Source organism: Gobius niger (genome assembly GCF_951799975.1).
Source record: "Gobius niger genome assembly, chromosome: 11".
NCBI classification, from domain to species: Eukaryota; Metazoa; Chordata; class Actinopteri; order Gobiiformes; family Gobiidae; genus Gobius; species Gobius niger.
The window spans coordinates 28,281,206-28,338,762 of NC_136862.1; the positions used below are offsets into that span (position 1 = coordinate 28,281,206).

Consider the following 57,557-nt stretch of genomic DNA (forward strand, 5'->3'; position numbering starts at 1 on the left):
AAGTTTTTAGAGTTTATCATTGATGTAAGTTACGTGTTGTTATGTTTCATGTTGCCCGATTGAACCACTAAAAAATCCTAGTTGTGAACCAGTTCATGACAATGGCAATAAAACAATCCTGATTCTGAATTGGAAAAAAAAAAGAAAAAAATTGGTTTGATCCGAGAGCAGCGTTGACTTCCACCGGAGACGCCACAGAGCAAAAAGTTGTTGTTTTTTATTACTTCAGTGTTTTGTTAATTTGTAGAAGATGCAAAGTTTTAAAAGCAGGATAACCAGATAAAACTGCTGTAGGAAAGTTTTTGCTCCTGCCATATATGTTTCAAAAGTTGGCACATGCTCAGTGCGTCAGCAATGATGAAAAACACGGATACTGTGTTTACATGGTACAATATCCAGGAAACTGTGGGAATATCCCAGTGAGAATATTCTGGTTTCTATTAACCGACATTGGCTCATCCAGGAAACTGAAACCAGGATACTATGTTTACATGAACCAGACAAAACCAGGAAACTTCAAATCCTGGATACTCCGGTGCATGTAAACACACTCACTTTATTGTGGCTTCTTGGGCTATTGATATATTTTCATTTCATTTATATGTTTATTTGATCGGAGGGTCCAATCAGGAGGGGAGGGGTTCAGGAGCTGCAATAATAACATGAAAAGAGTTCAAAATGTAATAAACCCAAGCATGAATATTAAACAAATATGTATTAATTATCTCATTTTGCAATAGCTTATTACATAATGTGACATTTGTGGTGACACTGTCAAGATCCATTTACCATTTTGAAAAGAACCATCCATGTTTTTGGCACGACTGTTACTTGAGAAGTTGTTTGGATGTGCACTTTCTGCTGGAGCAATATTGTTTTAGAGCAACATCACTCGCTCTTGACTCTTGAGTACATATTCAGGCCACACTCCGCCTGTCCTTCCTCCTGTCGCCCCCCGCTCAGAGGAAGTCCCTGGCTGGGGATTGTGTATCTCTTGTTGTGGTGAGTCTGTGGCTACGGCAGCAGACGGATTTTCCGCTGCGCTGCACGGCTTCTATGGCGCAGAGTGTGGACCGGATCAGGACTGGACTTCCTGCTTACCACAGCGCTAAAACCCAGACCCTTCCACTTCCACTCAGACTCACGGGCTGCTGCTGCGAGACCATGAGAGCAGACACCGTGACAGTCCCATCAGGAAGTACACAGTGCCCTCTAATAACAAATAGGCCTGGTGCCACCCTTGGTCAATGCGCTCAAAGGTGGCGGCTCATCGGTCTTACACAGTCGCTTTACGTTGAGCTGGATGAGAAGGTCGGGAAATATTGATGCTTTGATACCGGAGCCAGTATCAAAAGTATTGATCCCACACTTATATATTATAGACATTTACTTTATTAACCCTTTTCACTCGGTTTGAGAAAGTGAGTGTCATGGAAGTTGAGTGTTATTTGCATTGATAATGTATCGGTAATGGAAATCGTAGCCATGGAATTACTTGGTATTGGATCAAAACTCAAATTACTGGTTTTGCCCATCTCTATCCGAAACACCCAATTCATGCATAGGTGAGGTGAGGATGGAAGGAAGGAAACATGGACGAGCACTTCTTGTTTTTGCAGTACTTCAAATTCAGGAGTCAAAACTGCGTGTCAAAATTTGCAAAAACTACATTTCAAGCCCTTAAAATTCAAGACTTTTTTCAAGCGCCGTGTCTCGCCCCGGGACACAACGAGTTTCAGCGACCATGTTAGTGCTTCAACAAGAACTTGGACTACCGGTTTCATAAACTAGGCAATAAATCATGTTCTTTCTCTAATGATATGACACTAAATGACACCGAGACACAGAGAGACTCTCAAAAACACGACTCTTTTGTCAAAACCTTGGACACAATTCTCAAAACCCAAAGCACTGGGTGTATTTTCAGTCCTGACGAAGACCTGTGCGGTCGAAACGCGTAGGCTGGTCCATACTCAATCAAGGACTTTTATTTTTGCTACATGACTCGAGTGCCTTGGACTTTATTTTGCTTTTTTTGACTGCGTTCGCTACTTAGCACAAGCTACTCTACAAGCCAGTCTCAGCAAATTTATTCTTATAAAGCTCAGCCCAGTCTTCGAAGAGCACCGGTCTACCTTCTCACTCTTTCCCAGACCATTGATGCACTCGCCTTCTTCTATTTTCATGTATTTTCAGTCTTTTGATCACATTTGCCTTTCACAGAGCGCAAAAAAAAGCTGACAAGTCTTCGTTTGCCACGGCAGTTTCAGATGAAAACCAGGATGAGCTGTAGCACCGGAGCAGAGTTCAGTCAGATAGTGAGGTTTTGACCCGGCCCTGTTACTGTCCCGTTTGTGGCAGTTAGCCCGGTTAGCCTAATTAGCCGCATTAGCCCGGTTAGCCGAGAGCCAGCCTGTCTGCCTCCCTCGGCCTGTGTATCGAGGGGGTGACGGTGATGAAGTGTGGATCGCTAATTCCCTCTGACGCTTCAAAACATTTCGCCGAACAAAGCCGTACACAGAGTCCCCGAAAGACTGCGGTTCATCTGGTCGATACCTATTGTTTTGCGGAGCTTTTGTAGTGTCCGTCCTTTCAGAGCAGCTTCCCCAGTGTCTTCCTACATTTCGTTGTAAAGTTACTGCGAGTTTTCGGATTTGGACCGGCCAAATCAAATTGATATAATCGCGCCACAGGCTAGAGAATGACCGATACTGCTTTGTCTTGAGCCAACGTGAGAATATTTGAGTTCTCGCCAACACAAGGCTTTTCCTAAAACATGCAGTGCTTTATTGATATAACTGGAGTTTGGAGCCGATTGCGCACCATTGAGTAAAAACCAACTCGTCATGGCTTCGCAACAGCCCCGTGAGGCCGCCGGTCTTTGTTTTTCTTCTTTCTTTCTCTTTAGGATGGGGGTGGGGCTGGGAGGGGCCTACAGTGAGCTCGCTTAGGCAATCAGGAAGTGAAACTGGAGATTTTGTTTCCGCTGTTTTAGATCAATGTGGCATTTTCTAACCAACAAAGTGTAAGATAAAGTGATAAAGACATGCTTGATATTATCACCAAATACCTGCAAAAAGTATATTAACCCCTCTTTTAATGTAATGTGTTTTTTTGTTTTTGTTTGTTCTCATATTATTTTTGTAGCAACCATTTAAGAGGTTATTTATTATTTATTTGTTTATGTAACTATTTTAACTGATTTGGGCTGATAAGGAGAGTTTTGTGCTCTCTTTGAGCTGTGTGTAAATTGTATTTGTTGGTTCTTGTAGAAATTATGATGGAAACTACAGTATATGAAATTATTCTGTTCACACTGTGCCTTTAAAGGAATAGGCCACCGTTTTTACATACTGAGATATGTTCTTACCTGAGCTTTGACGAGTTCTTTAGGACCTGTCTGATCTTCACCCGTGCCTTCAGTCACATAAACACAGCGCAGACGGCGTTAGCATTTAGCCTCTCCCTCTCTCCTCTATAGCTCCAAAACAGGTCAAGATAGAAGCTACCAAGCTCTTCCACGTTTTCCCTATTTAAATATGGTTACGTGAAGTGTTCCACTACAAAGTATAATACACAAAATTAAACAATGTGGATTTTCTAAGCGGATAAAAGGACTATATTGTAAGGCGTAATAATACCAGGAGTAATTTGGCATCCACACAGTAAAGTGAAGATTACTGCGCAGATTTCGAACTACTCCTGGTATTATTACACCTTACAATATAGTTCCCCCTTTTATCCGCTTAGAAAATCCACATTGTTTAATTTTGTGTAATTATACTTTGTAGTGGAACACTTCACGTAACCATATTTAAAAAGGGAAAACGTGGAAGAGCTTGGTAGCTTCTATCTTGACCAGTTTTGGAGCTATAGAGGAGAGAGGGAGAGGCTAAATGCTAACGCCGTCTGTGCTGTGTTTACGTGACTGAAGGCACGGGTGAAGATCAGACAGGTCCTAAAGAACTCGTCAAAGCTAAGGTAAGAACATATCTCAGTATGTAAAAACGGTGGCCTATTCCTTTAACAGCCAATGTTCAAAAATGATTCAGTGCCTGCGTTGTACTCATAGAAGTTGTACTGTTATGTGTCACAGCGACGTGTAAACAAGCAGCACCTTGCCTCTCTCTTTGTACAGCGGTGTCCTTTTTTGCCTTTTTCTGCAAACTACATTTTTCTACATATTTCTTTTCAGTGTGTAGTTTGTGCTCCACATTGTTTCACTGGATGCTTTTGTATGTCTTTGCTGTGTTTTTGTGAGGTTCAGTGCATTTTTGCGAGTGTGAAGTGAAGGACCCAGCTTTTTAAATGTAAACAAACAGTTAGCTTTCTTCTTCTGAAACACTGAAGAGCTCCCACACCTGCAGCACAGTGGAGGCGTCACAAGGGGAGCTACAGGAAACGAAAAGGGCCAAACGAGGAGAAGATGGTGAAAGACTGTTGTGGAGCGGAGGGAGCTGCGCAGGAGGAAGAGGAGCTGACCAGTGCAGGACACCACGCTCTGAAATAGGGACAAACCCAGGAGGCGCTGCACTGTTTCAGAGGAGCACAGAAGGCAGTACTCCGGTTTCCCCAACCTCCAGAAACATGCTGGTCAGGCTGGCCCACAATGACAGCGCGCTCAGTCGCAGCGGCTCAGGACTAACACCGGATCACAACTTTCGTTGTACAATTGTACACTGATAAACAGAGCTCCCAGGATCATAAATAATACATTTCCATGTGGATTTTTTTTTTGGTGTGTGTTTATCTTTTAATCCTCTCAATAAATAAAGCAGCAGCTAAATGTTGCTTCATGTTTAAATAAAATGTCAAATGCAGCGGAGTTCTGAAGTACAGATTATTAAAAACTCGACTGAAATACACTTCTTGAGTAAATGTACATTACTGACCACCTCTGGTAAAGGTAGTAGTAGCAGCAGTAGCAGCAGGTAGTAGTACTCTTACTGAACCCCATGTTGACATATGGGATTTGAACTTGCTGGATGTTCTCAGACTGCGGCGCTGACCGGGGCATTGGACATGTGTGGAGCCCAGCTGGGTCTGGAAGAGGTCCCAGGGGTCCAGGGTTCATGTCCGGGGGGTATGTAGCATGTGTGTGTGTATGGGAGGGGGGGTCTTGTGGGAAAGGCCGTGAGGTTAGACTATCACGACAACGTGCTTCACCTGTTTCAGAGCCTGTTCCCACAAACCCACCCCCAGAAACACAAACAAGAGGCAAACTTGGTGGACAGTGTCTCTCCATTTTTGTACTTTACCGTTACCTGGTACTTTTACGCCGACACTAGGGGGTGCTGTAACTTAGTATTGTTATGGCACATCAAGTTCGACATCCTAATTCTCTTTAAAAACATTTGAATGAGGAGATGATTGGTATTGTGCGGTGTCTGATGCAGCCCAAACATTTTTGTCAGTTGGGTCAGGGGTTGGTTGTCACATGGGGGATTAATGGTGAGAATGTGTTGTTGGGTCTCTATGTGTTTATGATCATATTCTTCAGTCATTAGTTACATTACATTACATTAGTTACATTACATTACATTAGTTACATTACATTACATTAGTTACATTACATTACATTTTTCATATCTTGCAACAACAAAAAAAGAGAAATAATTCAAATGAGTGGGAGAAAAACATCAGGCTTATGTTGTCTTTTTTTTCATCTCAAGAAACATTAATAGGGACAACCAACCCCACACACTGTGACAACCTGCCCTGCATATGTCTGTTTTGGACAGTTAATAACTATTTACTGCTTTAAGATATATATATATAAAAGGAAGAGATGCCATACTTTGTGTCAAGGGATTAAGCTTCATGTAATGTTTGTGTGGCTCTTGTGGGACGTATGAGCAGTGCCTCTCCGCTACCACCAAGGCTAACCCAGAACTGGATGTGCCTCCCTCTCCAGTGATTTCTGGGGGCAGGAGTGACGGCTGCGGCCGGACACATGTGGAACAGACAGGAACTTCCACAGCTGCTCGGGTCTGGGATCAAGTGTCACGTCCCAGAACAGGTGGCCCATAGGAAGTGTGTGTGAAATACCACGCGAAGGAGGCAGTGCTGCAATCACAGGGGGGAGGAGGGTTTGTTTATGGACTCTAAAAATGCAGAGGACATTTTCAAAATATCTCTATTACCCGACATAATCCAGGAAGGACGGACAGGAGCGCTTCAGCAGTAGAAGAAGTTTGTTTGTATATTTATTTCAGTAAAAAATAAAAAGAATCCAATTTTTTTATTCGCATTTTAAAACATATATTTAAACGCCAACCAGTGTTAATTTTGACAACATATTTTAATTTAGTTTTAGTCTTAGTCTTTTGCCGAAAATGTAATTCGATTTTAGTCTAGTTTTAGTCTAGTTTTAGTCGACTAAATTTAAGACGAATTTAGTGGACTTTGCATTGATAATATTGATTATAATCATATTTTAAGTTGTTCCTCTGCTTCATGGAGCTGCTCCACATGAACAAAGCTCAGAGCTGATCCTTTGGCAGAGAATTTACATGATCTGAAGCTCTTTCAGACGCTCAATAGAAGTTTGGATGATTTTAGTCTCTCCCTTTCATTTTTATTTAGTGTTATTTTAGTCGACTAAAATATCTGGACATTTTAGTCATAGTTTTAGTCTCATGAAAAACTTTTAATTTGGTTTTAGTCCAATTTTAGTCGTCAAAAATATCACTTTGACTAAAATTAAGACTAAATATTTTAGTCGACGAAATTAACACTGACGCCAACTATTATTTTTCAAAAAAATTTCAACAATATATAATCACAATTGAGCTGGGTATTAGTTACTTTAATTACTTTCAATTACTTTAATATATCAATGGGTGCCTTGGGTGGGTGCATTAGCTTTCCTATGTGTATGTTTGGAGTTTTGTTGTATGGTAGAATTAATCTGTAAGTGTACCCCACATTTTTAAACCCCACAAACCATCACGCGACCCGTTCTGAGCTTATCTCGGCACCAGTGATTTGTTAACATGCCGTCTGTAAAAAACAAAAAACAAAAATGGAGGCTTGTATATTGTTTTTAAAAAGTTGAATTCCCCCTGAGCGTGCTCCTATCAAACTTTGAGACTCAGCCCAACCCTGTCCTGGTGAAAATGACTCGACTCAAGCTATAAGAAAATAAAAACACCGGTCCGTTCCAGCTGGTCTGGGCTTCCACATGTGGGGTGCCGGTGGAACAGGACTCTCAGAGGAACAGATGGACTCAGCGCTGAAACGTGACACCATAACACCTGCACCATTCAGCACTGAAGGGGTCTACGGGGACTAAACCAGGAGCAAAGTATAGGACACAGACCGGGGTTGGTGTGGATCATGGCGGCGGGACTACGTGGAAATGGGAGCAAACCAGCCCAGGTTTTTGTCGTCACAAAGCCGTCATTGATCCCGCCTGGGGCCGAGAGGGGCTGGTGACGGACAGGAAGAAGATAAGGCTGAACTAAGTGAGCGTGTCCAACGACTTTCCCTGCTGTCCACACCTCCACAAACACACGCAGCATTGTCTCCCGACTCACCCCCACACAGCGCCAAAAACGGACGCTAAACGGGCACAGATTTGAGGTCCGGACAGGAAGACGCACCCCCAACACGCCATTCATCTTTGTACGACGCAGGTCTGGAGGAGTAGCCGTCTTCTCCCAACTTTGATTCGTCTACAGCTCTTCTCAGTCCGAGTGTTGTTTTATAGAAGAAACCAGGACTTAACCTAGACTTAGACTTAAACGAGACGCTCTACCACTCCAGCTGCATGAGTACCCTCCATATGTAGCGTCTTTTGACAAAAATTTACTTTAGTTTTGGTCAAGTTTCAGTCAAACAATTCTAAGTTTTATTCTAGTTTTAGTGGACGGAAATGTTACGAAACTTAAGACTGGCTAGTTAGGTTTCTTTAAACTCATTGGAAGTTTTGATGGTTTTAGTCATGGGTTTCATCATCATTAACTAGTTTGACTTAAAGGGGGGGTTTTATGCAAAATCGACTTTTTCAAGCTTTATATCATATTAGTCTGTCATTCCCTCATTAAAAACATGCCTGAAGTGTTGCCTTGGCACATTCACGTATTTTTGAGTAATCTGTAAAAACTCTGATGGCGGCCATTTTAGGGACAGGTTTGCCTGAGTCCTCCTTGGAACGCCCCCACCTCCTGGAGACGCCTCCGAGCTTTCGTCACCAGCCGAGTAACCAACCACTGCTCCTCAGCAGAACCCCCTCCCCACTGATGCCACAGACAGCGTGTGGAGGGGGCGTGTCGGAAAGGCTCAGAGGTTCTTAAAGAGACAGAGGCCTATTTCAAGACATTCACTACAGCCATTTTGAGAGAGCAATTTTATACAAGGCAGTTATTCTAATTTACTGCATTTACAGACCAACAGAAGGTTTGGTCATCATTGTTGTGTGATATAGACTGGTGCCATGTGATTGAAAAAAGCATAATACCCCCTCTTTAACTTTGACAAAATGAACACAGATCACAATTGTCCAGAGCAGGACCATCGAACTTCTGGTTACGGGAGTGTGGACAGAAGCATTCCCTTGAACAAAGCGACCAAATGCAGCAGTAGTATCTGCGGTCGTGGCTGTCCTTATTCCCCGACAGTCGGATTTGTTTAAGATGTAAAACCTGCCGAGACATTTGTGATTCAAAGTGACGGAGGTGGACTGGATTTGCATCGAGGGCTAAAGCCCCGAAGGCATCAACTTGTAGACGTAAAAAGTTTACTTGTTCCCATTATCTCCCACTCCCTGACAGGGGATACTTAACCTGTTACCTGCCATCTTAGGGTTAGGGTTAGCAATTATGCATAGGACTTGAGACCTTACAGCTTATGTGCCAGTGAGATACCTCATTTGAAAGCCAAGACCTTCTAGTTTCCAAAACTATGTGTAAGATCTGTGTGAGTGAAACACAACCGTTCATAACCCTAATCCCTGGCCCGAACCCGAACAGGTTAAAGCCACAATGCGGAACTGTTGAGCCTGTTGCGAGGTCTGAGGAGAGGTGATCCGCTCAAAGTAAAGAAGCATGTTGTTCAAACCAGTAAAAACACCATTTCAAATACAATCAGTTCTAAATATCTCTCCCATAGAGATATCAAGGCGAAACAGTTAGCAAGCCAACTAATCCAGGAAACGTTTCAGCGTTCAACAGCCATCAAATCAACAATCAAACGAACATCCCAAATTCTGAGCGATCCTGATGAGGGCTGAGGACTATTAAGAAATATGTATATACTGTATACTTTAACTCCGGGCACTTCCCTACCACTAAAAACATGTATAATAGGCCATGATGAATGAGAGAGTGCAGGTGTGGGACGACGGATGTCCCACACCCATGGCTACAATCCGGCGTGGCGTGTTTTCATGCATGAGTCCCATGTATGTTCATTAACATGCACTGTCCCGACCAAATAGACAAATGTGAAATTGTTGCCCCTGCCTCTTGGCATGAGTTTTATCCTGGTTAAATAAAGGTTAGACCAAGAAATCTAAATATAAAGATTACATTTTCTATAAGACTATTAATTTTAAATGTGTGTCATTTATTTGAGGCAAAACAACCAAGTAGCTTTCTTTCATGCTGTCCCTGGACCTGCAGCATCAAAACTGGGATCTAAAGATTTGATACTTGTCTTTTTGTCGATACTAGTAGTATCTTTATCCATACATACATACATTTTCATCCACTTGTCCGTTCCCGGGTCATGTGGGCAGCTGTTGGAGTTGCCCAAATCACATTGCACCAGCCCCTTATGGTTCCTCCTGCAGGTGGTGGGTCCACAGAAGGACGGCCTCTCAATCCAAACCGGGCCTGTTGGTCTCTCATAAGGGGCTTCTGAACCGCTCTTTGTCTGACCCGTCACCTAGGACCTGTTTGCCCTGGGAGACCCTATCAGGGGCACGAAAACCCCGACAACAGAGCTCCCAGGATCATTCGGGTGGTGGCAGGGTTTTTCCATACAATAATATCGTATTGGTATTGTTTAATCCTGATGTTATCAGCTGTTGCCACATTCATGTGAGGTCAGAGCCTTGATAGAGAGAGAGTCATATTCAGTTAAGTTTCTGCTTTTTTGTGGTGATACATATCCCATAAGCTGAAGAGGAGGAGCTCCCTCTGCTGGTGCCCTGGAGGGAATAAATCTTTACTTAAGTCCTGGTTTAGTCCTGGTATATATACTCCTCACAGATGACATCACGGTAACAGAGGATGCCCAGAGTCCCAGCAGGACCTGGTCTCGTCCAAACGGTCCGGTCTTTTGTCCGAACTCTTGCCTCGGGCTCCGGCAGCGAGGAGAGATCAGAGGTCACAGAGCTGAAAGAGACACTGAAGAAAGAACTCGCCACCAAACATCTGCCGCTTAGACTGAACCAGGACCATTTCTGTGAATAAGCTGGAGGAGTCTGCCCAATCACTATTCATTTACAGCCTGTATTACTACGTGATCATTTGTTAGACCGTGATTACTCTTATTCACTGGGGAAGTTTTACATCAGAAATGGCACTGGCTGGTTGTAAATAGTGTGTAATCTATATTATACACTATCTATTTATATATCTGTTTGTGTATATTATATTGTTGTCGTCTTGTATGAGGACGACGTACTGGAAGCAGCTCATGGCCAACGCGTTTACACAGAGTGAATGTATTTGAATTCATAAATCTCTAAAATTCCCTTACAGCCCAATGGATATGGGGCTGTAATGTTACTTTTGTTTTGTTTTCTAGAGGGACTGAACATTGAAACCTTTTAGAGATTTTTACCACATTACAATGTTGTCCTTAGGCCCATCACAAGAGCAAATTTGGAAGTTCAATATATGGAGGCAGAAAAATATCGCGATACACGATATGACTGACTCTAAAGATACGCGATACTTTCAACTCTAAACTATGAAAAGGACAAAAAAAGTGGGTTTTAAAAGAACAGAATCACATCCTAAATACCACATCAACAGCAATAAACATGAAATATAACCCAATTTGCAAGAAAAACGCGAAATTGTTTATCTGTTATTCATTGAATGAGTCGGTATAGTAATTATCTTGACCGCCCTAGTTTTTCTCTCATCAAAAACAGAGTTGGAGCTGTGTCTCGACCCACTTGCGCACCTTTGAGTAATCTTTGAGAAATCTTTTTCCCAGTGGCAAGTCATCCTTTCATCGAGCAAAAACACTCGTCACTGCTTCACTTGCTGCCGCACACGCCGCACTGACATTTCCCTCCTAGTTTTCGCTTTATTGAAACGGCTCCGCAGCGAAGGGAATCAGGAGGGAGGGGTGGGAGGGGCAAATGGGGAGTTCATGTGAATATCAGGAAGTGAAACTACTAGATGTTTTTGCTTCTGTCGTTTCAGATGGATGTTGCATTCTCTAACCAACAAAGTGTGTAACGAAAGTGATACCAAACGGCTGCAAAAAGCACAATACTCACTCTTTGAATTGTGGTCTAACATTCCTGTTCATAAGCAGGTTTCACAACTTTTCAAGGTCGCCGTCACGGTAACGCCAACAAAAACTAGCTCACAATTGATTTTAAAGGGATATTTCAGGATTTTTGACATAGGGCTTCATTTCCTAGTTATCCAGAGTGTTGCTGATTTCTGGGGATATTTTTTTTTTGTAATTCATGCAGTTCTTATATTTGAAGAGTTTCGTGGTGCTAGGCTAGTGCAAGGCTAGTGCATTTCTATGGTATCAGCTAGCCTGCATTAACAGTCTGACCCGCTCCACAGAGCACCGGAGGCAAATCCCTTATAACACCAGACTAACCATATAAATGTGTCGATAGAGTAATTTTTGGAATATAACTGACCTGCATCACATGAATGATCGCATTTTGAGGGACTATTTTCTAGCAGATCACTCCGCCGCTGCGTAGCTTATACAAACACGAAGCTGATGCTGCTCAAATATAAGTTATTTTAAATGTAAAATGGTTAAAATGTTTCTATCGACAGACATTTATATGGTTAGTCTGGCGTTGTAAGTGATTTGCCTCAGGTGCTCTGTGGAGCGGGTCACACTGTTTTTAATGCAGGCTAGCTGATACCATAGAAATGCACTAGCCTAGCACCACGAAACTCTTCAAACATAAGAACCGCATGAATTACAAAAAAAATATCTCCAGAAATCAGCAACGCTCTGGATAAGTAGGCCCTATGAGGCCCTATGTCAAAAAGCCTGAAATATCCTTTTAATGCTGTATAATTACATGCACAGTGTTATTTTTCCACAAACCACTGCACAAAACAGATTCCATTTCACTACTGGAAGATAAAATCGGGCGCAGGTCCTTTAATTTCAACGATTCAATTGGATTCCAACGACATTGAGCCGCTCTGAGGGGGGCACAGTGAGAACATGGAGACCTCTGCTCCTCTGCGCCTCCGCTGGGACGTCTCATTAGACACACCCCTCTCCACCTCCGGACCCCCAAACCTCACCCCTTCTTCCCTCACAATCCCATCTCTCGCTTTCCTTTCTCCAAAACACAAGTGCTCTCTTCTCACTTCCTCTTCCTCCATTGTCCGCTCCACAAAAAGGGGGGAAAAAAAAGAAAAACCTCTTTGGGGTTTGATTTGACAGTTTAATAGCCTCCTCGGACATTTCTTTTTCCCGCCTCGGGCACAAAGCGCGCCTCTGCTGCCGGTTCAAAGACACCTTGTGTGTGTGTGTTTTTTTTTTTGAGGGATTATTGTGGATTATGTAAATGAGCCGGACTAATGAGTGTATACGGACATTTTACAACGCGTAGCTGTTCTTAGAATCTATCAATCTTATTTTTATATAATATCGGTAATCATTTAGAAATCCAGTCAGATGTCCATTCTTAGTGTTGGTATTTTAGAATGAAAAACTCAAAGCTCACACACAGGTTTCATGTTTCTATGTTACAAGAGCTACTAACTTTAGCGGAATCCGGATACATAATTGAACATGACGTCAAGGCTGTGTTTTATCGCCTATTCCCTTTTCCGTGTACACAAACATCATCTTGTGCAACACCAAGGGAATGAACACATTTTTTTGCCACATTTTTGTCTCATTTTGTCACGTTTCAGTTGCTTTTTTGTGGCATTTCTGTCAGGTTTAGTCAAGCGTTTTGGCAATATTTAGTTTTGGGTGTGTGTGTGCGTTCTTGTACTAACGACATTGTGAGGACCAGTGTGAGTCCTCACTTATTTGAAGGACTGTTTGACGGTCAAGATGTGGTTTTAGGGTTAGGGTTAGAATTGGTTTAAGATTAGGGTTAGGATTAAGGTTAGGGTCTATGAGTGTCCTCACTAAGATAGAAGTACAAGCGTGTGTGTACGTGTGTGTGTGTGATCAATCCACAGAAATGTGACCGAAACATGTAAACTCCAGTCCAGACGCTTTTGGATTTGGGTCAAGCTGAACTGGATAAAATACGCTCGGTCAAGGCGGGAGGTAAGAGGTTGATGTGAACAAAGACTTTTTAACAGTTCGAATCCGTTCTCACGTTCAACATCACATCTTGGTACAACTTTCTTGCAGCTAAAGACAAAACAAAACTCTCCCGGATCGTAAAACAGGCTCAACATACAGACCCCTCTTTCTGACCGGTACCGTGTCCAGCAAAGCCACCCTGATGCCACTACGGGCCCCTGCTGAATGTACTTGTACTGCAGGTTTATCTTTTTCATTTCTCCCTGTCTCATTTGTGCTTGTAATTGTACATGGAACACATGGATAAACCTGTAGCGTTATGCAGAGTCTTACTTCTGTTCAGCGTGTGCGAGTTTTTGCAACAAAGTTCACATTTTTACACAATGCGAGTGCCTTATAAATCGGGACAAAAGAAACAAATACCGTTCGGCTTTAACATAATGTGGGAAACAGTTCACGTTCATCCTTTGACGGGAGTAAATGATAGAAATGGATGATAGAAAGTGTCGGTTCTAAAGTTAGATGAAGCCATGCATGACCCTTAGCATGTCCAAAAGAGTACGTCATCCGATACCATGTCAACAATCCAATCCAAGGAAGAGCTAAAAAAAAAAAAAGCCATGACAAAAAGACAGATGATTACATACAAGGGGGAGCAGAGGTATTCATCATTCATCCTGGCCTATTGTGCATGTTTTTGTTGTAGGGGAAACCGGAGTACCCAGAAGAAACCTACGCAGGCACGGGGAGAACATGCAAACTCCACACAGAAAAGCCCCGTCCAGGCGGGAATCAAACCCGGGACCTTCTAGCTGTGAAGCACGAGCGCTAACCGCTAACTGTCTAAACTAAAAAGAAGAAATAATGGGGGGGGGGGGGGGGGGGATAAACAATTTAATAAGACCAAAATAAGATTTAGGATTCTTCAAAGAGTTTACAGAAATGGTTTATAGTGGAGGCAATTTGAGAGCTGAAAGATCAGAACGAAGCTTGTGAAACTGACTGAACAGGGGGAGGGATGTAAATGAACTGTAGGGATATCAAATTGAAACTTCTCCTGTAGACTGCTGTAAATGTAAATCTATTGTACATTGTCATTCATTCATTTTGGAATCTGGGCCCAAGTTCATACTGAACTTTTGTGAGCATTTGTCGCCCTCATGTGGGTAAATCTGTCCGTGCAGCATGAAAATGGTTCCAGCGGAGTAGTTTAGTAGTAGGTTTAGTTTGGGAACACCTTAGAAGAGGATTTAAAAATGCATTCAACTGTAGTACAATTTAAAATAATGTACAGAAAGCAAATACTGGAAAAGTAAGCAAAACTCTTGTAAATTAATCATCTGTTCCTGAACTATGAATTGTCTTGTGTTATTTTTGATCCAATAATGAGAAGTATGTTATGAATCTGGATTTATTATGTGATGTCCAGAATGTGCACCTTCAACCTTATGCAAGTGCAACACAAAAATGTTATGAACTAATTACTCTACTGTTTGGGGTTTTCTAAGAGCTTGTTGATTTAATTCGCTACTAAGGCAATTCCTCAGACTGGAATTGCCGCATAGATCTCATGGTTAAAGCCTGAATATACATTAAAAATCAGTGGTCATACCGCCTCTGCGATGCCCAATCCCGTCAGACCTTGGAAGCTAAGCAGGGAAGGGCCTGGTCGGTACTTGGATGGGAGACCGTTTGGGAACACCAGGAAGCGAATGTAGTGTGAGTGAGTGATTGGTGGTGGTCGGACGGGCCGATGGCGCAGACTGGTGGCCTCGCTTCCGTCAGTCTACCCCAGGGCAGCTGTGGCTACAATAGTAGCTTACCACCACAGAGTATGGAGTGAATGAATAGTGCAATGTAAAGCGTCTTTGAGTGTCCAGAAAAGCGCTATATAAAACCGATGCATTATTATTATTATTATTATTATTATTAAAAATGATTGTGCCGTGAGCAGTAGTTTAAGTTGTGTAAGTCTGAAAGGAGGGGTAGTTCCTACTCCTTTTGAGCAGCACTAATACCTCTTATGTTGTGAAAAATTCTGTATGTTGTGTGTATACTATACCTGTATGCATCTGTTGCTCAAATAAACTAAACTAAACTAAACTAAACTAAACTAAACTAAACTAAACTAAACTAAACTAAACTAAACTAAACTAGTAGAGACATTATTTGTCTAATCATCTAATCCTCATATACCAGAGTCCACAAATTAGCTAATTTTGAGTCAAGTCGGAATCAAAAGCCAGGTCTAAACAACCCTAAGATGCTTGGCACATTTCTCTGCTCAGAACTACAAGTGTTCTTATTTGTTCAGCCTGCAAATAATTTACTTGCCTTTACAGTCCTTTTTTTTTTTTTTTTACTCTGAAGTTAAACAGACCCATCACAACATTTGGATTGAGCCTCATTGAACATTACCACTAAAATGGTTAATAAGATGCAATAAGAGTTTTAGGCTTGAATGAGTTTAACCGCTACGTGTTGAGATTGTTGTAGTACCAGTATTGCAGTACTGTGGCATGTAAACTGGGGATCTAAAGGGTTGTAGTTTTCCAAAGTTAATCAGTGTAGTGAGAGTCAGTGTCATTTGGGCACAGACCTTAGTCCCAGATCCACACTCATTATGCCAATTGAAAATGTGCCACCTGAATGCCCCATGTGACCTGCTGTAACGTGCTGTGCCGCCCTCTAGTGGAGATGCCACAGCTGTACAGGTAGGCTTCAGGGAGTTTTAATGTGAGTTATAAGGAAGAGCCATTATCTAATTATGATTTTTCTGACAAGTACAACAGTCACGATAAGATGTTTTAGAATGAGGAACATTAACAGAAGATTGGGATTGGGAAGATTTAAAATAAAAACTATTCACATGTTGCTTTTATGACCTAATGAGGTTAGAATACAATCAGGCATACTGTAATGTGAATGGGGAGGGGGATTTTCAAAGTGGAAAACAGGGGAACAAAAGGTTATTAACAAAACAGAGGGTTGTTTCTTTACAGAGAGATATGTGTTGCAGCACAACAACCTGATTTAAAGTGAATCCACTTAAATATCGATCACAGAAGAGAACAGGGCCTATATAATCCTGGCTGTGTCTGACCAGGGTTAGAACAGGGCTGTGACCGATGCTAGAGAAGTGGGTCCAGCGGTTAGCACTCGTACTTCACAGCAAGAAGGTCCCAGGTTTGATTCCTGTGTGGAGTTTTCACGTTCTCCCCGTGTAGGTTTCCTCCAGATGCTCTGGTTTCCACTACCACTAAAAACATGTACATTAGGCAAATCCTCCAGCCAGGTGTTTCTGACCATTGGCCTGGCTCCACATCTGGAGATGGGTCCCCGGGCACTGGCCCCAGGTTACCCCAGCGGTATTGAAGGATGGGTCAAATGCAGAGAATAAACTTCCGTACAGGGATTAATAGTATATATATATACCCGACCTTAACTTAACCTTAAAGATGAGCTTTTGAAAATGGAAAAGACAGTCCACGTCTGTATCCCCCCGGTGAATATTCACTGCATAATACAGTATTATATTCTAAAGGATCTGTGCCTGAGGCAGTCTGTACAGACAGCACTGTTTGTACTGTTTCTCTGAACCAAATCAACATTTCTAAACTGGGTTTAATCTTCTTAATTCTTAGTCCTGCTCTTAGAGACTGAAACTCTCGCTGGTTTAGCACAGTCTGCTCACACAGTTCACCAAAGAAAAGACTAACATTAGATTATGTTTGACAGTAAATTCAAAGGGTTACTGTGACGTTCTGTAATGTTGCACAGATGTACTAATGTAATGTTACAGTAACTGTTACTCCAACCTTTTTTACCCTGTGACTTCAGAGTTACTTTTACATAACAAAGATGTTAGAGAGAAACTCACGACTTATGTGGAGTTCCACTGCAGCCAAAACTAAATTTAAACACTATTTAAGAAAATGACTTGAGTTTCTTGGTTATAGTCCATTCATCCATCCATCCATTTTCTGGCTGCAGTCTCAGCAGAGATGCCCAAACTTCCTGGTCCACACAGACCTCCTCCAGCTGTTCTGGGGGGACCCCGAGGCCACACCAGGCCAGCTCGGAGACATAGTCCCACCACCGTGTCCTGGGCCTTCCACGAGGCCTTGCCCCACTAGGACATGCCTGGAGCACCTCCCGCAAGAGGCGACCTTGCCACCTCAGCTGGCTCCTTTTGACGTGAAGGAGCAGCGACTCTACTCCGAGCTCCTCTCGGGTAACTAACCTCCTGACCCGATCTCGAAGGGTGCGCCCAGCCACCCTGAGAAGGAAACTCATTTCAGCCGCTTGTATTCACGATCTTGTCCTTTCGGTTATAACTATTGGATAATAACCAAAACATTTGGAGAGTTGGTTCAAAATATTCAGAACAAAAAGAATATGCATCTAAAATGGGATTTCTCTACTTGGACAGCATCACATAGTACAAAGAGAAACATCAGGTTTACTCTGAAACAAACTGCAAATGCACATGAAGGTTTCACAACATTTGAGACAAGAAAATGTCATAAATTAGCAGAAGCATCAACACTTGGGAATATTTACTGTAATAAAGGAATGTACTTTTGAAAGTATTGGCCAAAGTGTGTTGACATGTGTGACCAGGTCTCGAGCCATTGACCAAACACTGTGAGAGTGAATTAAAACATGTGCAGGTTTGAGAACTGATTCTGAGAAAGGGCCTGAACTGATGAAAATAGTTTCATTGTGTCGAATGTTTGGAGTCGAAATGTAAAAGTGAGCCAGGTTGAGACCGTTTCAACCCATCACAGCGTAGTGTGATTCAAATCTAAAATGACAAGTGAAACATATATTGCCTGAAATGTATTGCCATAAAATTGATACAAATTTATCATTTGATCCACGCTGTTTTCCCCACAAACGTTTGAGTTTACAATAAACAAAAGGAATTTCACTCCATTTCAAGAAGTAAAATCAGGTACAGCTCCTTTAAGGTACTCAAGTATAAAGTCTTGATAGTTACATTTACTCAAGTAGGCATATACATTAGAATATTCTTGAAGTGACATTACTTCTTGGAGTAGTTTAATCACTGTACTTTTTACTTTTAGTTGAGTAATAGTTTATTTAGGTAACAGTGCTTTTACTTGAGTAAAACTGTTAGTTACTCTTTCCACTGAGTAAAATAGCTTATTTTCATATGAGAATGAACCTAAGAAATATGTGATTTCATCACTCGAATAAATATTTACGTTTATTTATGTTTTGGCTCCTCAGTCTGCACCGTCTCTGCCTAAACAACACTGTAGGCCTATGTTTCACTATTAAAAAAAAAAAAAAAAGTGCAAGTGCTCGGCAGGGGGCGCTCCGGGGCGCGTAATGCGGCTGTAGGCCTTATGCACAGCCCAGTCTGCTCTGTCTGATTCGGCTCGTGTTTCCTTTTTCAGCGCATTTCCCTTTCAAGTGTTTCCCAAAGTCTCCCAACTCAACATCAACCTTTAAATCTACGCTCCAGACGAGAGCACCAGGTCCTGCTGGTCTCGCGTTCTGCACGAGCAGTCCTGGCTGCGCTGCCACTGACTCCCAACAGCGGTGACCTCATCGAGTCTCAGCCGCTCTGCTCCTCTCTCCCCGTATGGAACAATCATCTTTATTCCCCCACCATGACAAAGCCAAAAGTTGTGCCTGTGTAGTGGCTCTATCTGTCTAAAGCCGAAATCAACCACGTTAATCGCCCCAAAGTGCCAGAATTCTGCGCCGTGTCTGAACGTGTGAGGCTTTTCCCTGTCATAAAGCCAGCTCCTAATGCGTATCCCGCTCCTCTGTGCGTCCTCGCCATAGGCTCGCCACAAACAGTCGAGAGAAAGTGCAGTCTCGGTTAAAGTCATATGAAAACACGAGTAGCCGCCTTGGCAACGACGCAGAGAGAGGAGAAAGGCAGCCCTATGAGACACACGGTCAGGACGTGCTTTCTCTGAGACGTGCTCAGTAAAAGGAGTCTTCGTGTCTTTAGTGCATAATAAACCACTGAATTGCCAATTTTACCCTTTGTGTGATTGCACACAGACTGAACTCTAATAGAATGCAGTTATATGGGCGCTGTGGTTGGTTGCAAATACGAGGCGCTCGATCAGAGGCGAGCAAAGTTTGCAATGCGAGCCTTCATTAACGCTCAGTGGCCTATTTTTTCTGCTGGCAACGGGACTCCATTTTGAAGGGGCGCAGGGCGGCCACCAGCCGCTGCTCTGACACGAGACAAATCCGTAAAATGAGACTCAGGTGAAACCATTTTCTGTCCGAGAGTCGGAACTGTGGCCTACGCTGCTGTCACGCTGTAATTACGCGCAGGAGCACGCGCCCCGTGAGTTTTCTTGTTTTCTACACTGACAGTTGAGTTTGAAGTGTTTTATTTCAGTGATTGTTGATGAGGATCGTGCAGGTAGGCCTACTGTGTGTGGCTGTCCAAAGTCCGGTTCCAGGGCCAAGTGGGACCAGATGATTGGGAAATGGTCACCACACAAAGTTGTTAATAAACAATTTGGTGCATTGTCATGCAATGTTGCTAAATTGTTATTCCGCATGGCACTATTTAGCAGAGATGCAGTTAGTTATACACCTTTTATTCTCTCTCTCTCTAAAATGGATTATTTGAGACTTGACTTGTGTTGAGGCAGTAATCTCAGATGTGGACATCCACACAGGCATGTCCACAAGGGGCGCTACAGCACATGATGGAAATACAGAGATCCATCTGTGAGGCTACATGTGGTTGACCCATCTTTGTTTTTTTCACAGAGATCCAAGAGCTCCCAAATGCCCGGGTTGCTCTGTTTCGTGACCACCAGGGTGCCGCCATTGCCCTCTATTGCTGTAATACTTCCATCTAGCGGCGGAAAAACAAGCTAGTTTTCCAGTAGAAAGCATTGCACTTTAGACACGTTTTAAACAACTGTAAAGCCTGGTGCCTAATTTTTTAAAGCTTTCAACAGTTACATAGGCTATGCCTCCTGTAATAACACTGGGTGAGATACAATTAAAGGGACCAGGCAGGTTTTCGTAAGGTACATTTTATAAATCTCGTATATTAATGAGGGCCTGACTGTGCGTGACAGGCCGTTAGCATCAGAGCTAATGGCGCGGCTACGACCAAAGTACGCACCCCGCGAGGGCCGAGTCTCCAGTGAAGATCCCGCCCTTATGCCCTTATAAGGAACATGCTCGGAGCTGGGTAGGAGGAGTCTGTAAATCCGCCATGGATTCCCTTAACGTAAACGGGAAGGAGTGTCTATGCTCCTAATGCAGTTTGGGATACACACTTTGGGAAGTAGAACCATCTTCAAACTAACTCTGTAGCATCTAGAGTAGTGGTTCTTAAAGCAGTACTAAGTAACTCATGCCCCCTAGAGGCCATAGGCGCCACTGCAGGTGTTGTAGCATGGGATATTGTACTCCCAATTACACAATGGAGATATTTTTTCAGTCAAACTTGGCTGTAAATACTGTTTAAGTGGCGCTAGCCCGAAGTTAGCTTTGCCCATTAGCCTGTTAGCTTCTTTTACGTGATTCCATTAGAGTGTAGTGGTGACTCCAACCCGGTGCAGGCAAAGTTGCAATTGTGATTATCTGGCCAGTGACACCATAGGGAGATGAAAGACCCCCCAATCATCCCATTGACACTTGCATTACCCCCTGAGGGATTTCAAAAAGGTTTTTATTAAGGTAAACAAGTAACTCGCCAGATTATATCCTAGGCATATTTGCTATGTACATGGAAATTGTGCAGAGTAGGGAAAAACAGAAATTCTTATATTCTCTATCAAAGCTGAGTGACATTGTGATGTTGCTAAATGACAGTAAGTGCATGTTACAGTCAGCAAATGAATGCCCACGCACAGCAATATTGCCACATGATTGGTCTAAACTCCAGTGGATTTGAGGCAAACAAATCAGTTTGAGCCTGTGCTTCATAGGGCAGGGCAATGTGGCCTAAAATCTATAGGACGATACAAAATGACATATCACAATAACAATATATTTGACTATATAATTGACAATGGACAAATGACTTAAAAATCCCAGCCTTCCGCCAATTAGGGAAGATTAATTGAGTGATATGTGTATATTATTTTATTTTTTTACGGCATACTAATGTTCCTGTGTTCTACAGCCAGTGTTTATGCTGCTCTGATGGAGCGAAGTGTAACATAAATTATATTGTTTCCACAACGATAAAAAAACAAAACAAAAAACGATTATATCGCAATAACGATATGTGATACGATATGGCCCACTTCTAGTGCTTAATTTGTCAATCAGTAATTGTACTGTGGTAACGCTTTAGCCACTTTTCCACTGGCAGACACTACACAGCCCAGTGCCTGGTCAACCAGGTTGGGCGAGCTTTTGGCTCTATTCCACGTAGCGCGACTCAACCGCGCATGCTACGATCTACGTGCACGTATAGACTCTACCCCACAGACCTTTCTGTTTCCACTGCACACATACACGCATTTGTTGTGGGAGGCGCCTCCACAGAGGAGCACACTGTATAGATCGTCATTAAAAGTTTTGTAAGCCGCGATGAGAACAAATGTGGACAAATGCTGCCTTCTGGTGGGGGTTATTAAATCATTAAGAGGAGCCAAGCTGTATTAAGATAGAAAAGAAACCGCTAAATACAACTATGAAGGTAAGCTACATGCAAATGTCATGCTAACACTAGCTAAAGTTGCATTAACAGCAGCTAAATGCTAATATTGGCAAAATCCCCTTTTAGAACAGTGGTATGATGTTGTGAAATATTAAAACCAACCCGCATCCTCAAAGTGCTTTTGATGCTGGAATTACAACACCTGACACAGGAACGGGACTGTAGATTGATAGTGCCATCCAGTGGGTGGAGGCAAAATTACTATTGTATTTGTTTCCGTTTGTGATTTTAATATACAAAAAGCTGGGAAAGTTCTTAAGCTGCAAGGAGTAGTTTTGGCCAGCAATAGGCCTAATGGAAAACTCCTGTATGACTGAGAGCACAAACACATTCTTCAGAAGCGTTTGACACTCATCCAACCATGGCTGCTATGTTAACAGCCTATTGTTTTCTTGCGCACCGTCAGACAATGGCCTTAAGTCGACAGGGGGCGCTGTCCTTGGGGGGCGTATCGCGACTGCAGGCCTCGTCTGTCTGTGACTGCGTCTTGTCTGACTGCGGATACTTCTCTGGTAAATGCAACCAAGCCTCAAACTGCGCTCCCTGTGATATGACCTCACTCTGTGCAGCTCCTGAAATCATGAACAGAGCAAAGCGTGCGCTGCCCGAGCCGCTGTTAACGACACAGACACAGACTCACTCCAGAACCGTCTCCGCGCGGATCTCTCGTTTATAATGTTGCTTTACTGCGCACAGCCCAACCCGCTGTCTGTCTGTCTGTCTGTCTGTCTGTCTGTCTGTCTGTCTGTCTGTCTGTCTGTCTGTCGGTCTGTCGGTCTGTCTGTCTGTCTGTCTGTCTGTCGGTCTGTCGGTCTGCCGGTCTGTCTGTCGTGTAGATTCAGTTTGCCCTGTGTCAAACCGTGGGTTAGTGCGTAATATTCTCGTATTATCCAGGTCCCTGTTTCCCAACTGACACTCGCGCGCCTTCTCTGTCTGTCACTTTGATCGTAAAAGCGGAGATAACGTGTTTCCAGACCTGGTTTATGATAAAAGACACGCATTTCTGTGCCACAGACAACCGAGTGAATAACACAGGCAGAGAGAGGAGACGAGGTGTGTGCATGTTGTGCTTAGACGCGCACAGAGCAGAGAGGAAGCCGCCTCTGACTGTCGAGGCTCGAACATGAGAAAGATTCTTAAAACGCTGGTCTTGTCATGAAAACGTTCACAGTCTAACAAAGCAGTCCAGATTTAGACCTAAGCCCAGCACCATGACGCCTGGCGTTTCCACCGGGGTAAAGAAACTTTGTAAATACGTTTTAACACTTTGTGGCCTGTTTTTTTTTTTTTTCTCATGGCTGGAGGACTCCATTTTGAAAGGATGGGTGGGCAGCCACCAGCGGCTGTGACACTATTAAAAAAAACGAAGGCTTTTTTTCCCCCTTTTCCTTTTTTTTCTTGCCCACTTGCCCCGAGATCGTTTCCAAAAAACGTCCGTGGAGGCGACAGCTGTGTGGCTAAACTGTAACGTGTCGCTGGTCTTGGGGTGAACACTTGTAATTACGCACGTAGCCTGTATGATGGGCCTGTTGTACTGACAGCAAGATTGGGCTTGGTTCAGTTTGAAGTTGATCGTTGGAGAGCTTTGGTGCAAATGGGATCCCTGGCCCCCGACTAGTAGACCGCGCTGGGGAGGGAGCAGTGGAGTGACGCACCGCAATACCCCATTGCACAGAGTGACTTTAGACACAGGGCACTGGACGTGGATGAGGAAAGAGATGTTTGAGGGGTTGCCTTTGGTGCTAAAGTGAGTGTGAGGCCGTAGAGAAAGGCTCTGGACTCGGGTTTAGCGCATGTCGAGGTTCAGGAGAGGGAGGGCACACGGCGGCAAAGCGCGGGGGGGCGGGGGAGCTTCACCGGATCCAGGCCTAGCAGTAGCACCGACTGGACTGTCTCCATCCGCTTTCACAAAACTGGATTTAGACCCAGTCCGAGGCCGAAATGAAGGCGTCCGGGCTCGTGTTAGCGCTGGCCCACATCGGAATGGTAAGCTCCTCGCTCCGGATCCCGTGTCATGTGGCGTTTTGGTGCGTGACAATGCCGTTGTTTTGGTGCATGGCTTCGCGTCGTTTACAGTCAGGGGGAATACCCGCCTGCACGGTCTGCTGTCAGTCACCCTGTGCCCTCAACCTGGCCGTGTTTTGTGTCGTTGGTGATAATGCATGCCCCTATGAAGCCACACATGTAGGAGCTCTGACACGTGCACGCGCGGGAGCGCACGCACGCGCTGGTCCATTTTTCACACCGGCTCATCGCCTTGACCCTCAGTAAATAGCTTTGTAGTGAAAATGTCTCTGACAGAGAATCTAAGCGCTCTCGTCGTTGACCTCATGATGCTTCTTTATCTGAGCGCGAGAGGCGCCTTCACAACGTCCATCGTCCAAAACAATACACAGTTAGCCTGATGCTTTAGCCAACACCAGGCTGGAGGATGTGGGAAGGCTGTTTACGCTCTCAATACCAGCTCAACGTGATTGTGGCTAATTGTAGTTCATAACTTTGAAGTTCGGAACAGCGGTGGGACTTAAAAGCTTTTCCATTATTGGTTTAACTTGCAACAACAGAGCTACAATGTTGTTGCCCATTGGTGGATTTAAATGAGGGCTGTAACCAGGTAAACCTGATGCACAGCGTTTGGATTGGGACATAAGGTGTATAGGCTACATGTGTGTAGGCTATAAGCGTGTAATGGATGGGCTGTTACAAAGTTATTATTTTTAAAGGGACTAGCGAATTTAGCAAATAAGTAAAAAGTGTGTGACTGGCCACACATGGTCACATTTATATAGCACTTTTTAACATACATTAGGCACTCAAAGTGCTTTACATTAAGGAACCACTCACCCATCCACACAGTGTAGGTGCACACACCGACAGGCGCGCACCACCAGATTCGAACTGCTGACCCTCGGGTCACCAGACAGCGCCCCTGTCGCCCCAGTATGTGAACCCCACTGACATGAGGAGAATGTGCAAACTCCCCATAGAATGACCCACCTGGTCCGGTTATCAAACACAGCACCTTATTGCTGTCTAGCAATAGAGTTGCTGTATTACCGGATTATACCACAAGTGCCACATGTCGAAGGGGACCACCCTGCATCATCATTAAAGAACTAGCAAACATGTCACAAACAAACATAGATCTTTCACAAACGTATAAACATTCTTCTGCTTTCAAACATTATTGTTGACCACATGCATCACCACAAGTTGCACTTTTAGGATACAATATGGCAGCAAACACCCACAATGTAATCTGTGTTTACCTTTCCTGCCCGATATGACATAACTTAGAACTAACTGTTGTTATTGACTTAAGGCAGTGCTAGAGCTACACCACTCAAACAGAACAGAACCGAACCACTCCTTGAACCACTAGGCCACTCCTGGCGAATCCAACACTAAAGCTTCAGAATAATTGAGACAACAAAAACTGAGGGTGCAATGCACTATTTTGCATGGCTGTAGAGCCATGCCACTGTTAATATAAGCCCTGACAGCTGGAAATCACCAAAAAGTTGATTACTATTTGGAGCAACATGGAAGGCGTCAGACACTGACACAACATGTTTTCATTGCTAGTTGTACACTTTATGATAATGCATACAGAGTAAAATCCTGGAACAACTAGAATTAGTTGCATAGGACATTGTAATGTAGTTGTTTCACGTTTAAGTTATCACTCTGTTTTGTGCTGAATATTGTCCTTCTGGTTGCAGTTATCCCTGATGCTCTATTTGATAGCTGAACAATTAATGTCCTTTCTAAGGGAATTTGACATTTGCTAACATTACTAACCAGATCCAATAGTGGTAGTGTTACCAGTATGGGGAAAATAGCTTGATCCTGAAAAATACAGTTTTTGCTCAAAGAAGTAGTATATTATGGAATGCATGAACAGCATTATAATTCTGATAATGATTAATACATCATAGTTCTGAAAAAGTGTCGTTCAGATTCCGGAATCGTACAGTACCATTTAAAATGATAATCTGGAAGTCTAAATGTATTATAGATTTTACAAAATGTGCTAAATCGACCACCTGGTCTTGCATTTTGATGTAAAAATATATTATTTTTTGTAAAGTCTCTCCTTCCCGGATCCCGGCACCTAATCAGAGTCTAGTATCCTCCCACGTTCACCAATGAGACGAGCTTCTCCTGTAAACCAGCCTGTCTGGTCCAATCAGGAGGGAGGGGGAGGAGCTCGATCCTTTACTTTTGAAAATTCTGTTCCTGCTCTCCTCAACTAACAAGGGCTTTCTGGCTAAAGAGAGGAGGAATTTGATGATTTGCTTTAAAATTTCACTCTTTCTCTCCTCACTTTGCAAACTTGCAGACTATCACTTTAAGTAGTCAGACCATTTTAACTTTTTTCTCTTGGAGTTTGACATTTGTTTATATTAGTACTAATGATGGATACTGTTGTATAATTTTGATGTGTTTCTGTCCAGGATGAATGGACACCAGAATGAGCGGGTGGTTTCCTCGCCCCCGCCGTGACCCGTCCGACATGTCTGCCACTTCCTCTCTCAAACGCGCACCCGTGTTTGGCTTCTCTCAGAGGGACCGGTCGCCTTCCCCCACCCCAGACACCTCCACCTACAGCCCTCTGCGGAGACTGCAGCATCTAACCAGCGGGGTCAGCCAACCCGAGCTGGTCCTGCCTCCCCCAGAGCTGGACCAGGACTGGGAGTGGCCCAGGAGAAAAGAAACTAAAGCTGCCAGGAAATCGAAATGGGTAGATTGTAATTACAAGGAACCTGATGCTTCCGATAGTTCTTCTTCGGGACGTAAACAAACTGAGATGCCTATTGGGAGCAATGAAAATGAAAGTACTGTCTCGGATAAAAACACTTGCTTTTCGGGTCCTCCTAGCCCCGCCTTTTCCCTGGACAGCAATAGCCCTTTTGATAACGGTCTCCTCCAGTTCGAGTCTTCGTTATTTGACGATGAAGACGAGGACAGTGGCGATAAACTGCCAAACAGTGGGAAAGACTCAGCAGAAAAGACGGAAAGTTTGGCGCCTTCCCCTGATATGAATGCGGCCTGCAGTATGTCGGGGGGACGCAGGGCGGAGCGGGCTAAGGTGGTGACACGTTCACAGTCCTCGGGTCAGCGACGGAGATACTGGGACGGCTCAGACGACGAGTGGGAGAGCGACACGGAGCTGTTCCTGTTCGCTGACAGCCCCCTCCGGAACGCACTGGTGAGTTTCAGGTTTAACGGTCTCACAATGTGCCTTCGGCCCCTATGTCTAAGCTTTCAAAAGGCCGAGACATTAGGGCTGCACAAGCTAATACAGTAATCCCAAGCATTTCAGAATGAGGTTGTCCCGTTAAACAAAGCCAATGGGCTCATGGCTAATGCCAGAGATGTTTTGAAGTAAGGGCAAAATCAGCTCTGACTATGGATTTAATCAGATTGTTCGTATGAATACATTTACTGCAAAATCCAAATCCCTAGTATCCTTTCTATGTCTCCTCCATTACTTTGGATTGTTACAAAATATATAATAATGTTTATTCAAAGTAAATTTATTTCACTTGGTGAATTGGTGCATTTTGTTGATGTTTCTTGTCACCATCAGAGCACTCAGAATGGATCATTGGCCCCTGTGAAATATTTCGAAGGAGAAGTAGTTTGGGCAAAGCTGAGTAGACGCCCCTGGTGGCCATGTGAGGTCACTGCAGATCCCATCCAAGGATGTTACCACAAGGAGAAAGGTGGGTGTGCTACAACAACTGATCCTGCATCTGGCAAACGGGTTAGCCGAGAGCTTTGTTCCAATTGACAGTAAATTACCAAAAACACATCGACAATAGGTGAGTTTTGTGATTCAAAACTGCTCAAATATAAATGCAGAACCGCTAATAACACTGCAAGAACAACATATCTGCCCTTTGCTGCCCCTGCTGATTGACTCACTCCGCTTCCTGTTTGCGTGCGTATGTTCCGCTCTGGAAATGTAGTTGATGCCGACTCTGACAAGACTCGCTGGTACAGTGGTGAGTCTGAATTATTCCAGTCAACAGAGACTCGGCCTGTCCTTAAAGGAAGGCTCAGAGACTGGGCCTGTCCTTAAAGCAGTACTAAGTAACGTGTTTACCTTAATAAATCCTCTCCGTAGTCCCTGTGGGGGTAATACAAGTGTTTATGGGATGATTGGAGGGTCTTTCATCTCCCCCTGGTGTCTCTGGACAGAAAACCATGTTTGCAACTTGACTGCCAGCGGTGCGGAGCCACCAATACACACTAATGGAATCACGAAGAAGAAGCTAACATGCTAACGGGCAAAGCTAACTGTGGGCTAATGTCACTTTAAACAGTATTTACAGCCAAGTTTGAGTGAAAAAAATATTTCCATTGTATAATTGGATGCACAGTAACCCTCTCTCCCTTTGTGTTTCCTGTCAGGGTAGTATTTACTCTCGAAGACAATTAATAAGTTAAAAAACTGTAACTTGCTACTACACCTGTAGTTGCGCTTATGGCCTCTAGGGGCAAGAGTTACTTAGTACTGCTTTAAAGGGAGGCACAGAGGCTGGGCCTGTCCTTAAAGGGAGGCACAGTTATACAATTATAGATTTATTAAATAATATAGAGATAATTCAAGTCACTTGGATAAAATTAAAAACTAATATCACACTATAGTTTGACAAGTAATTTAGTGATTAATATGATAAACTACAATTATTTAATGGCTGAAATATAATGCATTCAGTCGCAATTAAAATTTGGTAAATTTGCGATTAATTAGTAAAAACAATGTATTCAGAACCTGGCTCTAATGTTTTTGTGACACACGTCATTATAATGTGCGTCTTGAGACTGAGATATTGTTACATCCCGGGTTAAACTCTCCTGTCCCAATAAACACGGCATCATTTTATCTTTGTTGCAGAGCCCAGTGACCGTCCCTGCCGCCTGTACTACGTTCGTACCTTTGGAGAGAACACTGAAGAGTCGTGGCTCGAAGATAAATTCATCCACATTTTCCACGGAGGATTTCAGTTTGATCAGCTACACCGGCCGCACCGCAAAGGGAAGCACAAAGACAAGAAGAAGAACACTGTAAGGAGCCTTTATTGAAACTATTTAGACGGTGTTATCTTTCTTGTTATAAGTAATATACAAACTGCATACAAGGTCTAAGCACTATTATTAACAGTGATTAGGGCAAGACATTACAACAATGTACATTTTATTGGGTTGGTATTTCATTCACCATTTCATTGTTCATCCATTTGCTGCTTCTTTCCCTCTATTTTTTTTTTTTGGTACTTCTAAATAACTTCATAAAGGTCATACATTTTGGTACTATCGCCATATCCTGATTTTTGTTTTGTTTTAATGTAGTTCTATGTTTAAACACAGACACGTTTGCAATCTCACTCTTGCTTTTGATCATGTCATGCCTGAGTAAGTGACAGGTTCTTTTTAACTTTTGTGAACATGTGATGTTTAACAAGCAAAACAAACAACACTTAAACTTAAACAAAACCATTGTCCATTTCAGATTGCAAAGCGTTTCCTGGACTCGTGGTCTTCCAGTGTTGTTGAGGCTGAGGCTCTCCTGGAGCAGAGATCCAACATGGCGTCCTCCTTCCTTTCTTCCATCGAAGACTGCACTCCCAACAGCTCTCAGCCCATAGAGCTCCAGCCACTCCACCCCTCTTCGGACCTTTCTCCGACACACGCACCACAACTGACCAACGGACCTGCGACATTTCTGATCGCATCTTCTCCCTCAAACACAACAAGCACTTTAACAAAGACTTCTGCAAAGAAAAAGTCAAAAAGCAAATCAAAGACAAATTCTACCCCTAACTCCTTGGAACATGACAGTGGTGAATGTCCATATTGTGATCTAGACTCTGTCCCTAAAATCCTTTGCCCGAAAGCGCTCGAGCGTCAGTCGAAATCAAAGGTTTCTTTTTCCGTAGACGCTCAAATGTCCTCACACGTCCAAGAAGAGACAAAGCAACAACCAGAGGTCCAAACAGGGCTTTGGTTCCGCAAATCCAGTAAAGATCGCAGACCAAAAACTTTACCAGATCGAACACTTTTCAGTAAAGTTACAAAAAAGAAGAACTCTTTTCTGGTCTCCAAAAAGATAGTCAAAGATACCCCTTTTTCCTCAAATTTGTCTTTTAGTTTGGGCAAACAGTCAGAAAGAGAAGATAGAGAGAAAAATAGACCAAAAGAAAATGAAATTGTTGAACCACCGGTGCAGCTTAAAAGCAACTTAGAAGAGCCAGTCATTGCAAAGAGCAGCTTAGAAGAGCAACATGAAATCAATGATACAGACAAATTCTCAAGCTTTGCTAAAAAGGGCAAGCCTTTCACTGAAAATAGGTTCCCAAAAATTACAAACGAAACAAAACCGGAGGAAAAAGTGACTTGCCTAGCTACAGTAGAAGTGGAGCCTAAAGAGGACATTAAATCTAAATCCAGTCATGACAATGACATAATTCTGAGTGCTAAAAAGGAATTAGGATCTTGCTCAAAGACTAGCATTGTCAATAAATCAAAGAGCAAAAACAGGAAGTCCAAACAGTCCAGGAAAAGGTGTGTGATTTCTGAGCAAAACAAAAATACCACAAATCCCAAAAATTCCATAAATCCCGAAGAGAGTCTAATACCTGGAATAATTTTAGATGATTCACATCCAATGATAAAACTCATGAAAGAAGCAGCTTTACTGTCAAACAACAAGATTCCGTTAGTTAAGTTAATACGAAGGAAGATTCCAGTTGAAACGGTGCTAAATTCTGAGATAACTGTTAGCATAAACAATCAATCAACACTGACAAAAGAGGTGAATGAGACTGTAACTAACAAAGAAACAAAATGGATCAGAGACAAGAAGGGAAAATTTGCAAAGAAAAAAGTTGAGCCTCCAGCAAAGAAAGATTTGGATGATTTACAAAAGAGTAGTGAGAAGAATCCTGTTGAAACAGTCAGCCAGAAGGGAGCAAAGCTAAGTACTGCCAACAATGCTAAAGAGGTCATGGAACAATGTTCCGAAAAGCTACCTGCTAATAACAGTGAAGCCAGTGACAGTGATGCTAATAACAGTGACGCTAATAACAATGATGCTGCTGACAGTGAAGCTAATAACATTGATGCTGTTAACAATAAAGCTAATAACAGTGATGCCATTAACAGTGAAGTGAAGCCAGACGAATCCAAAAGCAAACCAGAAATGAAAGAAACTAAAAAGCGCGGCCGTCCACCAAAAACGAAACAATCAATGCCCAGATTGATAAATTTGGGCTCAACATTGAGATGCATTGAAAAGTTAAGCCGTCAAGAATTGCTTGACAGTTTAAAAGCAGCAGAGGCTAATGCAACAAAAGAACCAGACGTCAAAGAAGTAAAATCTGAAAAGCCTAAAAAACCAAAAGGCGGGCGTCCGGCTAAAAATGCTTTGGCAATGTCGATGAGTCAATCCACACAAGTATTTGAAAGTTTGGATAGTAAAGACAAAGTCCTTTGTGAGACAGAAGTGACAAAAAGTGCAATTATGCTAGAGGCTAAATTAGCTAAACAATGTCAAAGGTCCAAAAAGCTAAAAGTTGGTCGGCCACCAAAAAGAACAAAAAGTACATCTAGAGAGACCTTATCAATATTTGATCAAGTTAAGGACACAGATCATAGTGGATTGAATGAAACAAATGTACACGAAGAGACAAAATGTCAAAATGTCCAAGAAGCGGCGATGTTTGAAGGCCTTCCTTCTAAATTTCTATCGCAGTCATTGCCAATTCAGCCAAGAGAAATTGGTAGTAGTGCTAAGAAAAAAGACACTAAAAACTTGGAAATTAGAAATCATCAAGAGACAAAAAGTTCCGCTGATCTGGATGTAAATTTGGGGAAAGAAACTGAACCGTCCAAGCATAAAGCTAGCCATCCCGCTAAAACCACATTAAGACCATTTCTAAATGAAACTAATCAAGACGATGTGAGAGAAAATGAACCTACTCATTCGAAAACCATTCACGGAAAGACTGAGAATGTTGAGTTTGGTGTTGATTTGGTGAAGAAATTTGACCAGTCTAAAGTTAAAAAGTCTAAAGCTGGCTGTCCTCCAAAAATCTCTTCAAAACCATTGCCAATTCAAGTAAACCAGATCTCTGACAGTGTCCCGGAAATTTCTCAAAATGACTTGGAAATCAGTTGTCATGGAGAGACAAGCTCCGCTAAGTTGAATGAAAAATCAGAAATTTCCAAAGTCACCAAGCATAAAGGTGGTCGTCCGGCTAAAATACCTTTAAAGTCAATACCTGATCAACCCACCCAAGACATTGAATCTGGTTTGAAGAACATTCGAGGAAAGACTGAAATTTCGGAGTCTGGGGTTGGTTTGGAATTTGAGAAGTCTAAAGTTAAAAAGTGTAAAGTTGGTCGTCTTGCTAAGTTACCTTCAATGCTGAATCAGGAGTCGACAATGGAAAGTGATAAAGATTTCTGTCAAAATAAGTTGATGGCATTTAGTGAGAAAGGAATGACTAATTTTGCAGAAGAAGCTGATCAGCAGAGAGATGGCCGACCTGCTAAGATAACATCGCAAAGTTTAAAGGAAAGTAGCACAAACAAAATCAGCGACCGACTGGCAAATCATTTAACTGCTAACTTGCCTAAAGAAGCTGAAATGTCCAAAATTAAAAAGTCTAAATTGGGCCGACCCGCTAAAATGTCTTCATTGCAGAATCAAGTTAACCAAGGTTCAACATTGGAAAGTGTTAAGGACCCTAGAACTCATTCTGAGGAGAAACAAAGCTCAAAGCAGGAAAATTCTGACTTGGAACAATCGCAAACCAAGACAGAATACAAACAGCCAACTTTGATGAAAGGCAATACAAAAAACACTTCAGAAAGGCATAAATCAAGAACCGATTTTGAAGAAAATGTTCATTTACAGAGTTGTCAAGTCTCAAATGCAATAGATGTAAGCCCGCAACAAACAGAATTGAAAAATCAGACAGTTCAAAATGCTAAACAAGATATTTTTCAACCGGGTACCAGGCAAAGTGTAGCAAAATCTCAGGAAAGCAAGACGTCCTCTACTAAAAAGAGAAAAGACAATCGTAATTCTCAAGAGTTAACATCGCAATATGACTTTTCTATGGAGGCAGCAAGTGAAAATATGCTAGAGCTTAACATTGCCAAGTTAAGTTTGGAGGATTCAAAAGATTTATCCGAATCCACGGAATCTGGAATGAAAAAAGTGAAGAATACAGCCAAAACTAGTCAACAGGTAGTGACCATTCATGGACAACAAAATGATGAAAAGGTTGCAAGTAAATTGTCAACAAATAATACAACCCTTGACTCTATCGAAAAGGAGGAGAGTTGTGATCATTCTAAGCAGCCACTGGTTAAAAAGCTAAAAGTTGGCCGTCCTGCGAAAACCACTTTGTTGAACCAAGTTAACGTAGAGGAAGACGTCATTCATTTGAGTAGTTTTGACAATTGGAAAACCACAAAGGCACAGGAGACAAATATCCAGCGAGTGAATCTGGCAGAACTAGAAGTCACCTCTGAATGTAAAATGCCAATAGTGAAAAAACTAAAGGTTGGACGTCCACCCAAAATTGCCTCAAATGAACAGACTTGCAAGGTTTCCGCTGAGAAGGGAAAATGTGAAAAAGACGTGACAAAAAACTCAAAAATGTCTAATCCTGATGCTGCGAAGGTTAATTTAGTAGATGCCGAAATCCCCTTTGGGTCTAAACAAGCTTTAGTAAAGAAGCTAAACGTTGGTCGTCTTCCAAAGTCAGAAGTATCAAATCAAGATCGTCCTGTTTCAATGAGTGAAAACTATAAAAATGACCTTCAACTGTCAACAAAGATTCTACCAGCAAATGTGGGAAAAGTTGCTAAACATAATGCAGAATGCCTCACAGACGCCAAATCATCCCCAAGTAAGACGCCAAAATCCATTAGCCTTGCAAAAAATACGTCAAAATCAAGTTCAAATCAAATTAGTCGTAACACCCTGGAAAGAGATGAACAATTGAATTCCCAAGAAGTTGCCAAGACATTAGAGAATGCTATTACTGTTAATCTGGAAGCCTCAGAATCTCTATCAAAGCATTCACTGGATATGAAAATTAAAGATGGCAGCCCTGCTAAAGTCACTTCATTGCAGAATCATGCTTCAGCTTTGAAAGAAGTAGAAAAAATGAGCAGCAATGACATCATGAACCGAAAAAATGTACTAGAAGCTGGCAAAGCAACTGTGGAAGATTCCAAAAATGTCAAACCAGTCGTACAGAAACGTAAAGTTGGCCGTCCGTGTAAAATTACAAAAGAACCATTGATCAATCAGGCAAACCAGGATTCAACAACTAGCAATGTTGAAAATCTGAACCAACAGAAAAATTCAACAAAGAGTGAAATAAAAGTACAAGCTAAAATTAATTTAGAGAAGACACCAGTTGTGTCAGAGTCGATAAAAATGCCAATCATTCAGAAACGTAAAGTCGGACGGCCTGCTAAAATGACTGCGCAGATCAATAAAGTTAATCAATCAGTTTTGTTAAAAGACGATCAACTGAAAGCCCTGGATGATGCAGCTGTTGTCAATATGGAAAAGTTTGGCGGCAAATCGAAACACAAGTCGGTTACAAAGTCGAAAGTGGGCGATCAAATTGAAATTCTACCAGAAATGATAACAAATCGAGCGAGTCATGACGCTGCTTTGGATTATATGGATACAAAGTCTAAGACCGAGGCAATTGTAACCAATCCACATCTGGAAACCCGCATGGAATCTCAACTTCCTCAAGGTAAAAATATAAAAGATGGTCGGCCAGAAACAACAACAGATCAGGCTAGCAACGTGTCTGCAAGGAAAAGAGAAGTGACTAAAATTGCCAAGGTTCTCAATGTTCAAGCTACTGTTAACTCGAAAGTTGTCCGTCCTTCTAAAACACATTCCGAATTGTTGCAAAAACAGGGCAACTCAGATCAAAAAGACTCCACAAAAAGTGCATCTGAGGGAGTGAAAGAAAATCTGGAAGCCCCAAAAGCTTCACCAAAATGTATAAATGCTGATCAGATAAAAATTGGTCATCCACTTGCATCATTGCCAAATCAAGCTAAGCCAATTGCAGCCATAGACAATGCAGATCAATTGTTAACAACGCCAAGAGAAACCATGTTGGATGTCATTGTTGATAGAATTGGTAAAAAAGCTTCAAAAATCTCACCTACACAGTTGCCAGTGACAAAATTGAAAGTCGGGCGTCCTGCTAAAATTGCTTCTCAAACATCGGTAGACCCTCAGAGAAAAGCGGCGTCAATCACAAGTCTTGAGAAGTCGGCTCACAAACAAAGTCCAACAGAAATGGCTCCAACACCGGATGCCAGTGTGGCTCAGAAAATGTTCAGAAACGAATTTGCTTCAGGTCATCAATGGACACGCCCGAAACGTCTACAGATTATGAATGAGAAAGAGGCGTATTTTGAGAAATCAACAATAAAGAAAAAGCAAGATTTTATGAAGTCTAACGACATTGACCAGCGTGGTGCAATTGCTGCAAAGGAATCCGAAAAGATAGTTAATGTTCTTTCTCAAAAACAAGATTCTAGCATTGAGCCTCTGATTAAGAAGCTCATGGCAAAAAAATGTGTCATAAACCTTTCCGAGCCTATGAGGGAGCAAATTCATAATGATTTTAAATCCCAAAATGTGGGAGACAGTAAACTGTTTACTCAAAATGATGAGGAAACCACTCTGAAGATGGTAGACGCTACAGTGTTTATGGACAAGGAAGAGCAGCTAAAAAAATTAAGTACCTCAGCTAACGTCGTGGCCTTGAAAGATTCTCACAAGCCTCCAAATCAGAAGAGTAAATATAAAAATCTAGCTGGAAATGCTAGTCAAACGCAAGATGTGGACAGTCCTGAAAAGAGACAGATTATCAACGCGAGAAAGTTGATGGGTTTGCCTTCGTCTCAGAGCATGGGCACTGCTGAAAAATCGTCCTGTAACTTGGTGAATTCTAAGGAGAAGTGCTTACCAGTAGATACCGAAAGATTTGAAAATAGTACATCTTCTTGTAGCGTGATCAAAATAGGCAGGAAAGTTGAAACTGTACGGCTGACCTTAAATGCTGAGAGTTTGGAAAATTTGGAGACTGTGTCCATAACAAAATCGGCAAACACCTTGGACGGGACAGAGCTAAAATGCCTTACGGTGGCTTCTTCATCACCTGAATGTACTTTAGTCGATAAATGCCAAAATTTGGTAAAGAAATCAGAGTCTAAAACTATCAGTAAGACTTTGCCAGAGCAGCCTGCACATCTCCCGGCAAGTAGTCGGCTTATGACTCGAGCTTTTCAGGCCATGGAGGACACCGAGCAAAAAGAGTCCAAGACCAAAAAACACTCAAACTCGGTGAAAAAGTTATCGAAAGATGCGCACAGCTCAACTTGGAAACCAGAAACGAACTTGGACTTTTGCAGCGACTTGGAGTCCGTTGAAAATTACTGCAACAACGGGTTTTCAAGCCCAAGCATGTCCCCAGTGTCTTCAACATTTTCAGACGGAAATTATTTAGATGCGGACATTAAAAGTGAGGAGGAAGGCATTTTAATATCTTCAACTCCTCCAACGGACTTCATTCCTCTAACGTCAAAGGTTTCGACAAAAAAGGATGGGCAAGATACACGGATGACCTCTCCGTTTTCTTTCATGAGTGCCTTTGAAAATGTTGAAGAGGTGTCATTTCAATCTGTGAGCACTGAAAGCAATGGGAAGCCGGCAACGCTCAAAACAGATGCGAATTACAAGTTTAGCACTTTTCTTATGATGATAAAAGACTTGCACGACACAAGGGAAAAAGACGGGGCTCCCTTAGAACTTGAAATCGGACCTCCAAGTGCACATATCAAAAAGGAACCGATGATTATGCCGGGGGAGAACGAACCTGCAAAGCAAGAAACTAAAAGCGTTGCCGATGAGGAAAGCTTAACCCCAAAGAAGCTTTACCTGAAGAAGACTAGCTCAATTTGGGTGAAGAAGAAAAGTAAAGGGAGATGTGGACCCGGCGTTCCTGGGATTGAGCCTCCCAGTGCGGCAGAGCAGGAGGCAGAGATGAGGGTGGTCCGTCCAGCTGAGAGGCTGAGAACCTGGGAGTGTGTGCAGAAGGAGGTGGAGGAGACAGACCCGAAGTCTAACGGAGACAATCTTCCAAAGAGGCCAAGTCTGATTATTAAAATCACTGGAGACAAGAGTCAGGAAGGTAAGAGCTGGTCAGAACTTTAGGAGTGAAAAAATGTCTTGAAATTGTAAGTTGAATGGTTGCAATTAGCAAATCGCAAAGATTATTGCAATAGAATAAGATAAAGATAGTTTATAACAGACATTTTTAAACTGTTACTCTCAAACCATTTGTGCAAAAGGACTATAGTTAACACTATACAGAGCAGTGTATGTCCACAATAGGGGGCAACAGGGGGGGGGGAGTTCAGCTTCCTGGTATTATGAATTAACATGTTCTTCCGTCTGTTGGACTTGTCATTATAAATGATTATAGATATAGGTAACAGTAGTAATAACTTATGTTGTATATTTCTGCTTTTTAGGAAATAAGCGAATAAGAAAGCCCAGTAAGAGGCTGATTGAGTGGACTGAAGAGTATGACCAGATTTTTTCAACCAGAAAGAAAAACAAGAAATTGCTGATAACAGACAAGGTAAAACAACATTATTTCATCTTTGTGATTCTTTTGAATTTTTTTATCCTGTTTTTCTATCCAACATTTCTTCATATTAGCTTCAGTCACCATGAGACACCAAACTAATGTCTGTATCAACGTGAGGACTTGCCAGTCGTGACTTGGGCTCGAGGCCGACTTTAGTCACAACACAATACTTGACTTGATAATAGACCTAGACTTGGGACTAGACTTAGACTTGAGCACCAATGACTGAGGACTTGACTTGGACTTGAGAAGATTTGATACTTCTCTTTTATATATAAATCATATTATATTAACAATGTATTTAACTTACAGTACATTAACAACCTGTTTGTACAGGAGAGAGATATTTGACGTTTATTTATCTTCAAGAGGAACGAACCCTTATGAACCATGGGACTTGAACTTGACTTAAACTTGAGAGCCATTGAGCTGAGACTTGACTTGGAGTTGTAGAACAAGGACTTGACCTTGAACTCTGGTCAAGAAAAGGTAACGAGTTTGTCTGGAGTGATGAAGTTAACACTTTTATGGTGGTAGTCTGCTTGCATTAGTTGAACAATTACATCCAATGCGTAATTACCATCTTGACAAGATGTGACATCATTCTCTGCTAATTTAAATCATTTTTGAATATTTTTAGGATCAATCAACGGCAGTCCCCGAGGTGCCTCCATCACAAAGTCCATCACACCTGTCGCTGAACTTACATCCTGAGATCCAGACTCCACCTCCAGAGGAACTCTCCAGAACCTCTCCATCTGAACTGCAGATCCCCAGTGCCGAGAACTCCAACTCCCAGCATGCACCTGTGATCACTGTGGATACACTGACGCCGCCTCCAGAGACTGAACTTGCACAGACAGAGGGACCGGTGAAAGACTCTGGTAAGAAAAGAGACACAAAGTAAAATACATCATACAATTGAAAACACTTCCTCTCCAAAAATGGTGGATCAGTTAAACAGAAACATGTTTGTGGTGTTGCCGTTCGTTTTGTGAAGAGTTCAGGCAAGACAAGGCAGGAGGAAATATACATTTTTCATGCAATGGTCAATTTTGAGTTTTGGTTCGTTTTCTACCTTATGCTGGGTTCACACATAGGCACGATGTGTTACAAATGGCATTTTTCCGTCATTCGTGGCGTTTGTAACATGACTTAACGCGTCTTAATGGGATTCTTAACAGAGCGCAGCAGCTCGTGACATGCAGGATGTTTGTGGAGAAAGATTTTGTCTGTCAAAAAATCTTCCACTTATGTCACGATTCACCCTCTGTTCGTGGAGTTCGCAACGGATCGTGTCCTTTTGTAATGAGTAAGTGTGAATAAGTGAATAAGTGGCGCTTCGTAATTTAGCGTGAGAGCATTCGTACAGCATTTGTACAGTATTCGTAGAGCAGAATCACTGTTTTCACGCACAAAATTGATGGAAAAACACACTACGCCGAAAAGTAAATTTAGCAAAAGAAAAGTCACACAAACTCGGCTCCAGGCCCGGGACAGCACCTGTGGTCGTTCCTCCTGATGTTCGGGAGCCAGTCCTTGCCACCCCTATTGACACCCCGGAGAACCCGACTGTTAGCTTATTTGTCCCGATTTTCCCCGCGTTTGTGGGGGGGAAAAGGGACAGTAAGAAGTGCGCCTTTCCCGCTGTCCCTGAATGCATCTCCCACGCTGCCTGGCCCTTACCACACCTGTGTTGAAGTCCTTGCACTGGCTCCCTATTGAACATCGGGTTCAGTTTAAAATCTTGGTGCTGACCTTTCGAGCTCTACACGGTCAGGCTCCCACGTATATTGCTGACCTACTTAAACCCTACAATACGTCTCGGAACCTGAGGTCCTCTGGGCAGAACCTGTTGATGGTTCCACGAACACATTTTAAAACCCGGGGAGACCGCTCCTTCAAAGCCGCCGCGCCCCGACTTTGGAATAAACTTCCTCTTGACTTGCGCTCACTGGAGTCAGCAGCTACCTTCAAAAAGCACCTAAAAACCCATCTGTTTGAGAAAGCATTTGAGTCCGGCTGATGCAATCCTGACACCACTTGCATAATGAATACTGAATTCTGAACTTTGAATTATTGCAATGAATATGCTGTTTTATAATTATGTTTTAACACTGTGAAGCGCTTTGTGACTCTGTGTCTGTGAAAGGCGCTATACAAATAAACATTACTTACTTACTTACCAAAACAACTGCGCGTGGTTACAGCAGCTACCCCATGGATAAGTTTAGGCTCATTTACAACTTTTGCCATGCAAACCAAGCGGCGATGGGCGCGGGGCCGGTGAAGACAGGCGCCTGCTTTTGTGGATTATAAAGTTTTGCCAAATGGAGCAAATGATCGACCAGACAAGTGAGAATTATGTATAAATTGGTTTAAGAGCAGCAAGTTCTACGACGGATCCCCAGAAGATCGAGGGCACAGTGATTGTAGTGTTTTTATTCTTATTCTGTGGAGTAAAGTCGGCCCTTAATGTGCGGCTTTTGCACGGACTTATCTGACATGAAGCGCATGACTTTGTTTCTATTGCGTTTATCTCGATAGATCCATTCTGCATTTGCCCGTGTTACACATTGACAGGAGCATATTACTTAGTTTGCGGTTGAACTGGTGTGACTGTCCCATAGACTGTGAAAAACTATTGCTATTCTTCAGTATATGGACATGCCCGACGCTGAGCTGGTCTACTTGCTTTTTGTTCAACCCGATTTGGCGAGAGCCCAACGAGTCAGGGGAGAGCACGGCGGAGCGAGACGTCTCTGCTCCGCCTCCGATCCGGTGTGTGCGGCCGGCGGTCTTGTCCACATTCACCCAATTCGTTGCATTTGTGACTTGTTGGTGTTGCATCTTAGTTTTAATGCCAAACTAAAAGGTAGACTCAATTCAAACTTTACAAAACATCACATTTTCTAAAGTTTGAGCCACAACATCTCCACCTCAGGAGCAGCCTCATTTTACGGTCTTGTACTTTTAAAGGTTTTTTAGAGGCTTTTTCAAATCCTCATTCCTTACCTGATTGCTGATTGATAGTTTTGAAACGAAAATAAATGAACCAAACCTAACTAGTATTTCCTCTAACTCTTCGATCGACAGAAGGCAGTGCTGTTTTGGAGAAGAAGCGCAAGAGGAAACCCACTCAGAAAATCTTGGAGTATAGTTTGGAATCTGAGGCGGCTCCATCGCTCAAGAAAAAGGTACATCCAAAATACATGCCATTTAATGTACTGACCTAGCACTTTGCATTTCCAGTAATCTACCCTGTTGGATTAGAAAACATATATAATAGTTTATTTCTTAATTCTAGTTTTGTTTGTGTTTTTGCTCAGCATTATTATTTTGCCCTTGTTTATTACAGGTTAAAGCTGTTCGGTCCTACTTGAATCCTCCTCCTCAATCTGGTATGTCTGTTTTTTGCATTTTATTTTATTTTATTCAAGTTAGCCCCTATTTTTCCTACAATGGAAAAGAGTTGCGGGTGGTTTTATACAGCTGGATTTATTCATATAGAATAGACATAGTACGATAACTTTTTGTTTATCCCACAGATCCTCAGTGTTTGAAGAAGTTGAAGCAGTTGATCATCTCCACCACCACCATGCCCCTACCCGAAACTACAGAGCCTCCTACTGTCCAGTCTGATTCCAGTCCAGACCCGGGGCCTGGGTCTAGTCCAGGTTTAGACCCGGACTTGGACTATGAAGCCAAACCCGAAGAGGCCGCAGCGGAGGATTTTGATCTTTCGCAGTCTGTGGATGAACAAAGTCAGGAAGAACAGGAGGTGAGACACTTCGAGGTGCCGGCAGTGGCTCGGTGCCTGAGTTAGTCCACAGAAGATCATCGTGTTTTATTCAGTCCAAGTCAAGTCTCCATTAAAACTGTTGTACTGATGTGCACTGTATTTTGTTTCCGACAGAGTGACATGTGTCTGGACAACAGTGACTTGCTCCTAAGTGACGACTCGGGTTTGACTCAGAGGAAAATCATTGGAGACAGAGGAGGACCAGCCTCTATGAAGGAGAACATCTGCCAGGTCAGAGCTGTGTAGGAACACTATCAACAAGTTTCACGATAGGGTTATGGGTCAATCTTTTTGACTGTATTTTCCGACTCCAGGTGTGCGAGCAGACTGGAGAGCTGCTGCTGTGTGAGGGACAGTGCTGCGGGGCCTTCCACCTGCCCTGCATCTCTCTGGCTCAGGCGCCCAAGGGCAAGTTCATCTGCCCCGAGTGCAAGTCAGGTACTGCTTCTTTGTTTGTTTGTTGTATTTCGAATACAATGATAAATGACCTAAACTTCCAGACTCCTTGTGTTGTAAAGACAGACTCTACAGCGTTGTCTAGTCTTCGTTCAAACACTACCCGATAACTAAAAGAGTTTCAAGACATGTTCATATTCAAACGACCGACCAGTGCACACCAGGTTTTGGGCAAAACAGTGTGGGTGTAACCAGCTTCATTTTCATTTCATTTAGGATAATTTCCCTACAACCTCCAGCCTATTTGAGCCGCCAGACTGAGACTTATAACACTTAAACAAATCTAATCCATCATTTTCTAGTTAATATTCATCATATTCTTTTGTCTTGTGTTTAACTTTTTTATAATATTTTCTGTAAAAGTACAGACAAGAAAAAGTATTGTAAAACGACCAGATCAATAAGAAGTATCAATAACTTATAAGAGTGTTAATGTCAAAAAAGATAACCATCCCTACTTACACAGTTTAGGGAAGCAAGATAATTGCCTTTTTCCATCTGGTACCGATGTAGCCCTATGTGCCTCTGCCTGGCCTGATCACTGGATGCAGCAGAGCAGAGAGGATCGGATTGACCCACCAAGCCAGAACAAGCCTTGCTGGGTACATGGTGCTGAGGAAGGGCTAGAAGAAACGGGCAAAAGTTTGGCCCAATCTCAATTCTACCCCTTAGCCCTCTGCATAGCCCTTCCCCTCTGTTTTGCGCGTTCGTGAGAGACGGATGGGTGTCTCAATTCTATTTTGCGGCGAGGGGTGGGGTGAGGGAGAGGGCCACATAGCCCTCGAAGTGAGGGTTTTTCAGATGCACACTTCAGACGAAGGGGTTCAAGGAGTTTGACAAAACACGTAAATAAGCTGCAAAATGAATTCACGAACATCATCAATAAGCACTGTTCCAACATTTATAAAGTTGCAGAATGCTTCGTTTGTGACTTTATTCGCTTTGTGCAACAATTAGAACAGTCCATTTCTATAAACGTGTCAGTTCAACGTTTTCCCTTTGCTGTTGCGAAAGCTCTGTTTATTAGCGCTGTATTGGCTAACTTTTGAGTTTATTTCCTGCGGGGTTCAGTGCCTCGCTGCTGGGCCCGCTGTCTCCCCGTGCCGCTGTGCTCTGAGCCCAGGTCCGAGACGGTCTGTCCGTGGTCTGTGCGCACCTCAGAAATGGAGGGCTGTCCCATTTCGAGCGGTCTTTTCAACCCTCGCCGTAAGCCCTTAGGGAAAGGACGAGGGCAAGGGCAATGGGTAGGGGTAGAAAAGAGAATTGAGATTGGGCCTTTACCTATGATACCCAAAACTCTACTTACAGTGAAAGAAAAAAATGTCTCCTGTCAACTCTCCATCAGCTCCATGTGCTGTCAGAAAAGACGCTGACACCACAGCGACGCTTAATGGTGCTTCGTGCCCGCTTTTGTGTGACGTGGACCGGGCCAAAACATTTGTATTTGCAAAATACAAGGCTGCGCAACAAATTCTGGCCTGTCCTCCACATTACTATTAAGCTCTTTAAAATGGTATGTCACTCAAACGTGTTCCTCTCTCAGGAGTGCACACATGTTTCGTGTGTAAGAAGCGCGGGGAGGACGTGCGTCGCTGCATGATACCAGTTTGTGGGAAGTTTTATCACGGAGAATGTATCGCCGCTTTTGGGCCGACTGCACCCATCGCCAACAGAGGCTTCAGGTGCTCCATCCACGCCTGCCTCACCTGCTACATCAGCAACCCCAACGCCAGCAACCTCTCCAAGGGTGAGGACACCGCAACACACCACATGATCATTTTAGACACTATTTTGTCAACTGTGAAGCACTTTGAATTGCCTTGTGTGTGAATTGTGCTCTACAAATAAACTTGCCTTGCCTATTTAATGTTACACCGATTTTTAAATATACAGTATTTACTGGATAGAGAACAACTGGTTCAGTGCCAAGACAGTCGTGGCTAACTTTTGTAACTTCCTGAGGGCCATTGTAAGGTAACAACACATTTTTAACATTAGAAAAAAACAAAGTAAGATTTAAAAGCATATGCTCAGATTGTGGTGTGTGAGCGTCAAATTTATGTTAGGCTTAAATTTCAAAACAAAAACATTTACTTATATTTACAGTATAAACAAAGTCTCTTATGGTTACATATTTACAGCGTGAGTACATTTTTGTTTAACTTGTTTTAAGTGATTATCCACTATCTATATTTTCTGCCTTGGACTGTCTCAATATTTACTTGTTGTATCTATATTGGAGCTCAACCGTCCCATAACCCATTGAAAATCTCAAATTCAAAAGCACAAAGTAGGCAAATCAATGGGATTCTTCATTCAGGAGCACACTTTTCCCACTGTTGCGTGTTGCTTTTTTATCATTATGGTAAATGTGCCTTTTTCTGTGACATTCTTTACATTTTGGGTCCACAAAACGACTCTTATTAGAATACAGTCTAACACAAGAGGTTGCAAAAGTGTGAGTCAGAGTTGGTGAATTGGTGTGCTGCACGCACTGTCCTCTGTATTTTCTGATGTTTGTTTCTCTGCAGGTCGACTGGTGCGTTGCGTTCGCTGTCCCGTGGCGTACCATGCGTCTGACCAGTGCATGGCGGCCGGCAGCAGGATTCTGTCCAGCAACAGCATCGTGTGCCCGAACCACTTCACTCCGAGGAAAGGAGTGAAGAACCACGAGCACGTGAACGTCAGCTGGTGCTTCGTCTGCACTGAAGGTAATCACATGAAATCTAGAGAGAATTTTGCAGAAGTATGGTGCTTGCAGTTCTTAGACACAGCCGACTTAAAGATTGTAGCATTGTAGCATAATTTCGACAAAAGTAGTATTGTCTACTTCCTGAAATCGTCAGTCTCTCGTGCTTGTCACTCATTAAGTGTACAAAACTAGTCTTTTTTTTTACTTCTGTAATGGGAACTCTCCTGTCTTTACTAAATCTCTTAAGACCTCTTGTGCCCCCAGCTTTACACTTGACATCATTTCTCAACTTTTTTCCCTTTTTCTTTTGTCTTGCTCGTCCTGTAGGGGGTAGTCTGCTGTGCTGCGAGTCCTGCCCCGCTGCCTTCCACAGGGAGTGCCTGAACATTGAGATGCCCAAAGGCTCGTGGTTCTGTAACGACTGCAAGTCTGGCAGGAAACCTCGAATCAAGGACATCCTGTGGGTCAAAGTGGGACGCTACAGGTCAGTAATGAACAAGTAATAATTAAATAAATAAGTATTTCTATAATGATAAATAAAGCACTTTACTTTTTCTCTCACAAACCTCTCTTTCTACGTTACCATCACTTAATGTTCCCAGTTTTAGAATCAGTCTTTAGAATTGAAGAGTGTACTGCTCCCTGCAGGTGGTGGCCAGCGGAGGTGAGTCACCCGCAGTCGATCCCAGAGAATATCCAGAAAATGCGACACGACGTGGGGGAGTTTCCGGTCCATTTCTTCGGGTCGAACGATTACCTGTGGACGTACCAGGCGCGGGTGTTTCCGTATATGGACGTGGACGCCATCAGCAGAGACAAGATGGGCAAAGGCGTCGATGCCACGTACAAGAAAGGTCAGCATCAACGCTTTGCTTTATCGAAAGAAAAAAAAAAAGTTCAGAGCAATTCAAATCATATGTTTTTACTCTGTGATGTCATTTTCTATTTTTTTAAGCTTAAGATTTGCTAAAAAACATTTACAAAGTCTTTTTTCTTGTGCGTATCATTTAATATAACACTTGGCTCTAGCTCTAACGACCTTAATTTAAGTAAAGTACAGGACAGTTCCTTACCTTGTCTTGTTCCTCCAGCCCTGGAGGAGGCAGCGGGGAGGTTCAGGGAGCTGCAGGCTGAGAAAGAGCTTCGACAGCTTCAGGAAGATCGAAAGAACGACAGGAAGCCTCCGCCGTACAAACACATAAAGGTAACGGCAAAACATCGGAACTCCAGTCGCTAATTTGTGATGCGATTTTGCTGCGTGAAACGGATTTCGTACACGTGTTAAGCATTATCCAAAACATATCTGAGAGTGATAAACATGACACATCTAAGTATATACAGTATATAATGTGGGCCACGAGGTAGGTTTCGTTGGCGCCCTGAGATTTTTTTTTTTTTTACCTGTATTATAAATATGTTATAACCACGTATGTAGATTAGCAATACCAAGTAAACAAATGCAGAGGAAGAGATGCAGCATTTTTGTGACTTATTAATTATTTTCCAACAAATTAAACCTTCATGTCACAACAGTGAGGAGTTGTGGACCAATCTCCATCTCATTCCCAGAGTGACATAAAACGCTCACAACATTCTGCTAAGAACAAACAGAAACTGTTTGGACGCACTGATGACTCCTGTGGTGGAGGAAAGATCATTCATTATCACGGATGTCCTGAATATACGAGAATTGAGCCACTGTCACATAATGGACCTGATTAAAACCCAGTCATGCGCAGGTGACTGTGTCAAACATTAATAATACGTGAATTAATTTATTAATAGCAAAAATGAAATTTATGACAAAAACACTAATTGTGTGTCTAATTCTGGTTTCTAAATTCAGAGCCACAACAAAAACTTTGTAAAAAGAGACTTTTTTTTTACACACAGATAGGTAATGTACCGCCTATTTTGTAAGTTTAATAGGCTACTTGTTGGTAAAATAAAAAGTAGGGCTGGATGCAGAGGAGGGGCATGTGATCAGTGGAGGTCCACACCTCCAAAGGAAATGACATCACCTCCACAGGACAACACTAGCTTTAACCAGTCCAAACTAACCTTAGCCTTAAGGATAGTGAGGTTTACTAAAAGCGTCTTATTGAGGCTCATTGAAATAAATGTTCCTCCACTACTCAGGTGACTCTCCATCCACTGCATTCAGACCTGGTACATCCAGCGAAAACCGCGGAAGCAAACAACACGAATGGACAATGACATAGTCTGTTAAAAACACAAGACATAAGCTCTCAAAATATCTTAATAAACGTGATTAGAGGTTTGGTCAGGACAGAAGTTTTCACCCCTTTACACACTTGAGATGCTAGACAACTATAAGCTATCACAGCTGTCGCTAATTACTTTGCATTGTAGTACTTATTAAAGCTATTTTGATGTTTCAAAACGTGTCTATATTTCGTGCAGTTCTCCAACTCAACTGACAGTAAAATTGAAAAAGTAATGATGGATGAGCAGGACACGAGTTGAGTTTGACATTACTTTACATTAGCCATGCTTAGCGACCAATTAGCATAGCATGTGTCACTCACTGAAGAAGAAGTAAAGCAAAATTCTCTAGCAGAAGCTCCTGCAATATACTTTTAAGGAAAAAAACATGACACTGTTTACTGCTACTGCAGTATTAAGTGCCAATTTAACCACATTTTCCATCATGTTTCTCACCTGTGCGTTTCTGGCAGTTCACAAGATGGCAGTGCGTTTACAGCGAAGCCTAGAGCCCCCTCTAGTGGGAACAAAGTGTACTGCCCACAACCACCATGAGTTTCTATTCATGTTTGCCACTAACTTGCATTTACACAGTCTTCATACATAGCTTGTAACATATTTATCTGCTATGTAATAACTATTGAACATAAAGCGCACAATGTCTAATTACAAGACCTATCCGAAACTTTACAAACCAGAAAGGTATAAAAGCGTTTTGTCGTATTTGGAAGTATTATATATTTTCGTTCTTTTGAAAAACCCAAACTATGGTACGTTGTTGCCACATAGTTCGTTTACCTCCGTTGTGTCCGAGCTCTGTCTTTTTCTCCTAAAGTCCCATTGAACCACATTTCTAACCCAGGAAAAAAACTAGGATGAAAGCGGCACCAAACCAGAACTAACTGAAGCTGAAACCAAGTCTAACCCATGATTTCGCTCTTGCCCTCTCTTAGGTAAACCGTCCAATCGGGAAGGTCCAGATCGTCACTGCAGACCTGTCCGAGATCCCGCGCTGTAACTGTAAAGCTTCAGACGAGAGTCCGTGTGGCATGGACTCAGAGTGCATCAACCGCATGCTGCTGTACGAGTGCCACCCACAGGTATAACCAGGAAGACGGCTTTGAAATCTGTCATTTTGTAGCCTACAACAGAATGCCCTGTCTGTACTATAAGCAAATTCAATTCATCATGGTTGTGCTTCCAGGTGTGTCCAGCGGGGGAGAAGTGTCTGAACCAGGCCTTCACCAAGCGCGAGTACAGCTCTGTGGAAATCTTCAGGACACTGTCGCGAGGCTGGGGGCTGCGCTGCTCTCACGACATCAAGAAGGTATAAAGGAAAGCCCAGAGGAGCTCTCGGTGTCTTAAGTCAGTGAGTTGGACTGTCAGTGGGAGACGTCAGAGCCCCCCTGGTGGGCGTCAGAAGCACTACAGGGCGGCCCCCAAAGCACGGCTACTTGCTTGGTTCTGCCATAAAATTCCTTGTCCATGCCACACAGGGAGGTTAGGCTGGTAGCGCAGCGATTGGAGCGGTATGAATAGGCGGGACTAACACGCACAGATTGTCAGTGAAATAAACCAATCAGCAATTAGCGGACGTGACGACCTCTGTAGTCCAATTCAGTGAATATGAACTGACGATAGCGCGGAGGCAAAATCCTCGACTCCTTCATCCATGATTAGTTTTGGTTAATAACTTCTGCAAGTGTCACTGTTGATAGAAAAAAGTAATTAACTAGATTAGTATAAACATCTCAAATTGAGCATAATAATCACATTTCTTGTTGTTTTGACTAGTTAAGATGTTGTTGGGTATTTGTCCCAGATTATTTCACTTGTTCTGAGATGTTTCTGACTCGTTTCAATACATTGCATCCTTATTTCAGGTCATTTTCTTTGCCAATTGGGTAAGAAAAATTGTCTTATTTCAAGCGAGATTTTCCTTAGAACTGGTCTGAAATGTCCTCAAGTACAAGTAAACTTGGTCCGATCAGGAAAAATGTCTATATTAGTTATAACCGCTCAAAACAAGATACATTTCCTCAATTCAAGTCATTTAAGGCAATGCTTGATATTTACTTTTTGCAGTGTACAACATAGCGGTGCAAGCGAGTGACGTAACCTTGTCCCTTCCGTGTGACGGTTGTGATCGGTGGTTCAGCCTCAGCTGCCAGTCACTTGTTTACCGTGTGTGTCCAGACCCGCCTTCTTTCACGCAGAACAGAAGTGGGTGTGGTTTACCAGGCTACTCATCTACAAAACAAGTACATTGAAAAAAAATATGGATATTTATTTGGACTTATGTACCAGTTTAAACCATTATTAAATCAAATTCGCTTTATTTATCCGTTAGGCTCTTCACTTACAGAGGAAGTGCCAATACGGGCCCAATAAAAACAGCACGTGCACAGATACTGTATACAACGCCACAATCGACATGTGTTACAATGAGAGATTTTCGGATCGATAAGGGGGCCGTGTGGTCCTGGACTTTGGGAATGGCAGGCTGAGGAAATGCGTAGAAGCAAACAGACCCAAAAAAGGCATACAAACTTAAACATTAAAGGGATATTTCAGGATTTTTGACATAGGGCCTCATTTCCTAGTTATCCAGAGTGGTGCTGGTACCTAGAGATATTTTTTTTGTAATTTATGCAGTTCTAATGTTTGAAGAGTTTTGTGGCGCTAGGCTAATGCAAGGCTAGCGCATTTCTACGGTATCAGCTAGCCTGCATTAAAATCAGTGTGACCCGCTCCACAGTGCACTTGAGGCAAATCACTTATATCCAGACTGACCATATAAATGTCTGTGTCGATAGAATAATTTTAACCATTTTGCATTTAAAATAACTTATATTTGAGCAGCATCAGCTTGTGGTTGTATAAGCTACGCAGTGGTAGAGTGATCTGCGAGAAAATAGTCCCTTAAAATGCGATCATTCATGTGATGCAAGGTCAGTTTTATTCCAAAAATTATTTTATCGACACAGACATTTATATGGTTAGTCTGGTGTTATAAGTGATTTGCCTCAGGTGCTCTGTGGAGCGGGTCAGACTGTTTTTAATGCAGGCTAGCTGATACCATAGAAATGCACTAGCCTAGCACCACAAAACTCTTCAAATATAAGAACTGCATGAATTACAAAAAAAATATCTCCAGGTATCAGCAACACTCTGGATAACGAGGAAATGAGGCCCTATGTCAAAAATCCTGAAATATCCCTTTAAGACATGTACACAACACAACTTAATGAATGAACAGTCACAAATGCTGTTTTATTTGCATGTTGGATATTGTTGGATATGAATAAGACTCTTCATCGTCCAGGCGTGTTCCATTGCTACAAGTGTTTTGAATCTGGAAAAGACGTCTTTCGCAGAACCGTGTCTTGGATGAGAACTTGGGGAAGAAGCCAGATGACTACTTCTTGAAAACTTTCATTAGACAGAAAACATAGTCGGTCCTGGGTGCGTCCTGCCTAAGGCCCATAGAAGTTCGGATCTGTAATGCAGTCTGTAACGTATCTGCTTGTGTCTGCGCAGGGTCAGTTTGTGAGTGAATATGTGGGCGAGGTCATCGATGAGGAGGAGTGCAGGTCCAGGATCAGAGACGCTCAGGACAACGACATCGGAAACTTCTACATGCTCACACTCGACAAGGTACAAGTGCAATACAACTACTACTACTACTACTATTACTACCCAGATGATCACACACCCATTTGCCTTCTTGTGCACCAGGACCGGATCATCGACGCGGGGCCGAAGGGGAACGAGGCGCGCTTCATGAACCACAGCTGCCGTCCGAACTGTGAGACGCAGAAATGGACGGTGAGCGGAGACACAAGAGTCGGGCTGTTCGCGCTCGAGGACGTACCCGCAGGTATTTTCTAGTTTTCTACGTTTATTCGAGATTGTTTGTTTCTTCCCTGTGGCACATGAACTCCTCATCACAATCTTGAAATGTTGTCTTCTTGTTTTTTTTTCCCCCCCAGGCACCGAGCTCACTTTCAACTACAACCTGGAATGTCTTGGCAATGGGAAAACCGTTTGTAAATGCGGAGCTCTAAACTGCAGTGGATTCCTCGGAGTTAGACCAAAGGTACTAACGCGTGGACCCTGACCCCGTACTGATTTCCAGGCTGTGAAATCTGGTCACCTTACTCGGCGGGGAAAAAAAAGTAGTTCTTACAGTTCTCCATTGTTTTTTTTCCCCATAGAACAACCCTCCTGCGTCCGAGGACAGGGGCCGAAAGTATAAGCGCCGCGGTCGGAGGAAGAGCCGCGCCGTTCTCACCAAAGAGAGGGAGGACGAGTGCTTCAGCTGCGGAGACGGGGGGCAACTGGTCTCCTGCAAGAAGCCCGGCTGCCCGAAAGTCTACCACGCGGACTGTCTCCAACTCACCAGGAGGCCCGCGGGTCAGTGAATGCACCACGCGGGACATATGATTTGGGCCGACCCTTTCACAGTCCGAGGTTTAGCTCACCCAGATAGTTGTTTACCATTGGATCAGACTAACTGGGATCGCATCCACTTGATGACTCGTATAGATACAGACGGCAGCTCTGGAATCGCCCATATATGGTCATTTTTGAAAACAGTTAAGGGGGAAAACAATTTGGAGAAAAATCTAAACTTTCTCTAATTATTCAAAAACTACGACAAATGCTGAATTATGAATATACTTTTCTACTAAATAAAGATACAAAGACATGGAGAGGAGCACAGCCCATAAATACATAAATAACGGAGAATGCTATCATGATGCTACATGTTAGCATCGTGCTAATGCTAACGCTAGCTTGCTATGACTGCCGTTTTTTCACTTCTACTGAACAATCTGCTGTGAGAAAATATCCATATGGACCCGATTTACACTTGACTTTATTTGTATGTGATAAATAAGTTCATATTCCACCAGAAAATGGCTAAAAAGAGGGGAAAAAGATTCTATTTTCCCCCTCAGCAAGGCCACGCCCCCTCCTATGACGAGATGCCGTCTGTATCTATCTCAGTGATCTACTTTCTACACAGTTAAAAGCAGTTGTGACCTGAAAGTGTGTTCAAAGGTTGTTTTTTACTATGTAGGTCCCACTGCTGCCTGCAGAGGGAGCTCCTTGCAAATTCCTGACCAGCTCTGTGTGAGTCTGTGTCTCAGTGTCGCTGTCTTATCCTTGCATAGATATTATTTCTTATTATAAAACATATAGGCCCTTTTGCTGCTTACATCATCAGGGACATCAGCGAGGCAGGAAGTGATCAAGAGAAATAAAATTAAACTAAAATGAGCGATTACAAAGTGTAAAACTACAACTAAAAATGTGGTCCTGTTGTTGCTTAAGGTGCAAGAACAAGAGGAATGACATTTGAGACGATAAAATAAGGTTTATCTGATAATTCCAACAACAGTTAGACATTTCCTTATCATTACTATGACAACAGCTACAATGGGAATATATAAGAATCTAGCTTCCTGCCTCCAGCTAAGCCAGGAATGTTTACAAACAATTAAAGGGTCCTCAATTAAGATACGTCCACAGAGCCGTGGGAAGATATTATAGTTAGGGGGTGCTGAGGGACAAAATTTACCCCAAAAATGCTTTTTCTGTGCATATTTCCTATTTATTAATATTGCCTGCCGTTCGCAAATGATCCACCAGCGGGTGCTGCAGCGCCCTCAGCACCCTGGGTTCCCTTGTACGTCCACTTTAAGTTTGGTGTTTCCCAGAAGACCAAATTTACTGATGTAGTGAAAGTTTGTCAAATGAAATAGGTCTACTTCATCATAATTTTAGTCAAAGTAATATTCCTGCCGAGCAAAGTCAGACTAGACTAAATTGAAGGCAGTAAATTATACCTAAAACGACTGAAATCTCCAGATATTTTTGTCGACTAATAAAGACTTAAACTTTTTAACTCTGTACGAGCATGTAGAAAACCCGTGATCTCTCTCTCTTCCCCTCAGGTCGGTGGGAGTGTCCGCGGCATCAGTGCGACATTTGTGGCAAAGAAGCCAAGTCCTACTGCGAGATGTGTCCGAGCTCGTTCTGCGACCCGCACAAAGAGGGCCGCCTTTTCAAATCCAAACTCGACGGGAAGCTCTGCTGCAATGAGCACGATCCCTGCGGCCCCAACCCTCTGGAACCGGGCGAGATCCGCGAGTACCTGCCCGAAGACGCCACCGGGGCGCTCCCCCAGCACGCGGACAGCAGCGCGGGCATCACTTACGGACTCGGAATGGCCGTTTTACCCACGACTTCCAACGACAACGCTAGCGCCAACGCGGCTAGCAACTCGAGCAACGACGGGTGCACTTCCCCCGCCTTCTCCATACCCCTCACAGCGGCCCCTAGTGGCTCGGAGAGGTCCTGCAGCAGCCCGAACGTTTTCGAACTGATGCACTATTCACCAATTTCGTCCTACGATGAGGAAGAAGACGAGGAGGATGAAGAAGAGGCAGACATGGCGGATGTGGAACAGGATCTGGTGGAACAGGGGGAACTCAAATCGGATTCGGAAAGTCAGGAATATTTGGAGATTAAGGATTACGATGAGGATGACGATGATGACTGATTGGAGGGAGATACAAAGGTTTTGGCTATATAGTGCATGGGTTAAAAACTTCCAACTAGGTGCTCCTGATTAAACCCAGGGAAACGTAAGGCCCCCGGGCGCAGCTCTGTAGTCACACACTGCTGCATTGACCAGTGCTGGTAACTTTAGAGTACTCACCCGTTAACCATCTATATATATATATATATATATATATAGCCCTTATTTGCAGATTGTTTTCTGACGCCAAGAAGTCCATTTCCTACAGAAGCCCAAACCAGCGAACATCAGCTTGAGAGCAGCAAATAAAAGAAATATCTGAGCTTTATTTATGTATTTATACTGAAAAACTAAACAATCCACAAGAAGAGGCATTAAATTGTACATCCAATGCAGTATTTTTGCTAAAGGTTAACTCTTTGCAGAGTGTTTGTTTGTTAACAAACGTGGTGAGTAAAGTACATAGATTACTAGCAAAGTAAGGTGAATAGCAACTTTTACAATGTAAATGGACTCACCAAAACCGTAACCGCACTGTAATATATTACGTTACATAAAAAACACGTTACCCCCAACACTGCTCCTGACAGTGAAAATGCAGGAAATTTTACTTAACTTTAAATATAACAAGAATGTGGCTACACACAATTCTCTTGTTATGAAAGCTCATGTAACATTAGACTGTAGATTAAAAAAAATTAAAATTTAAAAATGACTCTTATCCGGTTGAACCAGTGGCAACAGTTTCATGCAGTTGATGCAACCGACCTGTGCCACTCTGGGCCTTAGGACGGCCCTGTGTTTACACAGACAGTAGACAATGTGGGCGACAATTGTAGATCATCATAAATTAGTATTTAAACATATTTGTAATTTCGGTTAGCCTTTATACATCGGTGCTATCTAAGAAAAAACTTAAAGACATATTTAGAGCAAAACTTAAAAATGAAATGAAGCTTATTTAATATAAAGATCTTATAAATCCAATATATTAGAAATGAAAACAAAGCATTTTTTGTGGATAAATAAAGGCAGGTCAGTTGAGAGGAAGGATAAAGAGACATACATTTCCTATTTTCAAGAGAGCGTATGTAGGAATTTAGATTTTACTTTTTAATGTTATCTTTGTGTTTTGTCCTGTTACTTCAACACTAAAACATAAACATAAATGAGACTTATAAGCTCGCTTACTCAGTGCTCAAGTGGTATTTTCACCAAGTACTTTTTTTTTTACTTATACTTATTTGAATGTAACGGTGTTCTTACCTGAGTAAATGTTTTGGCGTCTCTCCCCGCTTGCTCCCACGTGCTGATGTCATGAGGTGGTGCTTCACTGGACACTGGTCTTTTCATCGCTTTCAGCCTAATTTAAACCACTTTCTTCCCTCCTGTGCCTGTTTTTTTTTTTTTACATTATTTTGAATAAGGAAAAGAAAGAAGTTGAAAATGCCTGACAACCATCATGAATTCCAGACGGTCTCTTCTCAGACTCTGAATGTTGTTGATATGTGGATAATACAGCTGTTGCAAGAGACTGCCTTCGCAAAAGCAGCCCTCGTCGGACCTTATCTGTAAACGGGACATGTATTTTAAACTATAGGCCTCCACTTGTACCGCAGAGCAACGCCAGGACTTGAAACTTTGAGGCGCGACCTTTGTGGATGAGATTGTTGTGTATAAAAAAAACAAAATGGACATTTGTAAGAAAAGAGTAAGAAAAAAAACAACGTAACTGCTGAAATAGTTTGTTGGATTGTCGACGTGTTCATATTTAAAACTGTTCTGTGACGCACAAAAATAAACATTATGGATATTCAGAGACCGCCTGGTGTGTCATAATGGAAAAGTAAGACTTCTCGCCAAATCTCTGGGCTTGACTGAAACACAAACACAAGGATCTTAGGAATAAATGATAGTTTTCGTAATTTAGTTCAGTTTTCTCTTGATACAGATCCGGTTTTTTTGCACAATTTGGTGAAAAAAATAATGATTGCTCACGATTTTTGTTCTCATATTGAATGTTCTTTTGAAATAGTTATATAGCAATATAACATATTTGGGAGGTATCGATGATTGTAATTTTGGTGCAGCTCTTATTTTCAAATTACCATGCAAACCATCTGACCATTAAAGAATATTTAACGGTAAAATGATTTAACGCATACAGTATAAGCAATAACATAATAAAAAATGGGGGAATAGTTTATATTGAAATGATTCTTTGCTATTTGGACTCTTTATATTGCTATTATACATGCTGTTTAAATTGATAATTACATGAATACAGTATCAGCATAATCATAATTAGATCTGCCATTTTGGGGAAACACTGCTCGAAACAGGAAGAACATGTTTAATATTTCATTTTAAAGGTGCACTATGCAACTTTTTATGAGAGAAAAAAAGTTGATATTTGTGCGTATTTGACCTTGTAGTGACCCGGCAGCTGTATGCGTGGTCAGCATGACGCCTTAACTTTCGATCACTCAACAACGCTCCAGGATAAATTGTTTTGTAGGTTTTCTGGTCAGCAGTGAAACCTTCCAAACAATTGATCCTGGAGCGTCCTAGAGACCAGTGTGATGGAAAGTAAAGGCGCCGTGCTGACCAGTCATACAGCCGCGGGGTCACGAGACGAGTTGATGCGTACCAGTCTGGTCTTTGTGCCTGTGGAAGAGCGTGGTCGCTTCTAACGTCACCCCGTTTGGGGCTACAGGAGTATACTAGGAGAGGCCAAATGCAAACAACATCTTTGGTCGTTTTGCGTGACTGAGCGCACGCACAAAGACCAGACAGTTACGTCAACTCGTCTAAGCTCAGGTAAGAACATATCTCAGTATGGAAAAACTGTACCTTTAAATGTACTAAGACCTTGGAGACACAGCGAGACGACATTGTTTGCGCCTTTTTCTTTCCACCAAGGTTAGTTTTACGTTAGCAATATTAAAGGTGCATTATGTAACTTTTTATACACGGTGGCCTCTATAACGGCCTACAAACAATTGATCCTGGAGCGTACTAGAGACCGCTGTGATGGAAAGTAAAGGCACCATGCTGACCACTCATACAGCCGCTCGGTCACTACAAGGTCTTTTAAAGTTTTTTTTCTGGATATGAATAATGAACCTTCAAGGCAACATTACAAATGCACCACAAGATTCCATTTGAGTTTAATTGAACACATTTGAACATGTTTCGAAGCTGTGGAGAACTCAAACGGCCTAAGCCCCATTCACAGCTTCCAATAAAACACCGTGTTTCAAACAAATGGCACGTCAAACTCCAGCAGCAGAAAGTGTCAAACACATTAAAAATGTAAATAAATACAATCGTGTGAGAAAAGAGTTCAAACGAGCTTTAGTTTTGGAGAACAGAGCGTAATCTTGTGAACTCAAGAAGCTTTTCCCAGTATTATTTTTGTTGCATTTGTACAACAAAATCACATTTTTGTAAATGAAAAACAAAAACATCTTAAAACAGTAAGTCCAGCCGTGCTCCAGTTCAGCAAATAATAATCCCATTCATAATCTCCATAGACTCAAATATAAAGAGTTAAAAGGCTCAACAGATGCTAATCAGCTATGTGTCAACTACAGACCACAGCATGGATATTTAATATGAAAGAAAACACCAAATACTTAAAAAATATGACAATTTTTATGTCCATGAGTTACCACAAGCTGTTTAGCTGCCATGAATCTTTTAAACTCTTAATACTGCATTTTTCCCCAAAAAATGTCTATTGGAATTTTGAATGGGATTTTTGCTTCCGCTGTTGAGCTCTGTTGTGATGTCAGAAAGGCTAATATCTAGTTTTTTTACTTGTTAATTTGTTTCATGTAGAGCTGATGAATTGTTTACAGCGTAGTGGCTGAGGAGGTAGTGCTCTTCACACAGAAATGTCACAGGTTCGATTCTCGAGCCAGGAGGAGCCTTTCCATGTGAAGTTTGCACGTTCTCCATGTGTCATGACAAAACACAGG

General features: G+C 42.5%; 2 protein-coding genes across 2 annotated transcripts; both read left to right on the forward strand.

Annotated features, from left to right (window-relative positions):
• Nucleotides 1-23,662: 23,662 nt before the first annotated feature.
• Nucleotides 23,663-32,854, forward strand: LOC306970793 (uncharacterized protein; the record flags this gene model as incomplete). The annotated part of the gene is made up of 6 exons (XM_079566823.1): nt 23,663-24,112; nt 26,584-27,338; nt 27,720-27,855; nt 29,034-29,203; nt 29,649-31,917; nt 32,844-32,854. Exons 2-6 carry the CDS (start codon nt 26,589-26,591, stop codon nt 32,852-32,854), a joined length of 3,336 nt encoding a protein of 1,111 aa, XP_079422949.1. The 5' UTR covers nt 23,663-24,112; nt 26,584-26,588.
• A 2,258-nt stretch (nt 32,855-35,112) lies between these two features.
• LOC306970095 (histone-lysine N-methyltransferase, H3 lysine-36 specific-like) lies at nt 35,113-53,680 on the forward strand. Its single transcript, XM_079565936.1, has 20 exons — nt 35,113-37,386; nt 37,730-37,839; nt 38,489-38,732; nt 40,945-41,045; nt 41,207-41,249; nt 41,397-41,629; nt 41,765-41,881; nt 41,965-42,088; nt 43,650-43,853; nt 44,638-44,817; nt 45,126-45,282; nt 45,447-45,652; nt 45,890-46,002; nt 47,978-48,124; nt 48,229-48,351; nt 50,565-50,681; nt 50,763-50,904; nt 51,017-51,123; nt 51,242-51,440; nt 52,988-53,680. Exons 1-20 carry the CDS (start codon nt 35,298-35,300, stop codon nt 53,593-53,595), a joined length of 5,364 nt encoding a protein of 1,787 aa, XP_079422062.1. The 5' UTR covers nt 35,113-35,297; the 3' UTR covers nt 53,596-53,680.
• The last annotated feature ends 3,877 nt before the right edge of the window (nt 53,681-57,557 follow it).

Bases quoted from the DNA above. Each gene is read 5' to 3' on its own strand.
- LOC306970095 (XM_079565936.1), top strand. From the start codon at position 35,298: ATGTTGGATGTCATTGTTGATAGAATTGGTAAAAAAGCTTCAAAAATC. The intron at 41,630-41,764 runs GTGAGACACTTC...TGTTTCCGACAG, and splicing joins AAAGTCAGGAAGAACAGGAG to AGTGACATGTGTCTGGACAA. The intron at 41,882-41,964 runs GTCAGAGCTGTG...TTCCGACTCCAG, and splicing joins TGAAGGAGAACATCTGCCAG to GTGTGCGAGCAGACTGGAGA.